General features: G+C 37.9%; 4 protein-coding genes across 6 annotated transcripts in view; 2 read left to right on the top strand and 2 right to left on the bottom strand.

Annotated features, from left to right (window-relative positions):
* LOC127449202 (vesicle-associated membrane protein-associated protein B-like) overlaps positions 1-18561 on the bottom strand; it is a 28977-nt gene extending 10416 nt beyond the window's left edge. For both annotated transcript variants that reach the window (XM_051712470.1, XM_051712471.1), the window contains exons 1-2: positions 18272-18561; positions 8778-8930 (exon numbers count right to left, since the gene is read on the bottom strand). In XM_051712470.1, coding sequence (XP_051568430.1) covers positions 8778-8930; positions 18272-18329 — 211 coding nt within the window. In that variant the 5' untranslated portion in view covers positions 18330-18561. The remainder of the gene's footprint in view (positions 1-8777; positions 8931-18271) is intronic.
* Positions 18562-26136: 7575 nt separating this feature from the next.
* Positions 26137-42526, bottom strand: LOC127449362 (ras-related protein Rab-22A). Its single transcript, XM_051712727.1, has 7 exons — positions 42213-42526; positions 40569-40648; positions 38830-38911; positions 31931-32002; positions 31173-31279; positions 28775-28884; positions 26137-27737 (listed from the first exon to the last, which is right to left on the bottom strand). The coding sequence occupies exons 1-7, from the start codon at positions 42246-42248 to the stop codon at positions 27634-27636; spliced, it is 591 nt and encodes a 196-aa protein (XP_051568687.1). The 5' UTR covers positions 42249-42526; the 3' UTR covers positions 26137-27633.
* A 74-nt stretch (positions 42527-42600) lies between these two features.
* On the top strand, positions 42601-62830 carry LOC127449340 (serine/threonine-protein phosphatase 4 regulatory subunit 1-like). 2 transcript variants are annotated; one of them, XM_051712700.1, is made up of 21 exons: positions 42601-42758; positions 43530-43574; positions 45445-45574; positions 46089-46195; positions 46288-46430; positions 47986-48132; positions 49279-49386; positions 50261-50326; positions 50504-50662; positions 51510-51634; positions 51769-52173; positions 52213-52247; positions 52584-52798; positions 58178-58261; positions 58755-58940; positions 59249-59410; positions 59949-60049; positions 60149-60269; positions 60729-60863; positions 61178-61319; positions 62086-62830. In XM_051712700.1, exons 1-21 carry the CDS (start codon positions 42752-42754, stop codon positions 62229-62231), a joined length of 2769 nt encoding a protein of 922 aa, XP_051568660.1. In that variant the 5' UTR covers positions 42601-42751; the 3' UTR covers positions 62232-62830. The 2 variants fall into 2 exon arrangements, with proteins under 2 accessions (XP_051568660.1, XP_051568659.1); XM_051712699.1 differs by having other exon boundaries at positions 51769-52247.
* A 4283-nt stretch (positions 62831-67113) lies between these two features.
* On the top strand, positions 67114-69441 carry LOC127449364 (40S ribosomal protein S26-like). Its single transcript, XM_051712730.1, has 4 exons — positions 67114-67245; positions 68226-68403; positions 68588-68718; positions 69347-69441. Exons 1-4 carry the CDS (start codon positions 67177-67179, stop codon positions 69380-69382), a joined length of 414 nt encoding a protein of 137 aa, XP_051568690.1. The 5' UTR covers positions 67114-67176; the 3' UTR covers positions 69383-69441.
* Positions 69442-72089: the final 2648 nt, after the last annotated feature.

The raw sequence follows: 72089 nt of genomic DNA, 5'->3' as shown, positions 1-72089 counted from the left end.
CATTACTCAGAAAGAGATTTGGCAAATTATTTCGTAATCCCACTACAAACATTGTTGCTTATAAAACTTCAAATGACCCCAAAAGGGCAATTTTTCATACAGCTCCTTTTCACGATAATAACACATTCAGCATTTAATTCAAACCAGGTGTGAAGTCTGAGGAAGTTCAAGTCTACAGCACCATCATCACTATCCAAAGACTGCCATGTTATTTGATGTCATTCAAATGAGTAAAACCTAATTTAGAGCTGTTACCATGATTTACAATGATCACTTTCTTATGCCTGACGTGTGAGGGCTCTGGCACCTTGCAAATCAGCATTGATGGACGATTTCACCCCCCATCGCCCTTTTTAAAGATGCAAAATACAGAATCAAAGGGTCTTTTTTACATTGGGGGCCAAACATGTGTGTGATTTCATTTTCAAGTTTCATTAAAAACAAATTATCTCTTAATTTCAAAGGCTCTCTCAGATGTGGCTTCTACAACAGAGCTTATAGAAGGTACACGCCAACTCCCCTGTGAGTTAAAACCTCACTCTGGTTTTGTGTGCCATTACGGCAATCAAGCGGCTTCAATATTGCAAACTAAAAACAGACGTTTGAAACAGACTGGGAATGTCCTATTTTACCAGTCCCAATTTTTCTTACTACATTTCACAAGGTGATGTCAAGGAATGGTATTTCGCAATCAGCACCAAGAGACATTTTTTGTGTATCTTCAGGGGAAGAGATTTAAACAGGTTTAGGCTATTTTCATTTGAACAGTTCATTTACATTGTGCAAATATTCTGATTTCTCACACATAACTGTTGTTATTTTTGACCTGAAACAGACAAAAACTCAATCTGTTCAAGTTGCCGCAAGGTTACTGTGATCAGTTATTGGGCTGGATATCAAAACAGATTTCCCAATTTAATTCGATTCTGATTCACAAGCTCTAAATTCAATTTCAAAACAATTTGATTCCATTCTGAATCAGTTGAGTATATCATAATAAATCAACACATCCAAAATGGAAACAAACTTTAAAAGTAAAAAGGTCGTTCATGGGCTTTTAAGAAACCAAACTGAGATTGTTGAAAATATTTTTACCCAGCCCTAATTAGTACTTTTTTTAACTGATGGTAATAAACACATTCTCAAAGTGTTTAGCTGTAAAACTAAAAGTTGAAATTACATTTACACCACGTCTACATACTGTGGCACGTTAAGTGGCACGATACAACAAAATAAGATTTATAATGGGAACAATACAGCGGTCTTTACCGCAACCGCTATAAAACCTGACCAACGGATATATTGCAGAGGCTGATTTATCAGCCAGGCTGTAAAAAAAAACAAAAAAAACAAAAAAAAACAAAAAAAAAAAACAAAAAAGAAATAAAATGACAAGAATTTTTGCCATTTTTAGATTTTCAGCATTGACCAATAATCAACACTGGACAATAAATAGAAGTAGTAGTTTGCCACTGTGTCAGTTACAACTGAACAAACCATTTGGCTAAAACAGAGACTATTTCAGAATCAGAATGAGCTTTAATGCCAAGTATGCTTACACATACAAGGAATTTGTCTTGGTGACAGAAGCTTCCAGAGCACAAACAATACAGCAACAAGACTGTAATAATAATAATAAAATAAAATGAGTGAATAGAAAATAAAGTATTTATAGAATACACAATCGGATATAGGATATAGGATGGATATATATATATATATATATATATATATATATATATAAAAATAATGGGGAGAGAAAGTGTGAGAAAATCCAGACACCACTAGTGGTTTAGAAGTTCCAAAGAAAATGTTCTGAGTCAGGGCTGGATATCAACATAATTGATATCATAACATAACATGATATTATCATGACAGGGGGGAACAGTGAAACAATAAACCATAACCGCATAACCATAATGAACCATATCTGGCTTGAAGTTCAGTGATGTCCATCCAAAGTTTGATGTGTTCAGCCGTTAAAGGAATATTCTGGGTTCAATACAAGTTAAGCTCAACCGACAGCATTTGTGGCAAAATGATGATTACCACAAAAATGAATTTTAACTCGTCCCTCCTTTTCTTAAAAAAAATAAATAAAATCAAGATTACAGTGAGGCATTTACAATGGAAGTGAATTGGGCCAATTTTTGTAGGGTTTAAAAGGCAGAAATGTGGAGCTTATCATTTTATAAAAGCACTTACAGTTACATACATTCTTCTATTAAAATATTATTTGAGCTGTAAAGTTGTTTACATTTTTACAGACATTTTAGGGTTTGATGATGTTACATTGTCATGGCAACAAAGTTTGAAAATTTTTAAATTTGCAATAACTTTACACCGCAAAGGTAAGTGATATTATCACACTTAAATTGTTTACATGCATATTGTTAATGTCTTGAGGCTATACCTTTGAAAAAGTGAGTATTTTAACATTCAAAAATTGGCCCCCATTCACTTCCAATGTAAGTGCCTCTCTTTAACCCAGATTTTTTCTTTTTTTTTTTTTTTTTTTAAAGGAGGTGCATGTCAAAATTCATTTTTGTGGTAAATCAATATTATGCCACAAATCCTGTTGATTGAGCTTAACTTGTATTGAACCCGGAATATTCTTTAAACCTCAAAACTTAAACCTCTCTTACTGCAGAAAATGATTTTGTATTGTATTGTTTACAGTGAAGTGTTTACAAGAGGGGAGGGGGGCAAGGGAATTGCTCACAGGGCAATTGCAGGGAAAACAAAAGTGAATGGTGCATATATCACAATCTTTTGAAAGTATTAAGAACTGCATAGAAACCTACTTGTGCAAACAATTTCCAATCTTTCAACTCAAGTCATGACCATGTAAACCCAGTAAACATGGTAATATTTGCATGATTTTACTTACCCTTTCTGCTTTTAAACCCTTCAGAACAATTGCCAGAAAGACTTGCGTTGTAGGTGCATTATGGTAAAAAGTACAAACTGTTGAATTTTAAAATGCTTTTCTGTGGTAATCAACATCATTCTTCAAATCCTGTACAGCTTAAGCTGCATTTTATATTCCTTTAGAAATATTGGCGGTATAATGCTAGTAATAGTAGAACTTATTTAAAACTGCAATATAATACACATGGTGAGCGAACAGTCCTCTAACACTGTGGACATACAACGCTGTACTCTGGGTCCAAAACTAACTTTTTGCCACACATGCCAATGGCAATTAAACTGCATTTGCATTATTTCATTAAAAAACAGGCAGTTACTATTACTACTACAACTATACATATTTACGATGTTTTAATCTTGTTCTGGCTTTACTTTCAAGAGAAAACAGGGGTTGACAGCACAGGTAAAGACATGGTCTGTGCAACGCAATTTATGTGGCACCAGGAGCCTCATTTTTAAAGACGTTCGTAAAAAGATCTTAAATGTGAATGTAAGACAATTAAATGTTCCTATGAACAATTTATAAAACATCCGTATGCACGAAGAAATGTTTCTAAATGCATCCCACTTTATAAATAGCAATTCAACTGAATGAGCACATGGACTCCACCTACAGAACGCCCACAAATATCCTACTATGGTGAAACAGAGTACAATAAAAGTGCATGCGTAAGTTAATTCATTCGTTCATATGGAATGTTCTTGTGGGGTTGACCAAGGTTTTGTTTTTTTTAAAGTGAGTGCAGTTACCTGTTTCTGCCCCTATAATGCAGCCTATTTAACAACTCATAAGTTATTCATGTTCATTAACAATAATAAATACCTTTATTGACTGCGTTTGCTGTAAATCCACATCATACTCCAACCAATGTCCATGTTCTTGCTAAACCTTTATTCCAAAATTGGTTTTCATGCTCGTTTACATATAATGAAATATGCATAGCCTAGCTACATTACAATTGTGTTCTGTATAAACTACATGCGCATTATTTTCCCACTGTTCTCTTCTGTACACTCTCGCCACTGATTATGCTGCATTTAAGTCAAATCATTTGTTTTTATTCAGGTCCTCAACAACAGCAGATGAGGCTGAAGGATTAACTAAAAAAAAAAAAAAAAAAAACATTCCCAAATTCTAAATATTGGAGAGTTGTCTGCCCCGCCCCAGACTCGAAGCTCATGCGGGTTGCCAGAATGTTGACACGCAAATTAGCCAACTCATCATCCGTTTTAAAGGATTTCTGGGCATTAAGCTATCTCCATCTTCCAAAGGCATCTCCAATATTTATCCTTGTTTTACTACGCCTCTGGTCATGGTGGTTTTTAGACGGATGGCAAGGCTTTTTAGTTCGGGTGGAATCTGTTATCTCTGATCCAGTTCGTTTGCTGGCTTCCATGGCTGCAGCACACAGTGTTGTTTGCCTGCAAACTTGTTCAAATCTGGCAACCTGGCGGTGTCGAAATACTACTGGCGGGATCACACAGGCCAAAACATAAACAGAAATTCCAGCCTGGAATGGAAATTTAGAAGTAGAATATACTGGCTGTAGCATTGTTATCGAAGAAGCCAGTATTTCAACTTAGCATGTTTCCTAATTCTCTAATGAAATATTATGGTCATTTTATGACTTAGTACAATAAAAATATTACATATAGCACCTTTAACTATCTCTCCTCCTCCTCACTCCAAATATGTGCTGAACATATTACATACCGTATATTACACCTGCCTGTTATCTCGTAGGTCTCAAAATTAATTTACTATGGAAACGTGCAGATAGGGCTAAATAAATAAATAGTCTGTTACAGCGGATTTCCAAAATAAAAAATTGATATTACGCATAATCTGTAACACCACATTCTGAGTCATTTCGGAATATTCTTGTACATGTAAATGTGCTCACTCACTTATGAATAAATTCAGTCAGTCACTGATTCAGATTTGCATCAGTAAAAATAAGAAAATCAAGTCAGCGCGCACTGTAACTATAAAAAAAAAAAAAGTTACCGGCCAACTGGCGGGTAACACTGTTTCATATACTCGCCAACGCAGATTTTTCCTCACATTTGGCGCTTGCCGAGTGTTAATTTTAGACCCTGGCTATACTGTATGAGTCATGTCCCGTTCACAAGTTGTGGCTTTTGGACTGTCAACCGACCTAACTTCACAAGCCAGATTCATAGTGATGTCAGAGAATGGGCGGAGACATTAAACTTTTCTCATAGATTTGGATAAATGTCAAAACACCATTAAGTAAAATCCATGACGTATTCACGGCGACAAACGCCAAAGGGACAGGGATCTTAATTACTAGCGTGCCTTTCATTTCAATTACTGATCAAAAAAGGAAAAGTGAGCAAGTGAGAACTATTGCACATACAAAGACCAGACTTTTCACCATGGAGAGAAATCCCAAAACATTGGAAACAACACTGAATAATTAGTGCAATTTAACGTTAGTGGGATTCCAAGAGGCTCAGAGATTTCAAAATAGCTGAGTTATTAGGACAACTCTCAGAGGTCCCAGAGACCAACAACTGTAGTTGCAAAAATATCTCTAGGTTATGTAAAGTGTTCCATCATACACAGAACACAGAGGTGTTGTGTGTGATTGACAATTTTAAAATAGTTCTCCTATCCCAGTTTCATGTACAGAAACAACTTTAAGTAAGCCATTTGTAGGTTGACTTCACAAAGAGAGTAAACACTGTGATTGTATGCTCTGAAGTGCTTTAACCAATGTTTGTTTGAGTGGTCCGACATGTCAGCAGTCCAAGGCTCAAGCAATGGTGTTAGTTTGGGGCGGGACGACCTGTTTGTTGACCAATGGTAGATGGGGATATTGCAAATTACTTTTGCAATTTGGTTCTACTAATGGTGCAGAAATTACACATTGCACATTTAACACTATATTCTGAAGACATATCTTCAATTGAGCCCAAATTTAGGATTTGGGGGCATCCTCCTATGAACGTTACACTTATATAGTGCTTTTCTGAGACTACACTTAAAACGCTTCACATAGTGAACAGGGGACTTTCCTCAACCAACACCAGTGTGCAGCATCCACCTGGATAATGCGACAGCAGCCATAGCACATCAGAATGCCCACCACATGCACTTTTTACAGTATAGTGTCGCCGTCACCTAAAGCATTAAAGCACCATTAAATTAGTCCATATGACTACTGCATCAGATTCAAAGACTCTTAAAGCCATACAATAGATTTGTAATTTGCAATGGATGCTTTTAATAAGTAAATATACAGTGTGCATGTGCAGCACGCTCCAGTGAACGAGCACTGCTCTGTTGTCGACACAAACACACACAGCACGCATGACTCGTGATACGCTCATGATGCGCTGCTTCCTGGAGTGTGCCACCAAAATAAAAGCCAGGGGGAAGTTAAGAAATTACAACTGAAATTGTATTATTGTATAATATAACTATATTATTATTACTTACAATAATAATACATTACAAATTACAATATTTAAATTGACCGAGTAATTTAGTGGAGAGATCCACTAAAAGTCCATTCCACATTCCAGGTCCACATACAATGTAAAAACAAAATAGAACTGGCTTCATGTTCACTGAACATTTTCACTGGAATTACTGTTAATTATGCTGCTTCATTATCCAGTAAAATAGTTAACAATAAAGGCTTTCTTAATAGTCTACACATTTTTCTTTACTGAAATGTGTAGTTAAAGAAAAAGTGGTTTTGGTGCATCCCTAATTATTTTATTTAGAATTTGTTCAATTATTCCAAACAAAGTCCAATTAAAAATGATAATTTTCTGTTTCCGCCCAGTGTGTACAGAATTTTTGGTTTTGGCCAAGAATTTTCATATTGCTGCATCACCAATTATAAGCCGCTTCCCTGCAGCCTCACACATGCAGAAACCAGGACATGCAAATAAATAAATAAGTGTGGTGTGGAGTAGCACTTATAGCAGGGATAGGAAATTGAGCCACACAGTCAGAACTGTCAATGGACAAATGTCAAGCTGTCAAGCACAACAAATGAACTTTCTGCAAAGACTAGCAAAGACTTGATTTGAACATTTGTTATTGGAGTTGAGACTGATGGATTTGAACACCAATACTGTGTGACACATTGTACAAACACTGACATCATCAACGTCAGAGCGGTTCCATCTCATTATATGGACTTGCAGCAGATGAGTCATATAATTAAAGGGAAAGTAGATCTGTTTCATCTGGCTGTGTATTCCTCTGTGGCATTGAAAATGAAAATAATATCATGAATTAAGGGAATTTGAAGGGAATTTCTAGGGATGAACCGAAACATTGGCCGACTGAGATCATTACTTTTAAGTTATGGTTAAAAGTAATCTGATTTTAGATATCACGGTTAATATTATAAACCCTGTATGCTCAGTATGCTTAATGTTTTCACATTAAAGCTTTGATCTAGAATGTAAAACTGAAAGTAGGGAGGCCTGGGTAGCTCAGCGAGTAAACATGCTGACTACCGCCCCTGGAGTTCACAAGTCTGAATCCCAGGGAGTGCTGAGTGACTCCAGCCAGGTCTCCTAAGCAACCAAATTGGCCCGGATGCTAGGGAGGGTAGAGTCACATGGGGTAACCTCCTCGTGGTCGCTATGTGGTTCGCTCTCGGTGGGGCGCATGGTGAGTTGTGCGAGGTTGCCGCGGAGAATAGCGAAGCCTCCACACGCGCTACATCTCCGCGGTAACACGCTCAACAAGCCACGTGATAAGATTGCGCAGATTGACGGTCTCAGACAAGGAGGAAACTGAGATTCATCCGCCGCAGCCACCCAGAATGAGGTGAGTCACTACGCCACCACGAGGACTTAGAGCGCACTGGGAATTGGGCATTCCACATTGGGGAGAAAAAAGGGAGAAAGAAAAAAAAACATCTGAAATTAGGCATCAAAACAAAGTAAAAAAAAAAAAACATTCATAACCGTTTACTAGTTTGTGTATTTCTAGAAATTTAATACTGTACTTAATGAGAGTAATCTAATTAATCCATGTACTAAACATCTTTAACCCACATTTTGGCAGGTTTGAAAACAGAACTTATAGAATCTGCAAAGCTTTCATTTGTAAGCCTTGACTGTTCTTCACAAATCAAGGGAAAACAAAGTGCTGATTTGGCATAAATTGTTAAAAGCTCATCAGTAGTTCTCTTTAACTATACGCTCACCAAGCGTTAGGAACACCTGTACACCTACTTATTCATGCGATTATCTAATCAGCCAATCATGTGGCAACAGTGCAATGAATACAATCATGCATATACAGGTCAGGAGCTTCAGTTAATATTCATATCAACCATCGGAATGGGGAAAAACTTTGATCTCAGATGGGCTGAATTGGGTATTTCTGTAACTGCTGATCTCCTGGGATTTTCACGCACAACAGTCTCTAGAGTTTACTCAGAATGGTGCCAAAAACAAAAAACATCCACTGAGTGGCAGTTCTGCGGACAGAAATGTCTTGTTGATGGGAGAGGTCAACGGAGAATGGCCAGACTGGTTCGAGCTGACAAAGGCTACGGTAACTCATAACTCCTCTAAAGAAGAATAGCATCTAAGAATGCACAACATGTCGAACCTTGAGGTGGATGGGCTAAAACAGCAGAAGACCACGTTGGGCACTTTATTAGGACCATAGTGTTCCTAAAAAAGTGCTCGGTGAGTGTATATGAACAATTGCAGTGAACCATTTGTTACATGGAGGTATTTTAGAATAAGTATTTGTATGTATAAAGCTTGAATCTATAAAACAGCTTTAAAAGCTTCTTTATTGTAAAGAACTTCAAGAGGACAGACAAATTAGGTGTGTTTACCCGAGACATTGATCGAGGTTCCAGCATCAATCACTCCGCTGTTTGGCCGCACACAGTATCGGCGCGGTGCAGTTGTCTTTACTTTGAAGCACACATTTCTGTCTGTGGGATTAGCAAGTTTTAGGGTGGTGGTCACCACATCTGTAAATGGACCTGAAACAGAGAGAGAGAGAGAGAGAGAAAGAGAGAGAAGAGAGAAAATGTTTGTGGTGATTTCCCAGGTTGAGCTCTGACGATGGAAAGTTTTCATTCCACAGGAGAACATAAAACTGAAGTTAAACATGTCCAGGATGTCGTACATGGATAAAATATGTTGTTCTGCCAAAAATTGTGTTTATATAGTTGATCAAACAGTACATTATAAAGGGACATATTTATCGGCACTCAAACATTTCCAATCAGAATGAACTGAAGATCATAACGCTTATGCTGATATGGACAAACTAAAACAAACAAACAAAAAAACTAAATGCAGAAAAATTTGTAATTCTACAAATATGTTTTTAGAAACACTATAAATCCTGTAGTCCAAGCATAACACCAGAGACAGCTGTAGGTAAACAGATTTTTATCAGAGAAATGGGTAACACATGGTGCCACAATATTGAAAGTTTTGAATAGTGAAATATTTGGACTCCCCTTCGTGGTGAAGCTGTCTTTGCTCAAACAGGAAGAACAGATATGTATCTAAAAGTCACGAGAAGGTCAAACAGTGAGTTTTATCTTATATGTGTATCAGTACGATTACATAATTTTCATGTCTTATACACAAAATTGTCTTTATTATAAATTTTTAGGCTTAAAGTCAACATGAAACTGCATTCGCAACCCCTTTTACATCCTAAAGAAGACATATTCATGAGTGAAACAGGATTTTCAAAATTGGGGCGGGACTTAATTTCATCCATCACAAATTAATTGGATTGTGAAAAGTGCGCGTTCCATACCAGCAAGGATGGAAACCTGAAAGTAAATTTGCAGTTTATTGTGGAGCTTATCAGCTGCAAAGGAATGTAATTTCAAAGGTGGAGCTAGTTATTACATTTTGATTAAAGACTTGCCATGATGACGTATGAGTTTTAACAGAAGATTTAATGTAAGTGCTTATATAAAATTATAAGCCTCACACTTCTGAGTTTAAACCCAGAAAGATTGGCCTTACTGGAACCTTGATTTTTGCTTTTTATTTTTTTATTTTTTTAAAAAAAGGAGAAACACATTTTTGTGGTAATCAACATTGTCACAAATGCTGTCGACTGACCTTAACTTGTATTGAACCCGGAATATTCCTTTAAGTCCAAGAACATTAAGAAAGTAAATAAGGTCAATTTTGATTTGATGTTGACTTTAAACGTCAAACATACATGCTTGTTCTTTGTCTACCAAATATCTCTCACCTTTTGTGATATAGCAGCTCCAAACATCAAGTATGCAACACCTCGTCTGGGTTAATTCTATTAAACCAGTTAAATTATTTAGAGACTGTGACACTTGAAACCCATAGTGAGCCTTATGTCATTTGAGCCTTTATGTTGTTTAAGTTGCAGAGGAAAAGACGCAGACAAACTAGTGACTTGCCACTTTAAAACCTTGAAAGCAAGAAAAAGATACCAGAAGACCCAACAATGAAAAATCCTGATCAAAAGCCTTACTTCGTTCTCCATTTATACAGGTCTATATGGAGCTATTGACACAATAAAGGCATAAGTAATTGCAAAGCATGTATCATGCAGAAGGGCATCATTGTTTTCTTAGTAGACTTTCATTAGGTAAACGATTACACCGTTGACCAATACAAAGTGCCTAACAACAAGATGAAGTCGGTCAATGAATAAAAGGCCTAAACGATCATGTAGTCTCTTATAAGGAAGTCCAATCAGAATGATCGCATTTATGAGAAGAACGTAGATGAACATCACTACAATGTCTTGAGGAGACTTGGAATAGAAGTCTCCCCCAAAAAGAATTGTCTGTGAGTTGGCGGCGTGAAAATAGAGCACAACAGTCTGGTTCCAGAAGTAAAAATCCCATTCATTTTTTCTAAAGGGTAGGCCAGGCCTAATTGATTTTTAACGATAATTATAAACCTTTAAAGACAGATCTTCCGTGAGCTCCAGGGTTGTTAATCAATGGTATATGCTTATGTTGAAGCCATCAGTCTGTGCTATTTCAACGTGTTTAATAGTGGAATTCCTGGTGAAGAACAACTCTGCCCAAGGAAGATACACCAATCAGAGAATCATGGCCAACAAAATGAGCCAAACGAGTCCAGCAGCAACCACCCACTCCCATGATGCACAGTATATGAAGCTGCCTATCATACACTCTCAAACTACTTTTATATTGCATATATCTAAATATTTTGCGATACAATTTTTATATATTGTACCTTTACTTATAAATCAACAAGTTTAAAATCAACAGTTTTATATTTTTTCATTGTTTATATTTATATATCGTTTTATTTCCATTATTTACGGCATTCGCAATGCTTCATGGGACTGTAGTTCATTCCCTCATGAAAAACGGTAATTACCCAGCCTTTGTCTTTTTGTCTGATTTTCAAATACTTTTTTACTTCAAATCAAAGTCTGTAATGTCCTTATTCACCTCAGAGCTGGTTGGTTTGTTTCATAGCTTAGGACTCTTCTATGAAGGATTTCATGAAATCCCTATGGAAAACAAATGAAGGGAAAAAATACTTACAGAACTAAGACGGCTGAAAAAGTGGGCGGGCACTCATGTTGTTCCAAACCAGTCTGACTTTCTTTTTTCCATGGAACACTAGCCTTAGTCCATATTAATTTTTAATGGATGAAAAAATATGCAATGAAAATGAATGGTGACTGAGCCCAACATACTTCTTAACATCTTTTGTGTTCCTCGGAAAATAGAAATTCACGAGTTGGAAACAACATAAGAGTGAGTAAATGATGATAGAATTGTTGATTCTATTTGATTCTATTCTATTAAAAGGCTGTTGATATTTGAACTCAACAGCCAAACAAACACACTCCTCCCTTCAGTGCTTCTTCAGAAATTCATGCATGCTGGAATAGTGTTGTGTGGATCGATCCGATCAACTTTGTTTATTTTCCCATTTACAGAGCCAGGGCTGTGTACAAACACCAGATTCAGCGCACACACAGAACGGACAGCTAGTGGACGTGAAGAGATATTCGCAGAATTTGACAAAAAGGTTATTGGATTAAAATGACTTCACCTTTAAGGAAAGTTCAAGAACATTTTGCAGACACAAAACATGTTTCCTCAATTACCTTAAAAAAAATAAAAAAAAATAAATATTGTACACACCATTTGGCATGAAACAGGTTTTCCTGCCAAACAAGGTACAAATGTGGAAGCGCGCCGAGTGATTCTGTGTGCCTTTAGTACAGCTCGGAAATACCCGACACATCTGTCTGCAGTGATGCAGCACTCATCTGTATGGAGAGATACTTGGCATTCGTATGTGTGCAGATGTGGCTTTTCTTTCCAACTAGGCATCTCAACATCTGTCTCTCATATACACCCTGCTTTATAGCCCCTCAACATATTTATTACAGGCCTGTTCAATGATCATTATAATAATTCAATGAGCACTTATGTAATTTTGCCACGTAGATCAAGGAAGCAGTGATTCTACACGGATGGAACGGGCAAGAAAAGTGCAGCCCAGAGACATCATCATATTTTAAGAGCTTTAACACATTACTACAACTGTTGGGATTGCCTTGGAATCACAGAGGGATCAAACCATCTTTTATACTTCCCAAAATCACACATAATTGTTGTAAAATATGTACCTATTATCGGCTGGGCCTATTTCCTGCACTCCACAGACTAGTCTCAGATTCAGACGCTTGAATTTTAAATTGGCATGTCTGGGCAGTTGGGTTATTGCTACTTGAGGTTCCCGTTAATTGAGAACATCACTGAGTTTAAATGAATTGTAATGTATAATTGTAATACATAAAAAATTGCATGATCTGTGCATTGCATATGTTAATATTATTAATATTAATATTTTTGTTAATATTATTAACTATATAGTAGCATTTGGTTACGTCATATTTTTTTGTGTTCTCTCTGACCTGATTTACCTAATATAACATCCATTTTTGGCTACTTGCTGGTGAGGAGGCTTTTCAGATAGACAGATGCATAAGTGAGATGAGCCGATGTGCAGGGAAGAAGGCTATAACAGGGAGCGACAGTGTTACTCGCTAGGATATTATATTTTGAATAACTGGTCCGAATGATCACGTAATTTAGTGCGTGAGCATGACACCAAACTGATACGTAGCGTAAGAAGCAGAGTGCCCATCTGTGTGTGTTTATGGCGCAAGCATCCGCCACCGACTCGGCAACATCTGCACAACGGACGGCATGAAACAAATAATGTTCAGTGAAAATTGTGTAGATTACAGGGGACTTTTTTTGCACAGAACTCCAGACAGAGAGATGGAGATGTAAAAGGTGTTTAAGTGTCTCTCTTCACCATGCAGCTGGTACACAAAGCATTTTTGCCCTTCTTGTCAAATGTGCTGCATTATGACTCATGATGGAGTGCCACGATATGAAAGGCGTCAAAACTATAACCTAGATCGCTCCAACATCACGCGTTTGCACTGTTAACAGCTTTGTTAATTATAAACAGGAGCGATAGTTTTATTGCATCACTCGCTTATGGAGACACAGTATAACACCATTTGGATGTTGAATTAACAGGTTTAGACAGGTTTAGACACTACTGGTCAAAAGTTTTGAAACACTTACTCATTCTTTATTATAATTTCTTTTACATTTTAGAATAATAGTAAAATCATTGTGTTAAATTTGCCGGGAGCCTGGGTAGCTCAGAGGTAAAAGACACTGGCTACCACCCCTGGAGTTCGCTAGTTCGCTAGTTCGAATCCCAGGGCGTGCTGAGTGACTCCAGCCAGGAAATGTTAAATATACAGGCACAATTAAATCCTGTAATGCTTGAAACAGTCCCTTTATTTTTACGGTAAATTTATGGCAACCACAGATGCTGGTATTTTAACGTTAATTTAACAGAATCGGTGGGCAATATGACTAAAATCTTATATCACAATATGAGCAATATCACGATAACAACATATATTACAATACAGTGACTGAATAGAAATGAATTCATGCGGTGCACATCTTTTGGCTTCCATAATATTCTTTAGTGTGCTTCGTGACATGGTAAAACAGATTTCTTGTATTACCACAAGTGATTATCGTCGTGCGACACAGTTTGTATTTTTCTGCTTCGTATCGGCTTTTGTCAACCAATGATTAATTGTCGCACATGTTCTAATAGCAAGCACCTTTTCATTTTCTTGCCAATTCTATCGATTATATCAGCAATTACTCATCAAATAATGATCAAATGATGGAAAACTACAGATGCGCTGTGTCGTCAAGAGAACTTTCGGGGGGGCCTGGGTAGCTCAGTGGTAAAAGACACTGGCTACCACCCCTGGAACTCGCTAGTTTGAATCCCAGGGCGTGCTGAGTGACTCCATCCAGGTCTCCTAAGCAACCAAATTGGCCCGGTTGCTAGGGAGGGTAGAGTCACATGGGGTAACCTCCTCATGGTCACTATAATGTGGTTCATTCTCAGTGGGGCGCGTGGTGAGTTGAGCGCGGATGCCGCGGTGGATGGTGTGAAGCCATTCATCCTCCGCCACCCGGATTGAGGCGAATCACTACGCGACCACGAGGACTTAAAAGCGCACTGGGAATTGGGCATTCCAAATTGGGTGAAAAAACAAAACAAAAAAAAACCGTGTTATATTTCGACACGTTAAAGTGATAATCTGGATCATAGTAACACTGCACAGCAGAGTGTGTCAAATCACGCTGGTCTGCTGAATCTTCTGCGTTCAGCAACGAGCTTGTATGTGCATTTACACCTAGCCTGATCTTCATAATTCCTTCAGTAAATTGGGCGCTAAATCAGCGCGTGCAAATAACTGCCATTTTTACTGGATGCGAATTATTGCAAATGGTTATGTACATCTCGCAACATGCACGATATAGCAAAATCTCTTTCGACTGACACTTTAAATCATCGCCACGATATATATCATCATATTGCCCAGCCCTATTTAACAGAATTTTAATCTATTTGCCTGTGGAGAAAATGAATGTAATTTGTACTTACTAAACCAGACTGTTGCACTCTATACAGGTCATCTGCTTGATATTACATGCTTTATGGTAATGATGTAACTAATAAGGACCAGAGATGAAGTAATTTTGGAAACTTATTCCGGTATACTCTTTCAAATGTTCTAGAAAAAAAAAGGTGAGTGTTGCTTACTCACTATTCACAGTCAGCTATTATTCATACAATCCATGAGTGAAAGTTTCCAAAACAGGGCGGTTACTGAGATTTAGCGAGTACTGTAGTATTCAGCTGGTCATGTGATCCTAACATGGCAGCCTCCATGAGGGGACCCTTTCCATATGGAATAAAACAGCTTTTAAAAGGTTATACATATATTTCAAAATTACAATGTATTTCTTTAGGAGTAAAACTTTTTAATGAGGAAAGAATTAAGGGGGCCTTGGTAGCTCAGCGAGTATTGATGCTGACTACCACCCCTGGAGTCGCGAGTTCAAATCCAGGGCGTGCCGAGTGACTCCAGCCAGGTCTCCTAAGCAACCAAATTGGCACGGTTGCAAGGGAGGGTACAGTCATATGGGGTAACCTCCTTGTGGTCACTATAATGTGTGGTTCTCGCTCTCGGTGGGCCACGTGGTGAGTTGTGAGTGGATGCCGCAGAGAATAGCGTGGGCCTCCACACGCTACGTCTCCGCGGTAACGTGCTCAACAAGCCACGTGATAAGATGCACGGATTGACGGTCTCAGATGTGGAGGCAACTGAGATTCGTCCTCCGTCACCCGGACTGAGGCGAGTCACTACGCCACCACGAGGACTTAGAGCGCATTGGGAATTGGGCATTCCAAATTGGGGAGAAAAAATAAATAAAAAATTTACTGAGTGCAACTTTAAGCGAGTTCTCTCTAACATAAAGCAGGTTTTAGACACCAACCACTTGTTCAAAGAGAGATAAGCTAAGTATTATGACCATGACATAAATACATTAGGGAGACCAAAAGACATGCAGTTTTAATTGGGAACACAATAGAAAGCCTAAAGCCAAGAGTCTAATGTTCCCTCACAGGCTTATGGTGTGAACAAGCCCCGAGTAGTAGAACCGCCCTCTATTTTTAAAACACCTACTGGACTGCTAAACAATGAGCCAGAGACTATGATGTCATGAACAACAATACAATAATAATAATAATAATAATAATGACAACAACAAATGAAAGCTCTATTTCCCACACTCTCAGAGGATGTGAAAATGGCCACATAACAATCTGTCATATACTTCCAAACATTACTTTGCTTCTCAAATTGCTAGAGGGTTCATTCAACAATAGAGCTCAACAGTCTGGTTCCGGAAGTTAAAATCCCATTCCTTTTTTCCATAGAGTAATTGATTTTTACCGATAACTTACAAACATTGTCTTTAAATATTTGTAAGTTACATTTAAGACCTCCTGAGGTTGTTCATCGATAGTAGTCTATATGCTTCTGTTGAAGCCATCTGTTCGTGTTATTTCAACTTCATTGTTTAAAAATCGTGTTTAATAGCAGATTTTCTGGTGAACAACTACACTACCCGTGGTCCAGTAGAGAAAGATCCACCAATCAGAGAACTGCGGCCAAGAAAGCTCTCCAAACAAGCCCGGAAGCTACCGTCCACTCGTCATTCCCAATGCTTCTTGGAATTTTAGTTTGTGCCCTCGTGAAAGACATTAAGTACACAGTCTTGTACCTTTGTCTTTTTGTCTGATTTTCAAATACTTTTTTGCTTCAAAACAAAGTTTGCAATGTTGTGATTCACCTTGGAGCTGGTTGGATTAGTTTATGGCTTAGAACACTTTTATGAAGAATATTATGAAGTCTATGGAAGAAATGAATGGAAAAAATACTTCCGGGAAACCCAGGCGGCTGAAAAAGTGGGCGGGGACTGTTTCGCTCTATATAGGTGCTGTTTGTGTTTCTCATTTACAGTGTACAGATAATGAAAAAAAATTTGAATAATTAATTGCTGATGCCAGCTTTTTGCTATGTTTACTATGCATTTTTCCCAAACAAACCAACAAAAACCAAGCAGTACTAACATTACTATTTATTTATTTCATCATGAGGATGCCTTTTTTTTTTTTTTTGCCTGTCCCCATCCCTGTGTTTCCAACTTCACCTTGCAAAGGGATAGATAGATGGATGGATCACTTTCATTTAAAATGTGATATAGTTATTTATTGATAAATAAATATAGTTAACCATATGTCCTATTATATTTATTTATTTATATGGAAATAAAAGCTACCATTTTGTCTATACAATTTTTAGTTTTTAATTGACAAATAAAAAAAAAAATTCCCCAGAAGTTGTGTCCCAAGGTTATGCAACAACCTTGTAAGATCATCATATTTTCCTCCTTTTAAAGTAATAACGACAGCGTCATCCTTTCAGGAAATACTGTAAATATTTGTTCACAGACAAGTTCAAGTCTTTTTTTTAACCCTTTAGCTTATGTTTTTTTTATATATATCTGTCAGTAGGAGACAATCTTAAAATGTACCCCCATTACCATGATTTAATATAGTAAACAAGTATATATTTGTGGAAATATCAACATCAAATTTTCTAATAGGCACCTTGTAATTTCATGACCGTGGGCACAAGTCCAGTAACGTCATATTAAACTGGATTACGGGCAACCCGGTTACCAGAGGAAGGGGTTAAAATGTATACATTTATCTTTATGGCACAATGCAATTTAGTTACTCTAAACACATGATTGGTCTGATAAAAAGTATTTTTAATTTACTTTTAAAATCAACAGCTATAGCACTAAAAGGCACCTGTTTCACTTAATGTCCCACTGAATTCTTATGAATAGCTGTCTATTTAAGTCGTCACTGCAGCCTTTAAAGTGTCAAGGTCCATGGTAATGAAGCAGTATTACAAGAGCTAAATAAACTTCTCATTAGTGTCCATGTCTCCCTGATCACTAGGTAGGCTGACATGCTTCATACTAACCGAATTAGCACAGTCAGCGATGACCAGCCCACCAATGCCGCCTGCCTGCATGTCAAGGCCTAAACCGGGTTAGTCCGAGCTGAAGTGCTAGTCAGTCTCGCTCTCTCTGGTAACCAGCAGCTATTTTACCCGCCGTTCTTTGACGTGAAGGGCATTTGATGTCAATCTAATTGGACTGCTAGGAGGCTAACGCGCCCTTCCTTTTCTACTATAATTATAAGGACTGAGGCCTTTCGTAAACGCCATCTCACCCCCTCATTTTCCTCATTGACCCCAAAAACACACCCCACGCCCGTCCTCCCTTCGCGTCAGTGTTGTAGTTGCACGTCTATGTTGGTGTCAGTCAGCACTCACCTCGAAATCTCAGTTCGTACTGAGGTTCTAGCAGCAGGACCTGCTCTGGCCTAGCCATCTCCCAACCGGTGTGCCGCTTCAAGCGCGAAATGCCGTTTGCGCTGACGTCCGCTGTGACTGACCGTGACGGAGTTGACGCTTGACGCTGTCAATGAGGAATTCTGTTACATTTATTTGCGGTAAAAACTCCACACAGCTGTGGAAATGGGTTACAGTGTTATACGATCCACTCGCGACTGTTGTTATGCAGCAGGAAGGGACTGAGAGGGTGTGAGAGAGAGGCTGCCGGTGACGTCACTGCCCCTGCAGTATGCACTCAGTGCTGGCAAACGGGGAGGGGGGTTATTAAAGCTTAAAAGACATATGATCTTTATGGGTCATTAGTCTTGTAGCATGTTATGAAACTGTTATGGTAACTTTGCAGGGCTGCGTGCCATATAAACCTTTAAAATGCTTTATGCTGCACATGATATTGATATTTTTTTTATAAGAAATAAACTCATGTAAGGTTTTTTTTATTTTTTTTATTATTATTATTTTATATATTTTATTAATGCTTTAATGCTTTTTTATGATGATGATGATGATACAATTTCTTCTTTCCTGAAGTAGTAACAATAAAATTATGCACTTCTTCTGGGGATTTCTTTTTTTTTTTTTTTTTTGCTATTTTGATCTTATTTATATGTAAGTTTCTCAATGTTATCATTCATTTGCATATGCAAATAAGCAACTTCAGTACAGTAAAAACATACACTTCAATAAGATGAAGCATGAAGACAGTATGAGAATGTAACATACACTATATTGCCAAAAGTATTCGCTCACCCATCCAAATAATTGAATTCAGGTGTTCCAATCACTTCCATGGCCACAGGTGTATAAAATGAAGCACCTCGGCATGCAGACTGCTTCTACAAACATTTGTGAAAGAATGGGCCGCTCTCAGGAGCTCAGTGAATTCCAGCGTGGTACTGTGATAGGATGCCACCTGTGCAACAAGTCCAGTCATGAAATTTCCTCGCTACTAAATATTCCACAGTCAACTGTCAGTGGTATTATAACAAAGTGGAAGCGATTGGGAATGACAGCAACTCAGCCACGAAGTGGTAGGCCACGTAAAATGACAGAGCGGGGTCAGCGGCTGCTGAGGTGCATAGTGCGCAGTGGTCGCCAACTTTCTGCAGAGTCAATCGCTACAGACCTCCAAAGTTCATGTGGCCTTCAGATTAGCTCAAGAACAGTGTGTAGAGAGCTTCATGGAATGGGTTTCCATGGCCAAGCAGCTGCATTCAAGCCATACATCACCAAGTGCAATGCAAAGCGTCGGATGCAGTGGTGTAAAGCACGCCACCACTGGACTCTAGAGCAGTGGAGACGTGTTCTCTGGAGTGACGAATCACGCTTCTCCATCTGGCAATCTGATGGACGAGTCTGGGTTTGGCGGTTGCCAGGAGAACGGTACTTGTCTGACTGCATTGTGCCAACTGTGAAGTTTGGTGGAGGGGGGATTATGGTGTGGGGTTGTTTTTCAGGAGCTGGGCTTGGCCCCTTAGTTCCAGTGAAAGGAACTCTGAATGCTTCAGCATACCAAGTGATTTTGGACAATTCCATGCCACCAACTTTGTGGGAACAGTTTGGGGATGGCCCCTTCCTGTTCCAACATGACTGCGCACCAGTGCACAAAGCAAGGTCCATAAAGACATTTGGTGTGGAAGAACTTGACTGGCCTGCACAGAGTCCTGACCTCAACCCGATAGAGCACCTTTGGGATGAATTAGAGCGAAGACTGTGAGCCAGGCCTTCTCGTCCAACATCAGTGTCTGACCTCACAAATACGCTTCTGGAAGAATGGTCAAAAATTCCCATAAACACACTCCTAAACCTTGTGGAAAGCCTTCCCAGAAGAGTTGAAGCTGTTATAGCTGCAAAGGGTGGGCCGACGTCATATTAAACCCTATGGATTAAGAATGGGATGTCACTTAAGTTCATATGCATCTAAAGGCAGATGAGCGAATACTTTTGGTAATATAGTGTATATTGGAGGCAGATTTCTGCCCTCTGGTGAACAAAATATAAATAACATGACTGAAAATAATGTCGTGACAATAATAGCCAGTAGATGGCTGCAGTGTTCTATGCAGCCACCGACTGCATTGTCTGATTGCTTGTTGTAACCTAATTATATATTTTATCACAAGTTATGCATTTGGATATGTATTTAGACATTATCAAACTATTATTTGTCAAAGTTTAGCATTTTAAAACTGATTAGAAGAGTCAGTTTTTGCAGTTAACAGAAATTACCTTCAAAATTTTGAATATTCAATTACGGTATAAAACAGAAGAATCAGAGCAAGCATTTTGCAATTTCAAACTTTCTATAGTAAAAATTTCTTTTGCAAACATTTTCAAGCCAGTGAGGTAAAGAGCAAAAATGAACAACAACAAATGCATAAAGTAAACAATAAAAAAGTAGGAACAATAAAGAATGATGCAGTGTTTTTATGCATCCGTGGCAGTATGTAGTTATGATGGCATGCATCTTGCAGATGGATTTTTGTAATTTTTTGCACACTATACTGGTTTTAATGTCGCTTTGGAGACACCTTTATTTCTCTCTCTCTCTCTGTGTGTGTGTGTGTGTTTATGTTGTGTGTTCTGCTTCCTGGCTGTTTTAGTATCACTCATTTATTTCTGTATGTGTGTGTGTTCTGCATTGTGGGTGTGTTATTGTCTCACCCCCTCATTTCTGAGTGTGTGTGTTTAGCATTGTGGCTTAATTAATGGTTTTATTTGACAAATAAAAAAATGCTGTGTTATAGTCTCAGCAGCTCATTTGTGTGTAAGTGGGTGTGTGTTAGTGGGTGTGTATGTTTTGCCCTCTGGATGTTTTATAGTCTCACTCTTTAATTTCTGTGTGTGTTTTTTCTGCATTGTGGCTGATTTATTGATTGTATTTGACAAATAAAAAAAAAATTGGTCTGTGTTATGGTCTTTCCCATTCATTTTCAATGGTCGGTCTTTTCTGACCACAACAACCAAAGGTGTTGCTTTTTTTATGACCACTTAGACTAATCAAATCAAGCCCAAATTTTTGGCATGTTCAGATGGCAAGTGGAGGAAAAGTCACCAAATCTTGTACAGCTCAGAAAAAGGAAACCATTTTTTATGGGGGCAATTATATATTAAAATCAGTGTATTAAAGTATTTTTACTGTAATACAGTATAAATTACTGTATTACAGTAAATGTTATGTAAATTGCTGAAAGTAATCCACTACAAATTACTAAGTACTTCTCAAAAATAGCAATTAGAATACTGATCACTTCATTGAAAAAAATAATCAAATTAATTACTTTACTTGTAAATTGCTTTATAAAACATTTCAGAGAAAAGTTTTTGTTTTTCTGCTCAACAAATTTCAAAATAATGTCCATATTTCCTCCTTGTCCATTGTCACAAGTTATACACTCTTTTCTCCCTTACAATGACTTGGTAGGGGGAGCATTAAACATCTCATTATTTTTCTATTAATTTAGAGATAAATGTAATCCAAGCAATGTAAAATTATAATTAATCTGTATGAATTAAAATGTAATCTTAAAGTTAATTAATTTAACTGAAAGTCAGTAACTGTAATCTGATTACAAGAATGTGAAACGTAATGCATTACACTACTTTTTTTTTACTTTGAAAGCAATTAGACAACTGCAACTAATTACTTTGTAATCCGATTACACATGGATTACTGTAATAAGAATCACTACAGAGAATTATGTGGAGGAAAAAGTAAAACATTCGGATGCATTGTGGTAATGATAATTTCTGGGGAAATGTGCTTAATTATCATGACATAATGTAACAACACAAAAATGAATAATGGTCCTAAAAACAGGCTTCCCATTTTCTTTATGCATTTTATTTTTCTTTTCTTTTAATTTTGCAGTGAAATGTGGCTTGGACATGTTTTCATGAGATTCACCATTTAAAAAACGGTCTTGCACTCTGTAATCCGGCTTATAAGAGACATTTTTAAAGGTGTGGAAATGAAACTACATCAAATGTGCAGTACTCTGCTGAGCTAATAATTAGAAATGGGCCCTCTACATTCAAATGTGCAAAGATGGCCTTGGGTGCCAATGCTTTGACACATAAGACCTGGGTCAGGGCTTACATGCATGCAAATTTGAGACAGCATTTTTAGATTTAGCTGAATCAGGACATTCAGTACTTGTTCATGGCATTTCCCCCATACCCAGATTATGAATTGTTAATCATCATGTAAAGCCCCTCGAATGTCCTGCAAGAGAAATAAAACAAATAATCATGTAACAGAAGAAAATGTATGTCTGTGCCTCAAAAGCAGTCAGGAAATTATTAAATATCTACAATTCCAAGAATTGACATTAATTACTTTATCTTCCTCCAAGCTTCTAGATCACACTGTACTAACATTTAATGCTAGAGTTAATTTATGATCAGTTTGGCAGTTCTTGGGTGACAGATTTACTTTCCTCAGCACAATTAAAAGAGCAGCAGGGACGCCCAGCCTAAGAGACACACATACCACAAGTGTCATAATTATATATTTAGCCCATTGGCCACTGCAGAAGAAATGATCGCTGCAGCTAACATATTCTCAGTCGGTCTGAACTCTATAGGCAGAAGATACTGACACATTTTAAGCCTTTTCCCATCATTATGCAATTTAATGTAATGTGCAATATGTAAACATTATTTCTATTACATAATCAGAACATTCTTATACATTCTAGCACATGCCTGTATATAGTGAATTACTATATATTACGTGCATGATTATGTGACTGTGTCTGCACTTTTCTGTATTTGTGATATTCTGTTATAATGTGTAGCTTCTTGAAACAGGGACAAATTTCTTGGCCAATAAAGTCATTCTGATTCTTTTTATATTTATAGTAATATTTACTAAAACTAGAATAATTTGCAGTAGCTTCTCACAGATCATTGACCATAAACATAAATCAATAAAAAATAATAAATTGGATTTTGTATCATTTTATTTCTAATAAAGAGCTCAACATTTCCTTTTTGCACATTCACAAATGAACAAATAAAAGGATATTTTCAAAGCCTTTTTGCATGACAAAAAATACAGAGATAAGCTAAAAAAAACACACAAAAAAAAACACATTTGATTAGGTTTAATTACTGTATTTTGTATATACTGAAACACAGTGGCAAGTAGCGGTAAAATATAATAATGCCTAAAAGACTACATATCAATTAACTTACACATTCTAATATGTGGTATCTACAAGGAAAAGTACATGAGAATTTCACAACTTTCTTAGGGCCAGCCCAAGACTGTTGACATTGTTCTCTGACCTAATCACCACTCCAAACCACAATACTAATGACCAGACAGCATATTAAGCTGTCTTACTCAAGTGTAGCCTGTAATTACATTTAAAGGTATTAAAGCAAAGCCTGTGCTCCGAAACACAAATGAGACACATTAGACTTGTTGTGAATCACAGACTTCGTGCAAGGCAAAAACTCTACATTTACGGCTTGTCTAATGCATTTTCATACATTGTAAAGGCCCTTTAATAAGCGTAATAAAAAAAAAAATAAATGACATTAGTTGACCTTAGTTTCATTTTCAAAAGATTTTTACATAACACAGAAAATAAAAAGAAGTTTAAGATTCTTCTTTGAGTGAGAGGTACATTTACTTTTTACATTTACTAAACATTTGGTATAATACAGTCAGTGGAAAAAATCATTTTTTCTATATAAACATCAATAGAGACTGTTTAAGACCACAATTTTGTCAGACATTTCTAGTGATTTCGCAAATTGACACAACAATTTCCGAAAGTGCAATTTTTTCCAAGTACCACCAGTTCCCTTCTTTTATTCAACAAGTAAAGCATTGTCTTCTAAAGGAAAATCTAAAAATCATCAAATAACTACTGTAATAAGCTTTTATATATTTATTGAGCAAGTAAACTCATGCTATAACTACTGATGGCACACATTTTTTGGGAAAAACTATAATTATTGCACTTCTGAGTTCCTGAACAACATCATGGCGCATTGGCAGAACTGCATATAGTGTCGTAGCATAAAGCACAGAAAGCAAAAACCAAGGTGATGCGTGTAATTTCTACACATCGACAGGTCATCTATATGACAAATTGTAACAATTATTCATTTTGGCTAAACAAACCTTCAGTAAATGTTTTCTGGTACATAGAAAAAGTTCTATTCTCCCAACATTATTAGTGCTCTGTAGACTCCATAATAATGTTTGAGATGATCAATAAGTAAATGTTTGACATTGCATGGGCGAATCTATTATAAGTTCTGCCTTTTATGACCTATTTCCACCTAAAATTTCCTGGTTCTTAAATTCAACCAAAATGGAAATTCTGTCATCATTTATTCACCCTCATGTTGTTGCAAACCCATCTGACTTCTGAGCAAATGAAGACAGAATTTTCATTTTTGGGTGAATCCCTTTAAGGATTCTGTTTTTTAGTTTCCAGATACACTCCTGTTTTATCCCTGTCTAGATAGTAAAAGCATGTAGTACGTGTAGGCCATAATGTATTCTGCAAAAGAATGAGAAAGATGAAAGATGAGACAATTCCAGCATTTGACAAGTCTTCACAAAGTCAGTTGAACCAGTAACAAAAGAAATAAACAAACAGCAAGGGATCTGAAGAGTCCTACTGCCAACTAACACAAACGGCTAAAATGCAATCTCACGTCCTGGACAAACGCTCAAAACACGCCAGCCTGGCAGAATTGGTTTACAGAAGTTTGACATTTGGCTCCTTCCCACTACCATTAAAGTTCTGATATGGAAAACATGTGAACGGTTGGAAAATGTTTCCTATCTAACACTTTAAAACTGCTATTCTTGTCAGGATTCTTGAAGGTTGGCCAACTTTATCTCAAAGTGCGAGGGTGCCCGATTATGCACGGCAAACATTAACAATGGTCAAGTGTCGTACAACATTTAATTGTAAACATAAAAGTTTATTCTAACCATTTATTTGTCCAATATCGAGCTGAATAGAATATGGCCCTAGCTGACAGCAGCACATGGCTAAATGGAGGAAAGAATGTGTTACTAATGTTATCTTTACTTGTGAACTGACTAAATATGCAAATTGTTTTGGTGATGTCACTCAAACCTGCCATCAACATTACTGACCCATGCATCTGCTACAAGATAGGGGTCGGGATTAAACTCCTAAAATGTTACAGTTTTAGTCATACAAAGCTCAGACGAACAGGAAAAAACAGACCTTGAAGGATCCTTTCAAAATGTTTTGGCACACATTCTTAATATATAAAACTTCAAATACAACTATACATAATCTCGTTTCATTACGGGACTGCTGGATAAGGCTCAGACTTCTCGTGCTATTTAGTATTTGCCAAAAAAAAAAATTACTTATCTCCTTACTCTGAGATATATTTTAAGTGCAGCCACTGATTTTCGGCCACAGTTTTATTTTTTCCACTTGTGAAGATACAGGTAAAATACTGGTATATAATTGTCCTCATGAAGCACACACAGCCTTACTTCACCTCATACACTACAGAAATAAAGACGTCTCTTGAGATTTCTGTTGTGGTGCATTAGTGTTTGAGTATGACTCACAAAAACACACACAGACATGTACACATTTCACAAAAAAAAAAATGAAGAAATCGGATTTCGCATGAATACGAAACCTATTTTTGTACCATTAACTTTTTTTTAAATTGTGATATTATTAAATCTTAATGGTACTAATTTCTCATTACAGTACTGCATCCGGATGTTGTACTTTTGAGTTTGATTAAAATCCCATTATTCTCAATGGTGATTCTTATTAAATTAGGTTTTTATTTTACAAATCTGTATTACAGTAAAAATACTACCATGATGTATAAATACTTTATGATTTTTGCATTACAGCAATAAGAAGTAGAACAAGAGGATTAAAATAAATAGAATTTTTGCATTGTGGTAAAAAGAACGCTTAAAAGGAATATTCCGGGTTCAATACAAGTTAAGCTCAGTTGACAGCATTTGTGGCATAATATTGATTACCACAAAAATGTACTTTGACTCGTCCCTCATTTTCTTTAAAAAAACAAAAAAAAAAGCAAAAATCAAGAGTACAGTGAGGCACTTGCAATGGAAGTGAATGGGGGCCAATTTTTGAATGTTAAAATACTCACTGTTTCAAAAGTATAACCACAAGACATAAAGGATATTTGTGTAAACATGATTTTAGTGTGTTAATATTGCCTACTTACCTTTTCTGTGTAAAGTTAAAGCCAATTTTACAATTTCATTACCATGACGATGAAATGTCAACAAACCCTAAACCCTTAAATGACTAAAATGACGATTTAAACAACTTTACAGCTCAAATAATACATGAGTTTTAACAGAAGAATTAATGCAAGTGCTTTTATAAAATTCTAAGCTTCACATTTCTGTGTTTAAACCCTCCAAAAATTGGCCATATTCACTTTCATTGTCCCCATTCACTTCCATTGTAATAACCTCACTGTAACATCAAAATATTGCATTTTTTATAGAAAAGAAAAAAATAATTTTTGTGGTAATCAACATTATGCCACAAATGCTGTCGATTGAGCGTATTGAAACAGGAACATTCCTTTAATGCAAAAACTCTTCATGATCCTAAAAATAGGTTTAATTTTCTTTAAGCAAAATATTATGTTATATATATATATATATATATATATATATATATATATATATATATATATATATATATATATATATATCATCTTACATTTGATTTTGGGGTGAATTACGACTCCAAAATTTTCTAAAAAAATTGTATACTATATATACCAAAGATCTGCAAAAACAGAGAGACAAGAAAGCTATGTTGCTTGCATTTGGACAGACTGCTGGAACTGTAAATATGTTCTAGCTGACAATCAGTGGCTTTAAAGGAAAAATAAAGTTTTGCAAGCTTTTGCAGATGAACAAGAGAGAGAGAGCAAGACAGCACAGTATCTGATCAATTCAGCAGGTGGTTGCTGTCTGATTCTGGGCAGTGATCTAGAGCCTAGGAATAGATCTCTAAGGATGCCCGTATGGGGCCAAAAAGCAGGCAAGATGAGTATACAACAACATTAGGTGGGCATTTGTTCTGCTCTGCATCAGGAGTATAAATCTCATTCCATTCTTAACTGAACTTTATTTTGGCTCCACAGGGAAGTTCAGTAACATCCTCTATGACATCACATTCTTCATTTGCTATTCTCCTTGGTTACTAATGGATAGAATGTGAGAGGTCGACAAGGGTTTGGCTGGATTGTTTACAACTGCATCAGCAGCAAGTGCGTTCTCGGGTCGACTCAGATGGTTGCCGACGTAGTTTGAAGCCTTTGACCGCAGACCCTCCATCTGTGTCTAAAACGGGGATCTTTTGACCTGAAAAAAAGAAAAAAAAGTACATAAAATGAGATTAGAACATTACAGTATTTATATGGCAGTTAAAAGATACTGTAATGTACAGAGAGGTAAAAGTAAAAAATTCTCAGTTAAAGATGAAATGTGTCTTTTTTGTTTCAAATCCTTGGTAACACTTTACAATAAGGTTCCATTTGTTAACATTAGTTAATGCATTAGGTATCATGAACTAACAATGAACTATATATTTTTTACAGCATTTATTCATCTTTGTCAGTGTTAGTTAATAAAAATAAAATAGTTCATGGTCACATACAATAGTCAATATAGTGTTAGTTCATTGTAAATTAACTAATGTTAACTAATACAACTTTTGATAAAAAAATGTGTTATTACTATATGTTGACAATAACATTAACCAAGATTAATAAATGCTGTAAAAGTATTGTTCATTGTTAGTTCATGATACCTAATGCATTAACTAATGTTAACAAATGGAACCTTATTTTAAAAAGTTACCAAATACTTTTTCCATCCCTGGTGCATAATAATTAAAGTTTATAACTACAAGTAAAGCCGGCACCACACAATCAGACTCCAAACAACTCGATTTTGGCAGAGGGTGTCACACATGCAGCCTGTTTTGCTGAGATCTCACTCTCTTCATTCGGAGGTACAAAATGACAAAAGTGGCTTCATGCACCCACAGGAATGCCTGTTCCACAACGGGGCAACTGCCAAACTCTGTGGTAAAAGATCCACATTCTGTAACTCATCCACTGCCCTGGGTCCAAGTGCTGAGAAAAAGTATCCACCTAAAGACTATTCTCACCACCATCAAAATCAATTATACATCATGCATTCCATTATCAAGAAATAATAGAAAGCATTTATTAAAACGTGATTCGAGTTGATTCAAAAGCTCAATCGAGGCATGTTAAATCACATGAACTTTCAAACCTACAACTCTGAATGAGTGACAATAGATTTCTATAGTCTTCCTATGGATACATATGGATATTAAAGCACTGATGATGACTAGTTAGGGATTGACTCACTGATCTGAATGAAGACCTCATTGACGTTAATGGCATTTTTGGCACTGGTTTCAACAAATATGGCGTGAATGGAGTCAGCATAGTCCTTAGCGTCCTTCTCTGACACCTCCCTGGAAAACAAAAGGACACAAACAATGCAGCAGAAAAGGAAAGATGTTAAAAAAGAATGAGTAATACAGTAATTATAGTAGCCTACAATTCAGCAGAAACCACACCAATCTTGAAACAATAAAAGAAAACTGCGGCATGTTTGCTTTATTCTGGGTCTTTTATCATTAGAATAATTTTTATTGATACCATGGGAGTGTGGGAGAATATTTGAGTGGGCGGAAAACATATTTAAACATGCATTTTATGTGATGGTGGTGAATAACGAGCACACGGCAGGATGTTTGAGTGCAACTATTGTGCGCAGGCTGTTCTCTGTGCACCTGTCACCTGATCACAGGTGCTGATCAGATTGCACCTGTGCTACACGTATCAGGTCAGTCACACAGACAACAGATCCATTTTCTATTGATGCGTTGCTCTCTTAGATTATCCATCCAGGCATTAAAACTAGATCTTTTGAGGAAAATGTCACTGGTGCTTTCCTGTTCAAAAATTGCCGCCACAACGCTAGGGTGGTTGCTAGGCCGTTGCTGGCTTGTTTAAAGCAAAGTCAAAAGAGCCCACACTTAATGTCTCAATGATATTCTCAGTCTGATCTCATGAAAATTATGTAACTGTGGCGACATTTTTACAAAATGATATTAGATGGTTTATTATACATATTGCTGCAGTTATGAGATAAAATGTCCACTAAGTGGCGCTAAAAGCGAGTTAAATTTCTCCCAAACAGATGAGGTTCATAATGTTAATACTCTATAGAGGTTTAAATCAACAAAACTGACCTCCCTACCCTAAAACTTACTAATAGTGTCATAAACGCAAATACGAGAAGTAAAACGGAATTGCTAAAGCAACCACGTAATTTTGTGCTGCTTCTATGACACTTTCGTCTCACACGTCGACTCGTGTTCTTCAGGACTCGTCCAGCGCATTTTCAACGCAAATGCTACACTTTATCAGTTGAGCTGCCACGCAATTTGATCACATTCGAACAAGCTTGTAAATGTAGTTGGTTATGTAACTCAAATGTTAAAATGCTGTGCACTTAATTGTGTGTTTTATGTCACAAGATAGCACTGTGTGAGGAACAGGGCAAAAAATAAGTGTTTATGAATTAATCTGCTGTTTCACGGGTGATTTTTGTGAAAGTCAATAGTCGTTGTTGTAACGCCACTAGTGTTTATTTCCCCAGGAAACATCCATGATGCATAAATCAAGCCACTTAAAAGAAATTTAGCAAAAATGTAGGCATAGAAATGTGATTCTATGAGACCAGGTTGGTCTCACACCCCTCATTCAATGCAAGTTAATGGCATTTTTCCCGTTTTATTGTCCACTAAGCATATATTTTAAGTAATATGTACTGGTAATATCATTTTAAACAGGATTTCGATTATTTTTTGACACGCTGTTTACACCTGACACAAGCATTACATCAAATGCATATCATTCCCATTATCATCAGATATGATGATGATGTCTACACTGGAAGTGTCCATTGTGTTGCATTGTGTCACTCTGACAGTAAACGTATGTCCCGTTCCATTTTGAGCTTCACACGCTGATGCTACTCCAGCCAACAAGACAAATAAACGGTTTATAATGTTCGCTTCAATGCGTCCAGTGTAGACAGCTTCAAGCTGTCAAGTCAATGGAAGCCCCCGTTGTAGACAGGGTATTAGGGTAATGACATCAGTTATCTGCATTTATTTTAGAGCTTGAAAGCAGTAGATATTTTACATTTGGAAAAGAACTCTTATGCTTTGGGGGAAAAAACAATAAAATCAACTTTCAAAAGTGTAATAAACAATGGCTGTGGATCACTGAGAACAGCACTGGATATGCCATAAAATGCAGCAACTACGTTTTATGTGCCAGACTGAACAATCGCAAGAATTTTCCCCGATATTTAGTGTCTAAACGCTTGCGGTGCAATTGCTACTCCTCAGATTCGACGTCTTGGTCTTTATGGTTTTAAGAAGTAAAATACAACCACACTGACAGCTGACTCGCACTGCCAAAGAAAGCAATGGTGAACCAAGATATATCATTGGACCTGTGGGAAGAGTGAAGCAATTTAAACTGGAAAGATAAATTACAGAGTGTTGCGCGTATAGTAACGGACGTGTGCGAGCTTGTTTTCAATGAGTCAAGACAAGCTGACAGCAAATATGCGGGTCTTTTCCCAACATCAAACTGAGTTGACAGCCACTGTGCGTGCATCACTTCAAGTTGAATAGAGATGACAGGATGTGGAGTCTTTTGTGGCAAGGACGGTGGAATTCACCTGGCATCCGTGAGATCGCATTTGTTGCCAGCGATAGCCACCACTATGTTGGGTGGTCCGTGCTGGCGAAGTTCCTTCACCCAGTTCTTCAAAGTCTGGAATGATTCCTGAGTGAGAGAGTAGAGGAGATTTTCAAGACCACATCCTGCTGCTGAAAGGTCAAAGATTTTAAACTTTAACATCCACTGCAATGCTCATATATCAACTATTCTAAAATGTGATGGACTTTATAAGGCCTAAAAAACAATTATTTTTTTTGTTTTTGTTTCATACAACAAAAAGTGACTGCCATGTTACAAAAAGGATCAAAAAAGCCATGGCCAAGTCAAAGGGGGGTGGGCAGCCCCCCTAGGTTTTTTTTTGTGCTCTGAAACTTCAGATGACCCCCACCCTGGTTGGATGTTGGAAGACCAAGGTCCCCAACCCCACCTTTGCTGGTCTGACCGCAAAACGAGAGAATCTACTGCCCAACCTAAAATTTTAAATGAAATAAAAAAAAAAAAAAAAAAAGTTGTCTATATGACTCGAGGGCTATATTCCAAGTCTTCCGAAACCACACAATAGCCATTATTCACTAAATATCTTGCATTCAGCCCATAACTTTTGAGTTTCACGGAAAAAAGAGAGATACGTGTTTTAAATGACATGAGGGTGAGTAGATGATGACAGATTTTTTTTTATTTTGGGGTCAACTATCCCTTTAATAGCTTTCCCAGCAGCAAGATTTATGAGGCAATATTGAAGAAATGTTTCAGTACCTCTTTAGTGATGTCATACACAATGATGGCTGCAGCGGAGCCCCTGTAGTACATGGGAGCCAAGGCACGAAACTAAGGGCAAAACACAGTGTGAGAGAAGGGAAAGAGAGAAAAGAAATATTCCGGCCAAGAAAAACAAAACTCTTTTATGGAGTGTGTTTATATATACAATTTGTTGATAACTATAAAAACCAGTTCATTATGAAAACCTGACAACGATAGCTCAGTGGTAAAAACACTGGCTACCACCCCTGGAGTTCGCTAGTTCGCTAATTCGAATCCCAGGGCGTGCTGAATGACTCTAGCCAGGTCTCCTAAGCGACCAAATTGGCCCGGTTGCTAGGGAGGGTACAGTCACATGGGGTAACCTCCTCGTGGTCGCTATAACGTGGTTCGTTCTCGGTGGGGTGTGTGGCGAGTTGAGCGTGGTTGCCGCGGTGGATGGCGTGAAGCCTCCACATGCGCTATGTCTCCGTGGCAATGCGCTCAACAAGCCACGTGATAAGATGTGTGAGTTGACGGTCTCAGACGCGGAGGCAACTGGGATTCGTCCTCCGCCACCCAGACTGAGGCGAATCACTACGTGACCACAAGGACTTAAAAAGCACATTGGGAATTGGGAGAATTCCAATTTGGGAGAAAAAGGAGAAAAAGAAAAAGAAAAAAGAAAAAACCTGACAACGAAAAAAAAAGTTAACGTGACTTTAAATTATCTGTTTTTTCTCTGTTTTTTTTTTTTTTGTGTCAAATTGTACACAAACATATACACGTTGGATAAGCTGCCAGAACACTGGAAGCGGTGTGTACACGCAGAGCGAAAACTGTGTGTCCCAATTGGTTTTTCCTTTAACAGTTTCTGACCTTTCCAAAACACAGTTTACACTTACATTATCAGAATATCACCAAATTCTGATTAATATTTGAATATTCTTGTGCATGCAAACACAAGCCACATGCACTTTAATTTTGTTTGAAAACTCAGTTTTCAGTTTCCTAACGGCATCATTTAAGTAAAAGGTAACGGAGAGCATTTTAGAAACATTCCATATTCTGTGAATGAAAATGACTTTCTACTGTAATAATCACAGCAAAATCAATGTGTTTTCAAATTAAAACATATATTTTTAATTGCACAAGAATATTCTGATATTAATGTGCATGCAATTTTTTTTTTTTTTCATGTAAACATCTTTTTCAGAATATCCACCATAGCTAAAAGTTCACCTGTGCATGTCCAAACAAAGGCAATTCTGGATAGTTTTAGATACAGATAGTTGTAAAAAGTCAAGATATTTGAAGAAACACCTTTTTGTAACAAGAAAGATCATTTTAAGTAGCATCTAACAAACATTAAAAGAAAACATCATGGCCTACATGAGCCTCATGTATGTTTACAATTCATCATACACTTGTGTTATTGTTAAGAACAAGGATTAGTATTAATGATCTGATTATATAACTGTTCAAAATTACTAAAACACAGCACAATAAATCACAACAATAAGCATCTCCAGAATTTTCAGAAGTGTATAGCAGGAAAATAATGTACACAATACGCATGTCTTAGTTTATTCTCAATATGCTGATAATCATATATAGATGAATATTCCAATAGTTTTGGAGCATGTTAACATAACCTGGCTTAACCAGAGTATGAACCTATTGGAAACAGAGTCTTTAATGCACACCAGTATGCTGATTAACTACCAAAAACCAGCTTATTCAAATATTCGACAAAGCAAGAAAACCGCATTTACATGAGATCATCAGGTTATTCCCTGATTTTTATGTCAAAACTTAACCAGGCATGCACACAACACTTGCACACATTTAATAAGAACGTCTGTAAAGGTCTTTACATGCAATGCAAAATCAGGATAATGGGCGAAAATCTAGGTGTGCCGATAGGTTTATGCTTAAACCGTTTATGACTTTGCCTCCATAAAGGAAAACTGTTTAAGGCGTTTGTATGACCACACATGTCGTCGGTTAAATATAGCATAATCTATATAATTTAGCATAATCGTGTAAGAATGTGCATGTAAACGCAATCACCGATAACATCCCAACTACATTCCTTCTTGGAGCAGGGCGGCTGATCCCAACCTGCATGTGATTATTATCAGAACTTTGAGAGAATTTGTACATTTTGGGTGAGATCTCCTTAGAGTTTCACACCAAATTACACAGACAACTCAAACACAAATAAACAAATGTTATTCCAACATGTTCCTTTTCAGATTTCAAACATAGCTCCAGGCAGCCGATTAGGAAAACCATGCAGAAAACCCCTAGACATGAGCCACTGTTAAACCCTGAAGGAGACTTGAATTTCAAGCGGTAATGCCAAGGGGGCTTGAGTCAGGAACTGCGGGGAAATGCATATCAACACATGTGGGAGCCATCCAGGGAAAGATGAGCGCGATGTCAGAAGCAGTTAGTGTTTTAATCATTATAGAACAGCATATTTGGGTTTTACGAGTCCGACCCCGGTCATCAAAAATATTTAAAAAAAAAGACACAGATTAATAAAAACAAGCTGGATCCAGTGTGCCATTCCACAGAAGAAGAAAAAAAAAAAAGACCAAAAAGAGGGGAAAAGTGCAGTAAAGATTGAATGGGATAGAGAGAGAGAGAGAGAGAGAGCGAAAAAGAGAACAAAAGAGCAGTACTAGATAACAGGTTTGGGTTTTTTCATTCTCTGATAACAACAGGCATGTGCTGTCCTGAGAAATAATGTAATAATAAGAAATAATAAGTGCAATTAGCTAGTGTGTTATTCTGAATCTTAAAATAAAATCAAATGCAATGTTTTGGCAAATTAAGTGGCCTTAAAGGGGTCATAACATGCCTTTTTTATTATTTTAATTTGTTTCTTGAGGTTCACTTATGATATTAGTAAGTTTTTTTTTGCACAAATATATTGTCATATATTTGTGAAACATGATCATTTTCCACCCCCATTCTGACCCTCTGTCACAAACACTCAGTTTTAGTGCTGCTTCTCCATTAAGACTTGACAGTAAACGCCCACTGATTTGATTGGCTCTCTGCTCTTGACTGATCTGCCATCTCACTGCTGCTCAACACTACTGGACGGGACTATGGAAGTGATAAAGTTAAAGGTTTTTCAAAAATGGCTCAGAATAGTGAGGTTAGTTTTGAGAAAAGGTCTGGCATCATTTGTTTTCAACTAATGCAAAAAAAAAAAAAAAAATTTAAAAATAAAATCCATACATTTTTTACTTTCACTCTTAAAGTGTCCAGTTATTTTTATAGGCCACTTTTATACAATTAATAATGTGGATTTTGTGACAATGATGTAAACTCACATTAAATGGTGTAAGTAAAGAAGAAACCATGCAATCAATGCACCAGTAATAAGTGCTTGGAATGCTTAGTACAGCATCTAGGAATAACAATTCATCTCTACCAGTTCATTCGGCAACCATACTAGTGTATTACTTTATTCATAAAAAATAATTTAATTGAAATAGTCAGTGCCAGAAAAAACACAGCCCTTCCCATTTCGTTTTCTCTTATAAAACAAATAAATCAAGTTTGACGGACAAAGTCTCTCACATTTATAGCTATTTTTGGCCCTACAACTTCCTGCACAAGCAAGAGGAAACGTGTCAGTTTAGCTGTTTTCTGATTCAAGGTGCAGGATGTCTTCACACAGACGTCCCAGCATTCCAGACTGTGTGGTCTCACTTTCTCCCTCTCCAAATCTCATTTGTATTTTATCATCCACTTCTGTCAGTCATTCACTACCTCTTCAAATTTATTTTGCTGTCTCCAGAGCTCTCTCTTCCACCTTTTTCTCTCTAATTCTTATAGTGGGATCCAAAGTCTGAGAGTACTAGTGAAAATGCTTCAATTTTGGATTTTTCTGATTTAATGCATCTTTTTTTCCCCTTTACAAATAGTTTTATCAACATAATTTGTGCAAAGGAGTAAACATGGTAAATTTCACAAATTTGCTTACATATAATCAATGAGCTAGAAATAGTACAGAATCTGAATATAATCAAAATATTTATTTTACGCCATTAAATCATATCTCAAGCTTTTGGACCCCACTGTAAATATTTGCTATTTCTATAGCAAGAAAACCATAAGTTAGAGAGACAGGTAGACAGAACGACAGACAGACAGACTAGATAGAACGACAGACAGACAGACAGGTGGACAGACTGACAGGTAGATAGAATGACAGACAGACAGAATGACAGGTTGATAGAACGACAGACAGACAGGAAGACAGAACGGCAGACATACAGACAGATAAATAGATAGACAGACAGACAGACAGAACGACAGACAAACAGGTATATAGAACGACAGACTAGATAAAACAACAGACAGATGAACAGATAGATTGGACTGATTAGAACGACAGACAGGTGGACAGACAGACAGGTAGATAGACTGACAGACAGACAGGTAGACAGAATGACAGAGAGACAGAATAGACAGACAAGTAAATAGAACAATAGACAGAAGAACAGATAGAATGGACAGACAGACAGGTAGATAGAATGACAGACAGACAGGTAGACAGAACGACAGACAGACAGGTAGACAGAATGACAGAGAGACAGGTTGATAGAATGACAGACAGACAGGAAGACAGAATGGCAGACATACAGACAGACAGATAAATAGATAGACAGACAGACAGATAGAACGACAGACAGACGGGTATATAGAACGACAGACAGACAGGTAGATAAAACAACAGACAGATGAACAGATAGATTGGACTGATTGGATAGAACGACAGACAGGTGGACAGACAGACAGGTAGACAGAATGACAGACAGACAGGTAGACAGAATGACAGAGAGAGACAGAATAGACAGACAGACAGACAGATAAGTAGATAGAACAATAGACAGAAGAACAGATAGAATGACAGACAAACAGGTAGATAGAACGAAAGACAGACAGACAGACTAGACAGAATGACAGACAGACAGGTAGATAGAATGACAGACAGACAGACTAGATAGAATGACATACAGACAGGTAGATAGAACGACAGACAGACAGACTAGGCAGAATGACAGACAGACAGGTGGACAGACAGACAGGTATATAGAACGACAGACAGACAGGTAGATAAAACAACAGACAGACGAACAAATAGATTGGACTGATTGGATAGAACGACAGACAGGTGGACAGACAGACAGGTAGACAGAATGACAGAGAGACAGAATAGACAGACAGACAGGTATACAGACAAGTAAATAGAACAATAGACAGATGAACAGATAGATTGGACTGATTGGATAGAACGACAGACAGGTGGACAGACAGACAGGTAGATAGAATGACAGACAGACAGGTAGACAGACAGACATACAGACAACTAAATAGAACAATAGACAGACGAACAGATAGATTGGACTGATTGGATAGAATGACAGACAGGTGGACGGACAGACAGACAGGTAGATAGAATGACAGACAGACAGGTAGACAGAATGACAGAGAGACAGAATAGACAGACAGACAGGTATACAGACAATTAGATAGAACAATAGACAGACGAACAGATAGATTGGACTGATTGGATAGAACGACAGACAGGTGGACAGACAGAACGGCAGACAGACAGACAGGCATATAGAACGGCAGACAGACAGGCATATAGAACGGCAGACAGACAGACCGGCAGACACGGGTAGACAGAACGACAGACAGACAGGCAGATAGAACGACACACAGACAAACAGACAGATTAGATAGACCGACAGACAGATAGATTAGACAGACGGACAGACAGGTAGATAGAACGACAGAAAGACATATAGACTAGACAGACAGGTAGATAGAATGTCACACAGACCGACAGACAGACAGACAGATAGATAGACAGATAGACAGACAGATGGACATGGCTTTTCTATAGTTGCTACAGTGCTGTTATAAAAAGCTGTTTTGGATAATTATTCAATCAGGAGCCTGAAAGACACTGAAAAGCCAGCTCACAGCTCCTGGCAGAGTATGGGAATCTGTGGACAGAACTGTCTTGTCTTAACAATACAACATTGAGTTGGAGTGAAAGACACTAAAAGAGAGGGAGAGAGACAGACATTCTGGCTTCAACTGCTCTTTCTCAAATCTTATCTCTGACAAAGCCTAACTTCTCATCCCAACGAACTCTGGGGCATCTTGAACAAAGCAAAGCAAAGAAGGCGTGACCTCTTTTAAAACTCAAAGGCCACGATGATGAGCTTGCGCCATCCGTACCACTGGAAATACATCAAAGCAATAAACGGGACCAGATGAGGAAAGACGAGCGAGATAAGGCCAAGACTTTGCCATTTTTCAGTCTCCATATGCTCAACTTTAGTCATTATATACTGTACACGCTACCAGTCAAAAGTTTGGACACACCTACTTTGTATGATACAATTTTTTAGTGGCCTGTGTGGGCAGCTTGGCATTCTACATATAGCAGCATCACATAACATCACAGACAAACATAAGCGCAGATCATATTCCAAACAGCCCCAAGACTGTTGTCATATCCTAACTGGTCTGGCAATAAACATCTCACACTGACATACCTCAGACACGCCAGCCACCTCTCCTACATACAAGCATTTGATGGAAAAAGAGTGACAACAAGTCAAAAATGAGTCAGTGTGTTCAAACTTCTGAGCTGTACAAAGAGTGAGAAAAATAATTATAGTTCATCTAAACACACACATACTGCACATACGTATGCTCAAAAGTGATAAGTGCAAGCAATATTGCCCCCTGTCGGATTATAAAGGCATTGCAATCATACACAGTGAAACGGAGTGAACATTGTATTATTTAATAGCTGTCAGTTTTTGCATGTGTCACCCGACTGTTTGTGCAGTGATTGTTAAGGTGTTTACCCTTTCTTGTCCAGCTGTGTCCCAGATGAGGAATTTGTGAAGCTCATTTTGGTACTGCACTGTCTTTGTCATAAATGACGCTCTGAAAATAAGATCAACATGACAGATCAATATAATTTTAAGCACACACAATACTAATAAGTAGACATGAATGGAATATGCACACTCAGAATGCTCTGCAAGTTTCTGCAGAATTTTTCAATAAAAATTATTTGGCCAATTTTAGAATTCTCAGCTCCATTTAAAACATTTTACAACATGTAAATCCATTCCACAGATTTCCCCCCACATTTCGTTCAACAGAACAAAGGTGCAAATTCCATGCAGGCGTACTCATAGACCTCTGTACAAAGTTTAAAAGTGTCTTTCCAGGGTAACTCAATTAAAGGGGGTTACACTTAAAATCTGTGACACAGTGATGTGAGTTTAAAGTGGAACACATATTATACAACATACATTGTGTATTAAATGGCTTAAATGTCGGTTGTCGAGAGCTGGAGGAACCACGACCGTCTGCCAAGAAGGGGAGGAGCGGTTCCGTCCACCAGGGGCCGGAGGACTCGCTGCCGTCCGCCAGAGGGCGGAGGAGCGGTTGAGGACCGTGCGACAGTGCGTCTGGGAGCTGCCGAGCAAGTTCTTCTCTCTCTCCACTCTCTGTGTCTCCGCTCACCTTCTCCCTCTCCCCACACCTCCCCTCGTCTCAGCCCCAGGTTCACAGGAGGCGGGGTGAACCACTGGCTGACAGAACGGCCGGAAGGGCAGCGTCTCCCCCCCAGAGATGGGGGGAGGGTTAGTCAGACCGGTGGCACCCTGGCCTGAATCAGGTGGGGGAGGAGTGTGACGAGGAGGAGGGCGTGGCAGGGCCCTGTTGGAGCACGGCTGGCTCTGAATCAGCTGATCAGCGGGAGAGCGAGATAAAGGGCAGCCGGAGACACCGGTTCAAGAGAGAGAGAGACGCACGCGGCCACGCTGCATGTTTGTTTGTCTTATGTTTTATGTTGTTTTAAGTTTATATTTGACATTAAAAGTTACGTTGACCGTTCTGCCGGTTCCCACCTCCTCCTTGCCCGTCCTTTTTCTGTTACAATATGACACCAGTCATTTTGTAAATATACATAATTACATTTTATTACATTATAAAAACAAATAATCCATCAGGTTGTTATTTTAAACCATATCTTCTGATACAAACTCCCTCTTTTACACACAGGGGAAATTTCAACTGCCAGAGTATCACATTATTTACTTGAAACAGCTTTCATTTCAGCACATGCCACGGCTTGCTGTGTTTGCTTTTGAAAATATGAAAGGGTGAATCTCATGAAAACATGCCTGGGTCACCACAAAATCAAAAGAAAATAAAAAGGCTGTAAGAATACGTGAAGAAAATTAAGCCTATTTTTGTACCATTCCGATTGTTGGCATATAGACATCATTTTCAAAACACTTAAGAAATCTTTTTTTTTTTTTTTTTAAATCAGCATTAAATAGAGAGAACAACACACAAAACATGATGTTTAAATACATTATCATTTAATGTCACAATGCAAAAAAGTTATAAAATGGAATAAAAAAATTAGAAATTTCTTAATGGTATGAAAATAGCCTTTGTTTTCTTTATGCCAAATATATGAAGTATACATGACGCAGACATGTTCTTGGCTTTACCCCAAAACCTGCTTGTAACTGTATCACAGTCAGTCTGACCTCATTGTGAGCGGGTTGTGCAATAGACTTACCCAATTGTGGGATTAATGTTGGGATCAAAACTATTCTCCACAAACCTCCACACGATACTTGACTTTCCAACCCCTGTATCCTAGGAGAAAACATGAAAATCAATACACAAAACACACAGACATCTTAAATCAAATCAATGAATACTGACAGATCAAATAGCCAAAACTACATAGGCTATTAGTACATTAGTATATTTGTAAACAGTAAATACAGGCAATATAAGAAAATTGTGCCAACCTTTATGCAAGGTGATTAAATTTGACACCACTAAAAATGGTGACTACAGTAAATCAATAGGCAGTTTTCTGTATATGGGTAGTTGACAACATGAACATAAAATGTTAACTGTTTAAGGTCAAACTTGAAATCTATACAATAATTATTTGTATAATGGTAAATCTTTCACGATAAAAAAAAATGCAGTTCATTTAAACGGATAGTTCACCCAAAAATGAAAATACTCTCATCATTTACTCACCCTCATGACTTTCTCTCTTCTGCTGAACACAAAAGAAGATTTTTAGAAGAATATCTCAGCTCTGTAGGTCCATACAATGCACATCAACAGGGTCCAAAACTTTGAAGCTCAAAAAGCATATAAAGTAATCCATATGACAACAGTGGTTAAATCGAGGTATTCAGGAGCGATATGATAAGTGTGGGTGAGAAATAGATCAATATTTAAGTCCTTTTTTTTACTATAAATCTTCAGTCTCAAATTTTTCTTCTTTTGCTTTTGGCGATTCACATTCTTTGTGCATGCCGCCACCTACTGGGCAGGGAGGAGAACTTATAGTAAAAAAGGACATAAATATTGATCTGTTTCTCACCCACACCAATCATATCACTTCTGAAGACATGAATTTAACCACTGGAGTTGTATGGATTACTTTTATGCTGTCTTTACATGGTTTTTTTAGTTTCAAAGTTTTGGACCCTGTTGACTTGCATTGTATGGACCTGCAGTGCTGAGATATTATCCAAAAAATCTTCGTTTGTGTTCTGCAGAAGAAAGAAAGTCATACACATCTTGGGTTGCATGAGAGTGAGTAAATGATGAGAAAATTTTCATTTTTGGTGAACTATCCCTTTAAATGGCCCTGCGATGTGATGAATGAATCTTTAAAAGCATTGCAGGATCCGGCTGTTGCTGTTTGAAATGTCATGTCAACTAACCATTACAGATTGCAAAGGCAAAACCACACATTGGTCACCCATTTCGGGTAAACATAGGTATTAGTAAAAAAAAAAAATAAATAAATAAATAATAATAAAAAAAATCGCGTCATGAAATCCTTATGCTAGATTTTTGATTTGTCCTATACAGTCAATGGAAACCACATGCATTCCAGAAATCTCTTGATAAAGTTTCTTTACTGGCAACTTCTCTAGTCTAGATACTATTTAACATCCATTTCTGAATGGGGCTTAAATGCGTCATCAAATGTCACTGTCATGATTCAGAGATCAACAAAGCTTACACAACAGGTACAGTAAAACCGCTGACACTTTCTATACAAGTCAAAACTGACATCAACACCGATAATCGTGGAACAACAGAGCGATCAAAACATAAAATATGCAGCAAACAATGCAAGCCACCATGGCAACGTCAAGTCATAAAAAGTGAATAGCAATCTTACCCCAAGAAGGCATACTTTCAGCTCTCTTAGAGACATATTGACCTCCAAACTATTAAAAACTCCCCAAACATTCCAGACGGTTTCATAAAGCTGATCAGCAACTATTTCTATTTGACGTAAGCTACAAAACAACACAAAATAGTTCTATATATCCACAAACCACCGTCTTAACGTGGAACACGGAATCAGATGCTGGCATTAAATGACGACATAACGTACAGAGCGTTATTTATTATTATAACAGGATTTCGTTAAATTAGCAATCGATTAGTTGCGTTATGAGCTGTTCGCCGATCGCCATCTTGAACTCCGGCTGACGCGTCACGTGATCGACATTGACTTATTTTTTTTATTTTTTTCTTCTCGCCGATCGTCCGATCCAGCTATTCGATTTTCGCGATTGTTTGAAGCAATCAGGTGCTTCGTTTTGACGAGTTTATCCGTTTTTTAAGTATTTAATCGTTATGTAAATGCAGGGATTTAAATAAGAGCAGGAAATCTTTTGAGGAAGTGGAGTGACAGCCCCGCTGTAAATCAAGATGGCAGGTAACGTGCGTTAAGTACATTTATTTAAAGCTTTACGGTGCGGTTTTAAGAGAATCGATTACGTTGTCGCTGTAGACTTTAATGACGAGTGATTCTCTTTCAACATGTCTGCTGTATTTTTGAACAAAGTTCACGAGTCTAGGGGTATATTATGGGGATTAACACAAGTTGCGAGTTGTTGAGCTAGCAGGATAGAGTGGAATAGGTGATAAAAGTGTTTAAATAGACAGCTAGTGTCTATATGTTGGAATAAATGCTCTAAAAATCGAATTTATTTTCTCTATCCAACCATATCTGTGAAAATAGCGTGGTTGAGTTGACAGTAGCTTGACTGTCAGTTTGTTAGCCAGCCTGACTGGAGTCGACCGGATAACACGTTTAGTTGACTACCTGACCATTTTAAATACTATATAACGTGCCAAAACATGGCAATTGTTTGTATCTTGTTTAACACTACAAGGTTTTACTATATAAAGCATGTTTCATGGGTATGTATTTGCCTAGTAAGCGGGTTATTTGATGTAGTCACCTGAGTTGACAACGTTTTAATGATGGACATTTGCTAATACTACAATACATACAGTGGCTGTGTCAAAACCTAGTTAGTTACCTACTTAGACAGCATTTTGGGGCATTATTAATGTTTCAAACGATGCCCAAAAACGCTGTCTAGGTTGGCAGCTTGGCAGGTTTCAGAGACAGACCAACCGGGTGGCAGCAGCATGGCGTACTATCACCCATTCTATTAACTTTTGTTTATGTTTTTCCCAGGTCTGTCTTTATATTTTGAAGATGGCCACGATGATTTGGATGACTGTGAGTATGCTGAACAGAACACATCAGAAACTTTAGATAACTTCAAGTAAACATATTATGTGTCTGCTCTGTCAGGCTGTCTACTGTACACAATATAGATGAAAAGTATAATCAGTGTAGACTTTGCTGCCAGAAGCAGAACACATGAAGTGGAAACCCTTCAACGGATCTTGCTTTATTGTAGAGCCAATGCCAGAACATTTCACCTGGATCTGTACTCTGTTAGTAGGATGCATCTCATGAAAACTTGTCCAGGTCACCTTTCAACCCAAACTCAAAAGAGAGAGAGAAAAAAAAAAAATGGCATTATTGTCATGAAAATTAAGTACATACTTCCAGTAAAAAATCACAGTAAAAGCAGTACAACAAATATTACAATGCATTTCTAATACTACCATAATTTACCATTTAAATCATTTATTTATTTTATTTTTATCCCCTTTTTTTCCCAATTTGGAATGCCCAATTCCCACTACTTGGTAGGTCCTCGTGGTGGCTCGGTTACTCACCTCAATCCGGGTGGCGGAGGACAAGTCTCAGTTGCCTTCGCTTCTGAGACCTTCAATCCGCACATCTTATCACGTGGCTCGTTGTGCATGACACCGCGGAGACTCGCAGCATGTGGAGGCTCATGCTATTCTCCGAGATCCACGCACAACTTACCACGCGCCCCATTGAGAGCAAGAACCACTAACCGTGACCACAAGGAGGTTACCCCATGTGACTCTACCCTCCCTAGCACCCGGGCCAATTTGGTTGCTTAGGAGACCTGGCTGGAGTCACTCAGCACACCCTGGATTCGAACTAGTGACTCCAGGGCTGGTAGTCAGCGTCAATACTCGCTGAGCTACCAAGGCCCCCAACAATGTAAATCATTTCTAATTACATTTTCCCATTGCAGTATTGAAAAGGTCAATTTTTTGAGGGGGAAATGTGCTTAATTGTCATGAAAAGAATGTCGCAATGCAAAAAATCTTAAAGGAATAGTTTACCCAAAAATGGAAATTTCCCCCTCATGCCATCCCAGATGGGTATGACTGACTTTCTTCTGCAGAACACAAACAAACAATTTTAGAAAAATATTTCAGCTCTGTATGTACATACAATGCAAGTGAATGGTGACTAAAATTTTGAAGCTCTAAGAAGCATGTAAAGGCAGCATAAAATTGATCCATACAACTCCAGTGGTTTAATCCATGGCTTCTGAAGCTATCTAATTGGTTTTGGGTGAGAACAAACCGAACAAAATATAACTCCTTCACTGTACATCTTGCATTGCAGTCTTTAGGCGTGATCATGATTTCAAGCTCAAATACTCTTCCTAGTACTTGATGCTTGCGCAGAGTGCTAGATGATGGCCAAGGAAACTGCTGGTCTCAAGATTTATAGTGAAAAAGAAGTAACATTTTAGTCTGTTCTCACCCAAAACCGATTGGATCGCTTCAGAAGACATTGATTAAACCACTGGAGTCAGATGGATTATTTTTATGCTGCCTTTTATGTGCTTTTTGGAGCTTAAAAGATTTGATCACCATTTACTTGCATTACATGGACCTACAGAGCTGAAATATTCTTCTAAAATTCTGTTTGTGTTCTGCAGAAGAAAGTAAGTCATACGATTGGGTGAGTTAATGATGAAAGAATTTTAATTTTTGGGTGAACTATTCCTTTAATAGTCCTAAGAATAGGCTTCATTTTCTTTAAGCAAAATATAGTTTCTAATTTCTCTAGCTGTATTGCTCTGAATTTCTCTCCATCTTTAAAGGGAATACTGGTTTGAATTTGAAAGCACTCACTTTTGATACCTTTACTCATACTGGACATTAAATCGTACATTGTCATTTACTCTCTGTATGAATTGTTTTTGCAGTTGGATTCGATGACTATGGCTCAGAGTGTGATGGGATTCGGATAACAGCATTCCTGGATGCAGGCCAGGATAACCTCACCCCTCTGGGCCGGCTGGAGAAATATGCTTTCAGTGAAAACGTCTTCAACAGGTGAGATATGAAGCGTGTGGTCTTCAGCCTAAATCGTGCACAAGTAACTGATATGTGAGACCATTCTTAAGCTGTTTTTTCCACTCTGTCATGCAATACACAATGTTTTTTTAGGAGTAGTATAAGATTTTATATGTCCATCTTGCACATGGAATATACTCAAATATACAGTGATATTTCAAATAGAATGTATGAGGATACCTTTTTATGGCACAGTCTTGGAACATAATTTAGAAATTTAAGGGCTTAAAGTGAATTTGATATGACTTGGTTTCTTACTTTTGGACCAGGGAGACTTCTAAGGAGCCAAACTTGTCACTGTAGAAGAACACTTGGTTTTGGGTGGTTTCTCGTCTGCGTATTTTAAAATATTACAGTTTTTTTTTTTTCTGGGAAAACTGCAGTTGAGCAATATTTTTTTTAAACAGTTTTGTGCTTATAAATTTTGAGGATGGAGTAATTCATGTGATCTAATATGGTGTGCTTGATATTTTTGTAAATAACAATTTTCCAGGCAAATTGTGGCACGTGGATTACTAGATGTGCTCCGGGAATTTTGTGATAATGAAAATGACTTCATCAGTGTCATGGAAACAGTTGCCAGGATGTCTGAGGATGGAGGTGTGTATGACTTTTACATGTACTGTATGTATTTGATGTGTCTGGCATGCTGGTGCTGTGTGTAAGAACATTTGTGTGTGGTGATGTTACAGAACCAACAGTGCGAGCAGAGCTGATGGAACAGGTACCAAACATTGCCATGTTCCTCCATGAAAATCGACCCAATTTCCCAGAAGCGTTCTCGAGGTACTTGGTACCCATTGTGGTCCGGTATCTCACAGATCCTAATAACCAGGTAAATTTCACTTTAAACGGATAGTTCACCAAAAAATGTCATTATATCATCATCATCATCATGTACTCACAATTATGCTATATTTTTATTTTTCCGTGGAACATGAAAGAATAGTCCAGAATAGACATTCCGGCTGCTCTTTAGCCATACATCAAAACTTAATGTTAACTGAGGCTGTCAAGTTTCTAAAATGACAAAAAGTAGTACCTTGAAAGTAAAAAGGATTGTAATAAAAGTAGTCCATATGACTTGTGCACTATATTCAAAGTCTTCTAAAGCCATACTATTGCTTTGTGTGAGAAACAGACCTAAATTTAAGTTTACATTTTTAAGAAAACTTTCCTCGAAAGTGCCAGGTTTGAGTATGCATGAGTATGAATGAGATTTGAGGTAGGCAAGCTTTTTGGTGACTTGAAATTTGAAGCAACGAACTCCTTTTAAGTAGAGGTCGATTGATATATCGGTTTTACCAATATTTAATCTGTGCCGACAGTTACTTTTTGAACTATCGGTTATCGAAAACGTGTATGCTGATAGTTTAATTTTTTTATTATTATTATTCCTCCGTGTTCCTCTGTGGCCAGCGCTGGAGGATTCTTCAGTTTGAAAATCTTGGTTCTACAGAATAAAAGCGGCCTCTAGAGGTGAAATAAAAACAAAAACTGACACCTTGTGGGGATTTGCTGAATCTAAATCTTCAATCATTAACAATATTTACTATTTTTATTCTTATCTCATGCATATATTGTCATTTTGATTAGATGAACAAGTGTTTTAAATTGAAGCGAGGGCATGCAAAACGGAAAGAGCCCCTTCAACACACATCAAGTCTCCAACTTCATATTTTGTGAATAATAATTAATCTTATTCCTCGTTAAACCTCATCTGATGAAATGTATATATTTTACAAAACCCTTCATCTTGTGAATATATAGGCTATAAAAAGCTTAATTTGATATATACTTGAATAAAGAGCATTGAAACAGAGCCAAGTCTACATAATTTCAAAATAAGAGTCCAGTCCATGATGTATTTTTTTTTTTTTATATATAATATATATATGTTTAAAGTCCTGCGTTATGCAACATTTTTTGAAAGAAAATGTTTTTGATTATTATTGGAATTTTGGTTGCACTGTAAACTGCGTCTGGGGTTTTATTCATTTTGGACTATTGTAGCCTTTGTCTGTGCCTGTCATTGGAAAAGAGAAGGAAAGACTTTATAAACTATCGGCCGATTAATCGGTTATCTGCCTGTGATGAGGAGGAGGGCGGGGCCGTGCCATGAGGACACACGCCCGGCCTCGCCCTCCTCCTCGGCACACTGCCTTTTCCACCACCTTACTTATCGGTATTGGCAAAATCCACTATCGGCTGAACTCTACTTTTGAGTTCCATGGGAAGAATAAATCTTGTCTTCCAAGCAACATGGAGTAGGTGAAAGAATTTTTATGTTTTGAAATATTTTTTTCCTGTGCAACCATATCAGTAGATGTGAACATGAAAAGTATTGTCTCTTGACATGGTGAACCACCAATCAATGTTTTTCCCTTTAGGTGCGAAAGACGAGCCAGGCTGCTCTGCTGGTGCTGCTTGAACAGGGTCTGATGAGTAAGGCAGATATGGAAGGAAAGGTCTGCCCTGTGCTCCTGCAGCTCACAGAACCCAGCAGTGATGATGACTACAAGATCGAAGCTGTAGCGGTGAGATGAAGAATTGTCTTTGTGTGACAGAGAATGTACTTTTGATCAAGGTTCTGAAAGTTTTATTTAGCTTTAATTTCCATTTAATTTTTAATTTGCCGTCCTAATTTTGTTTAGTGTTATTTAGTTTTCACTCTATGACTGATAAGTTTTAGTTTTTTCTTAGTGTTTTCTAGATTCTATATTTAGTTTTTATTTTAGTTTTAGTATTTAAGTGCGGCCAAACTAAATTAATTTAAAGTTGCACATAGTAAGTTTTTGTTCATGTTATCTAGGACACCTAGGGGCGTGGATGCAGCATCATTCTAATGCAATAGTTTTCAGTTGAAAATGGCCATTGTTGAAAATCCCTTTGTACAGTCAGGCATGATTAATTTAATCCATGAGTAAATGTGTCCAATAACAGGGAGGGTTCTGAGATTGAGTAGGATTCAGCTGGTCATGTGATGATAATATGGCAGCCCCCATGAGGGGACCCTCTCCATGTAGAATAAACCAGCTTTTATAGGTTTACTGAAATGACTGGAGTCTTCATCTCATGTGATTCATCATAATTATATACATACACTTCAAAATTGTAGTTGATTTCTTTAGAAGTAAGACTTCTTTTAATGAGGACAAAATTACTTGTGCACCTTTAAATATGTTAAATGCTATTACATTTCTCAGGGCAGTATTGTGTTGTCACTATCTAGTGGTATTTTTATGCAAACGAAGGCGGGTTGTAAAGGTTTCACATTTTATAATATACAGCTTATCTAAAACTAAAATTAATTTGAGGTCATCTTTATTTTATTTTAGTTAGCTTTTGAATTATGAAAATCTTTTTGTACTTTTTCTTCAATTGTTAATTTTCTTTTATTTCAGACTTAACTTTTTAGTTTTATTTATTACATGAAAAATGTTTCATTTAGTTTTGGTTTTTGTGAACCTCTTTTGACATCTGAAAAAAACCTTACTCATCATGAAAATATGAAGGTACTTTCTTCAAAGGCCTTGGCTTAAAATAGGTTTCATTTCCTGTTGCAACTTCATTCTATCTGTGCTTGACTGTACTGCTAGTATGATTGTGCTCATTATTTTGCAGGGTGGGGTGGAACTCTCATGCTTTGGTCTGTATGTTGATAGTTGAATATTTTGTTGCAGATCATGTGCAAGTTAGTGACCATGTTGAGTAAAGACACAGTGGAGCACCTTCTATTGTTGCGATTCTGTGAACTCTGCAGTGACGCCAGATTATTCCAAGTCCGCAAGGTAATGATTTGCTCAAAATCTTCAACGATGCCTGTATCCTGTACATAGTGTATGAATGTCATTGCATTAGATAACGAAATATCAAACCAAGTAGCGTTAGATAGCACAAGCATACGTTTCGAGCAAAACATTTCACTAAACTCTAAAATTTATTAGGTTTTAGATGATAAAACGAGAGATACAGGTCTGAATGAAGACGAAAAATATTTGGACACTTTCTGGTTGTCATACGTTAGTGGAACATGTCCATAATTCATGTGATGAACTACACCTGTGGTTACTCTTCTTGGACACTTGTGTGAACTTGAGGGAAGCTGACGTCATACATCCACTAATAATCACTTTCGGTGCAGTTATTTAAAAGTAATTGCAAAAATGTCTAGAAAAGTGAATTTGGTGTTGAGAAAAGGTCTGGTAGCATTTATTTGCAAATGCCACTTGGTTTGTTTTGTTTTCTAGTGTTCCCAAGTGCCACTGAAAATATGGTACTTTCACAAATAAATATGGAAGCCCTCTGAGACCATTCATTATTAAGGTGTCAAGATCATGAGAAAAATAACCATTTTCAAAAATAATCTCAAATGACAAAAAATACATGGCTTTCATAAACAAGTAGCCTTGACATGGTGAAAACAAGTATGCTGCTCACTGTGGTATGTATGTCACTGTTTTGTCATTAACATAACTGCAGATTGAAGGGCTTAGGTCTACACTTATAAAAAAATGTGTTAAGAATGTTAATCTACTTTCGCAACTGGTGCAGGGTTGGCATGAAACAGTCCTGCACTCGCTGCAACAAGCTTGTTTACAACATGTAAACAGGAGACTTTGTGAATGTCCAAACCCTCTATTACACTTTCTTTTTCTCCACCAGGTCTGTGCAGCAAACTTTGGCGAGTTCAGTTCTATTGTTGGCCAGGAAGCCACAGAGAAACTACTGGTGAGGACCAAGAGTTTCACAGTCACATGAATTATTTGAATGAAAATATTAACACGTATAAACTCGTACACGTACAAAGCTTAAAATTCAATTCCAATACCAAGGCTGTTTGGTGTACCCTTTTTTTTTATTTTATTTTTTTCTTGTTGTGAACCACTTCTCTTTCTTTCAATTCAGATGCCTAAGTTTTTCGACCTGTGCTCGGACAATCTGTGGGGTATTCGGAAAGCCTGTGCCGAGTGTTTCATGGTTGTTTCAAATTGCACTTCTGCAGAGGTGCGACGCACTAAGCTGTCCCCCTTGTTCATCATTCTCATTAGTGATCAGTCACGCTGGGTAAGAGCTAAGCAATAACACACGAAAGGCCGAAACATACTCTACTCAAGTACGTGAATGCAGATGCAACCTGCAACGCAAGCTCGATTTCATGGGTCGTAGCGTTCTGAAATGTGTCAGACCACAATTCATAACTCAACTCAACAACGCATAGCATTCTCAATGTTGCCGCAAGGGGCACTATAGCGAGATTACTGTGAACTGTCAGTTTCTAGGATGTTTTCTCTTTCAAATCAATTTAAAAAGAAAACCAGTTTACACTCAGTTTAAAAAGAATATTGCTGGGCAAGTAAGTTAAAGTTGATATGTTTATAGCAACTTACCTGAATAATAACATCCAGTTTATTGGCACAGATGTTTGAAGGTAACTCTATCACCCCCTTGAGTACTGAGGTTTATCCCCACTACATCAATCCAAGAACGGACGTTAAGCGTGTTTAACCAGACCGCACATTGGCAATGCAGTGGCCAAGCACTCGATTCTGTGTTCACGTACTTGCGTAGAGTATGTTTGGGCCTTAACACAGTATTTTTACAAGGCTTTTTTGTTCTCACTAAGCGCAAAAATGTGTAAAACAACATATAGCCAATCAGACCATATTAGATGTTTAATACACAGCTATGTGGAGTGGGATGTTTGGACCAATTTGGCAAAATGTGACAGAAATAGAAACCAAGCAGCTGACAATTTATTGTTAGGACAAAGACTCATAAATATGGAAGGGATTTATCACTTATGGAATTAAACTGATTGTGCCTACTTTTACATTCCCATCTTGGAAATTGAAATCATTTTCAAAAGGAGAGGGTACATCTGCTTATATTCGTCTGTGTTTTTCCTGTTCAGGTACGGCAGGCTGCGTTCCAATCTCTAGGTCGTTTCATCTCTACATTCGCCAACCCTTCTCTCACAGGACTGCACTTCTGTGAGGACGGAACCCTCCGTGAGATATCCAAGATCTCCTCTGGGAGGTAAAAGCACAAGGATACTCTCTGTACCATAACTGAACTATACCCAACCCATTTCATTTCATTGGAGATGTTTTGGAACTCCCCTTTATTACAAAGGAAAATAAACTAGGCCTTTCTTATATGCTTGTATTTAGCCATGGGCAGGTGACCATCAGCAGCTCAAGTAACTCCTGCAATGCCTCAAGGGAAGGTTCCTCAAACAGTCGCACTCAGCCGTCCTTAAAACAGCTACAAACCACCTCAGCCACAACAGCTCCACCATCACAACCTCATGAGGGCTACCAGCATCCCACACAACCCCAGGAAGAGAGGACCACCCAGGGCCAATCTGAACACTCCGCTTTTGCCTCCATCCAGCAGACGGATGACTGCACAATGTACAACACCTTCAACTTCTGGAGATCCCCATTGCCTGATATCACCCAGGACCTCCAACTACTGCATGTAGAGGAAAGCAACGAGGAGGAAAGAGAGAAAGAAGAGACCACGAGGGAGGGAGAAGATGAAGAAGAACAAGCGCCATGTTTAGATTCTCAAGGCCCAGCCACCAGCTCCCAGATTCAGAAGGTTTTGGACTGTCTTCAGCCCCACCTAAATGATCCTGATGTACAAGGTGACCGATTATACGTATATGTACTGTTTATAACATACGTTTGCTAAACAGGTTTTATTACTCTTGCTTGCTTTTTATTTGCTTAAAAGTGAGTGTTTACTATTAACTGATTGTTTGCCTCTTTCCTTAAATGGTGCCAAATTTGTGTAATGCCATTCATACACTTGAATTGCTTCAGTGCAGTCGGGTTGTAGATTCCAGCTTAAGTTTCTAAGTTTGGAAATTTTGCAGACTGGAAATTCTGCTTTTCTGATTTGAATGGAAGTTAGACCAGTGTTCTGTACGCTTGATTAGTAGTTCTCAAATTATTTGTGTCCGTGTGTTTTCCACTTGCAGCTCAAGTTCAGGTGTTGTCTGCTGCACTGATAGCTGCCCAGTTAGAGAGTCAGACAGATGATGCAGATGACTCTGTGTTGGAGAGCAATGGTTCTGCAGGCTCCCCGACCTCTGATCTCAGCACCATGAGTGAACTCTCGCTGACCGATGCACAGATCTCAGACTCACCCTCTACATCACCTGTACTGGTGGATGACTCTGAACCCAGCAGTGAGGTAAGATGAATTCTAAAGGCACGGTCACATTTACCTTCGCGCTGCGAAATTCTGTGAGTGTAAAACAGGCATCTAAATGAGAATCCACGCAATTGTGAATTTCGCACAATGGACTACCGGTGGCAAAGAATTTGCCCTCTCGAATTTAGCGTGAAGTTCAATTTTGGTGAACTTTGACAGATAAATTTGCCATGTTAAACTAGAGGAAGTTGCTTGGTTTGGCAGTGACCTGTGTGGGCAGTGCTTTGTACACAGCTTTCTGGGTATGTTAATTATCAAAAATCAATTAATCGTCAAATAATTTGATAGATTAAGCTTATCAATCGTTGGTTAATTAATTTCAAGACAAATGTGTGCGGTAATCAAGCCAGCAGACATTAAGGCTGTCTTTATAGTCATGCTCCACTAGAGGGTGCTTGAACGCTCCAAGTCAAGTCTTTTCCGAATTGATGCATCTGGAATAACCGCACAAATCAGAGATGAAGCAGGCTCAATGTAAACAGTGTTGGAGCGTTTCTCTATGAAATAACATAATGATTACTGCATACACTGTGATAGTGTGTTAAAGTACAACATGACAAGCACTGTTGATCTGCTGGTCTCCTTGTTTCATCCCAACCTAAAATTACATCTGCGATCGCCGGGAAAGCACATTCAGCTGACATCTTGTTATGCTACTGTGTTTACGCAGCGTGATTTGACTTACTTTTAAATAAAAAAATAAGTCCAAAGATCCAGAATATCCCACGATCCACAACGTGAAGTTTTAATGAACTCTAATAAGTATACAAGTTATATATCTTGTGTACAAGTTATTATTAACAGTACTTCATTAACAGTAATTAAACAGTTCACACATTTTTACTAAACATAGCCTAAATGTATTAAAATACATTGAACTATGAATATTTTTAGAGGAAAATGCCAATACTTGCATTTCTTAAGTATATTAATTATACATGCACATATTTTTGGAGCCCTCCACGTGTGTGTTGTAATGGATAATGTACAGTCAGCCAGTTCTTATCGCACAATAAACCCCAACAGGGGTGAGCAGAGTCTTGTATCACCCTGAAGGGTTTTATTTTGTGATGATAACCTGCTGAATATACATTATCCTGCTTATTACATGACTGCTAACCAAATAAATACATGGACATATAAAATTGATTTCTGTTGAAGTTACGTAATTTGAGAAGAAATTGCTGAAAAGCTGAACAAACAAGTTCTGTTGGTATCTGTTTTGTGAAAATTACCATCTGACTCATTATACAGCCTATTGCAAGACTACTTGCCAAATAAACATATAGATGGGCATGAAACATTTGATTTGAGTTTAATTTATTTTATTAGCTTACTTGTAGAGATCACACAGTGAGCGAGAAGCAGGAGAGACAGCTCGCAGAACCTGGATGAGCAGTCTGATTTGTGGTTTGTAACAAAGTTCAATGGAGAGGAGGAGGCGAGAACTGACTTGGCAATATAAATAATAGTTTAATAATAAACTTAAACAAAAAGACAAACATATACACGGCAGCTGCCCGTAACACACTCTCGAACTGCCGCCTCTGGTCACCTTTATCCCTCTCGAGGGCTTGATTAGCCTGATTAGAGGCCAGGTGTGCAGCATCACGATCCAGCCCCGCCCTCCTCCCTGCCACACTCCTCCCTCCTTTCCTTCTGGCCCCGCCTGCCGGCAGGTCATCCCCACCTCTTCGGACCTGGGAGGGTGACAAGGGGAGGGAAAAAAACAACAACAAAAACGAGAGGGAAAGGCCAACACAGCAGAGAGAGAGAGAGAGAGAGAGAGAGGAAAAAAAAACGTACTCGCCGGTTCTCCGATACACCGTAGCCTGGTCCTCGGCCACTCCTCCACTCTCTAGTGGACAACAGCCGTGCCTCCCTGGGCGGATTGGAGGCAGTCCTCCAGCCCCTGGCGGACAGAACGCCCCGCCGTGTTTTCGGTGGATGGTAGGGGTCTCCCCCGCCCCTGGCAGCGGTTCTCCCGCTCCAGGCGGTCGGCCAGGAGCCCCTCCCCGCTCACGGTCGGCGGTCCTCTCTTGACCTCGCTGCGTTTTAGCAGCCGTTGGTGTCTCCTCCACCCCTGGCAGCGGCCCTGACCGCTCCAGGCGATCGGCTAGGAGCTCCTCCTCCCCTCGCGGTTGGTGGCCGCTCCGTTGGGGTGGATGGTAGTGGTGAGGACTCTACTATGGCGCATCCCTCCTCCTTCCCTGGTTTTGGCACCAGTGTAACAAAGTTCAATGGAAAGGAGGAGGCAAGAACTGGCTTGACAATTTAAATAATAGTTCAATAATAAACTTAAACAAAAAGACAAACCCAAACACATACAGGGCAGCTGCCTGTAACACTCTCTCTCTCTCTCTCTCGAACTGCCACCTCCGGTCGGCTTTATCCCTCTCCAGGGCTTGATTAGCCTGATTAGGGGCTGGGTGTGCAGCATCACGACCCAGCCCCATCCTCCTCCCTGCCAAACAGTTGTTACAGAGTAATATCAGACCGCTAGAGAGCACCATTGACCAATCAGAATCAAGTATTCCAGAGAGCCATGTAATAAGCGGTGTTAACGATTAATTGATCGTTAATTATCACAAAGATCGATTATTAATGTCTGAAAATGTACATCCCTATTCACAATGGACAAGGATATTTTATTAGCGGCTTCTCTCTTTTAGAGTATAAAGTGCAGCTATAAAAAGAGGCTTCTGAACAATCTTTTTTGCTGGTTTGACACGCGCTCAACGTCCGCCACGGCTTCTTCGCTCGCTGAATTTCGCCATGCAAAGGCAAATGTGACCACCCCTTAAGTTTAATTAAAAGATAAATGTCGGGGGCCTGGGTAGCTCAGTGGTAAAAGATGCTGGCTACCACCCCTGGAGTTCGCTAGTTTGAATCCCAGGGCATGCTGAGTGACTCCAGCCAGGTCTCCTAAGCTACCAAATTGGTCCGGTTGCTAGGGAGGGTAGAGTCACATGGGGTAACCTCCTCGTGGTCGCTATAATGTGGTTCGTTCTCAGTGGGGTGCGTGGTGAGTTGAGCGCAGATGCCGCGGTAGATGGCGTGAAGCCTCCACACGCGCTATGTCTCCGTGGCAACACGCTCAACAAGCTGCGTGATAAGATGCGCGGGATGATGGTCTCAGACACAGAGGCAACTGGGATTCGTCCTCCGCCACCCGGATTGAGGCGAATCACTACGCGACCATGAGGACTTAAAAAGCGCACTGGGAATTGGGCATTCCAAATTGGGTGAAAAAGGGGAAAAATCCAACAAACCAAAAAATAAATAAATATATATGTGTCAAAGAGGTTTATTTGTGGAATGTTTTAGGCATTTGTGAAAAACTTTGTATAGTGAGTATGTTTTCAAAAAAATGTCATGCATTTTTATTTATCAACTAACTTCATACTAAGTGCAGTAAACAAAAAAAACAAAACAAAAAAATATATATATATATATATATATATATATATATATATATATACATACAGGTGCATCTCAATAAATTAGAATGTCGTGGAAACGTTCATTTATTTCAGTAATTCAACTCAAATTGTGAAACTCGTGTATTAAATAAATTCAATGCACACAGACTGAAGTAGTTTAAGTCTTTGGTTCTTTTAATTATGATGATTTTGGCTCACATTTAACAAAAACCCACCAATTCACTATCTCAAAAAATTAGAATACATCATAAGACCAATAAAAAAACATTTTTAGTGAATTGTTGGCCTTCTGGAAAGTATGTTCATTTACTGTATATGTACTCAATACTTGGTAGGGGCTCCTTTTGCTTTAATTACTGCCTCAGTTTGGCGTGGCATGGAGGTGATCAGTTTGTGGCACTGCTGAGGTGGTATGGAAGCCCAGGTTTCTTTGACAGTGGCCTTCAGCTCATCTGCATTTTTTTGGTCTCTTGTTTCTCATTTTCCTCTTGACAATACCCCATAGATTCTCTATGGGGTTCAGGTCTGGTGAGTTTGCTGGCCAGTCAAGCACACCAACACCATGGTCATTTAACCAACTTTTGGTGCTTTTGGCAGTGTGGGCAGGTGCCAAATCCTGCTGGAAAATGAAATCAGCATCTTTAAAAAGCTGGTCAGCAGAAGGAAGCATGAAGTGCTCCAAAATTTCTTGGTAAATGGGTGCAGTGACTTTGGTTTTCAAAAAACACAATGGACCAACACCAGCAGATGACATTGCACCCCAAATCATCACAGACTGTGGAAACTTAACACTGGACTTCAAGCAACTTGGGCTATGAGCTTCTCCACCCTTCCTCCAGACTCTAGGACCTTGGTTTCCAAATGAAATACAAAACTTGCTCTCATCTGAAAAGAGGACTTTGGACCACTGGGCAACAGTCCAGTTCTTCTTCTCCTTAGCCCAGGTAAGACGCCTCTGACGTTGTCTGTGGTTCAGGAGTGGCTTAACAAGAGGAATACGACAACTGTAGCCAAATTCCTTGACACGTCTGTGTGTGGTGGCTCTTGATGCCTTGACCCCAGCCTCAGTCCATTCCTTGTGAAGTTCACCCAAATTCTTGAATCGATTTTGCTTGACAATCCTCATAAGGCTGTGGTTCTCTCGGTTGTGCATCTTTTTCTTCCACACTTTTTCCTTCCACTCAACTTTCTGTTAACATGCTTGGATACAGCACTCTGTGAACAGCCAGCTTGAATGTTTGTGGCTTACCCTCCTTGTGAAGGGTGTCAGTGATTGTCTTCTGGACAACTGTCAGATCAGCAGTCTTCCCCATGATTGTGTAGCCTAGTGAACCAAACTGAGAGACCATTTTGAAGGCTCAGGAAACCTTTGCAGGTGTTTTGAGTTGATTATCTGATTGGCATGTCACCATATTCTAATTTTTTGAGATAGTGAATTGGTGGGTTTTTGTTAAATGTGAGCCAAAATCATCATAATTAAAAGAACCAAAGACTTAAACTACTTCAGTCTGTGTGCATTGAATTTATTTAATACACGAGTTTCACAATTTGAGTTGAATTACTGAAATAAATGAACTTTTCCACGACATTCTAATTTATTGAGATGCACCTGTATGTATATATAATATATATATATATATATATATATATATATTTGGTGTGAACATCCATTGCCTTTAAAACAGCACCAATAGCTAATTCTATTACATTTTTGTTTTTTCTGTTAATGCCTGCTGTTTCACTTTTAGTGTTAAGCACTGATAGTTGGTTATTAGTACTGAATTGTACAGAATATGCGTTTTATGTAAGCCAGTTGCAGTGTTATTTTTAGCCAGATGTAATTTGAAGAAAGTGCTTGTGCTGTAACTATGCAGTACAGTTCATTATTCATGCATTTCTGTGTGTTTCCATATAGGAGTCAGACCTCATAGAAAATGTGGAGGAAGACAAAGACTCGGACACCACCAGAACTTCTGAAGAGGAAAAGTATAAAGTTCAGGTAATGCACTGCTCTGAATATATATAGTACTAGGAACTCATTAAACTGGTACTGTAATAGACAAAAATAATGAGCACAAATAGATTTAATTTACAAAGCAGATATTGGACAACAGTGTATTTTTGTATGCATGTTCATATAATAAATCTTTTTTCTAGCCTTGATTTTCAGGCAGTTGTACAAACCGTAAACTGTTGATGTTGATTTACCAAGTTTTAAAATCATTAATGAAATATGAATGGCAAAAAAGCGCACAAACATTTTAAAATGCAAAAAGTCCATTATAAATGGGTTGAAGTAAACTGTAGTTTCGAAGTAGCCTCACATCCGTAGTTCGTTTATAGATTGTGCTTATAGATTTATAGTGTTTGTAGAGGTAGTGCTGTTCTGCAGAAAGAGCTCTAGTTAAGCAGCAGCCAGTTTGATACGACTATAAAAACATTACACCATGATGTCTTCTAACATTCTTTCATTCTCACTCTTTCCATCTCAGAATGTAATTCCCCAGCAGTTGTTGGATCAATATCTGTCTATGACAGACCCCGCTCGAGCTCAGACTGTAGACACTGAGATCGCCAAACACTGTGCTTTTAGTTTACCGGGAGTTGCCCTAACGCTGGGCAGACAGAACTGGCACTGCCTCAAAGACACGTACGAGACCCTCGCTACAGACGTACAGGTAAAGCTTCCTTTAGATGGCAGTATCAGAGCAGTTTAGACTGACCTGAATTTGGTTTATACTTGGGGGGTCTGCCAATATGTTTTCAATGGCAGACGCAATACAGTGTGATTCCATATCTAGAGTCCAGGGTAGCATATCCCAAAAGCTTTGCAAGCACAAGTTGATCATAAAGACCATCGATGCCAGTGGTTTCTACGATCTACTTAGGTTTACGATGCTTTTGGGAAATGCAGCCCTGGCTGATATAGTCATCAATTTTCATTTGTTGCATTTGTCAAATGGAGTAACACTGAATGTATTGACAGTGGAAGGTGCGTCGGACGCTGGCGTTTTCTATCCATGAGTTGGCAGTGATTCTGGGGGATCAGCTAACAGCAGCTGATCTGGTGCCCATATTTAATGGCTTCCTCAAAGATCTAGATGAGGTGCGGATAGGAGTCCTCAAACACCTGTATGATTTCTTAAAGGTGAGAATGATGTGGAATTTCCTCCCAGAAATCTGAGTTTTTGTGGGTCTTGCATTTTGTGCAAATAACTTTTTCTTCCAATTTCTCCATCCAAGAAAATCCTTTTTAAGGGACCTGTCTACAGCAAAATTGAGATTCATATTTTGCCTGAAAAGCAAAAGAAAAAAAATAAGAAAATTAAATTTTATATATATTTTTAATTTTTTTTGCAAAATGTAATTTCACATTTATTTATTTATTTTGGGGGGTGAAATATGACCCGGACATTTTTCATGAGATACAACTAATGGCCATGGTAGTTTCGATTTATAAGTTTCAAACAAAAGATGTATTTATGAGCTTTTACCTTATGAAATGTGTTTGCATATTTTTCCAAGTAGATAAACCTCTTCTTTATGTTTTGGTTTGAACCATAACTCTTATGCCTCTACGCTATCCATCTATGCCCATATAGGATATTAAATGGTCTGAGATTAGTACCTTTAGTATCTTTGTGTCTTTTATCTTAATTACTATATTTCTGTGTCCTCTTTCATAGCTTCTTCATGCTGAGAAGCGCCGGGAGTATCTGTACCAGCTACAGGAGTTCATGGTGACTGACAATAGCCGAAACTGGAGATTCCGATATGAGCTCGCTGAGTATGTACTAAACATTCCACATGTTTAATTCACAAAGTGGCTTTTGAAGCGCTCATGCGTGATCTCACTCTTATGGTATGTATGTGTCTGTACATCTAGACAGCTCATCCTGATCATCGAGTTGTACAGCCACAACGATGTCTATGACTACCTCAGACAGATAGCACTTAACCTCTGCTCTGACAAAGTGTCTGAAGTCCGATGGATTTCATACAAACTGGTGAGTCTTTTCCCCACAGACTATTTTCAAAGTAGCAACAACAATACTGTGCCTTTCACTGGCTGTATTGTTTTAGCACATCTTCTGTTTTTACCAACTCCATTAAGGCTGTTTACACCTGGTGTTAACACACGACTCGGTTGATTCAATCACAAGTGGTCAGCTGAGACCCATTTGTCTGGTTCCGATGACGAAGATTCCAGTGAGATTTTCTAGAGTAAGGTGTCTGATTGGTCGCTGATGGTCGAGCCATATGCATCCCTGCGCACTTCTGAAAGTAGTTTGAGCGATTGTATCACAATGCATGTGTGAGATGCATCAAACCCCTTTTACACCAATATTTAGCTTGTTCACTTGTGATTGTATCACCTAGGATGGATGTTAATGCCACGTATACACAACATAATGTTTCAGAATCAGCATGACTGTCAGCATGTTGTCTTTTGCGTTTGTGTGTAGGTGGTGGAGATCCTGCAGAAGCTGTATTCCTGTGAAGCTCATGACCTGGGACTCAATTTCATTAATGAGCTCATTATGAGATTTTGCCACTGTTCCAAATGGGTTGGACGCCAGGCATTTGCCTTCATTTGTCAGGTAAAAGTACACTGAACTAAGTCATTGTCTTGCAGGGTTTTTTTATGTCACAACCATCTGTAAATGATTTAATGAAAATAGTTCTAGCATTGTTTCATTATTTAATTCCCTCTGTAATTTTTATTTCTGTAAATCAAGGTTATACTTGGCAAAGTATGTTGACATCAAATGTATACATATAGCAAGTGCAGTTTGCTGTGTGGGACATTTGTGAGAGCCTACTGGCTGAACAGAAGAACTTTCTGAAGAAGTCTTTAAAATAGTTGTTAAATCAACAGTATGTGATTTAAGACATTTTCTGTTTTTGTGTGCAGGCTGTAGTGGAGGAGGACTGTATGCCCATGGAACAGTTTGCACAGCATCTTCTGCCCAGTCTGCTCAGCCTCTCATCCGACCCTGTGCCCAACGTTCGTGTACTGGTGGCCAAGGCATTACGGCAGAGCGTGTTGGAAAAACGTAAAAGACGCATACAATTTAACGAAAATTTAAAGGAATAGTTCACCCAAAAAATTTTCATTCTCTTATCATTTACTCACTCGTATGACTTTCTTTCTTTTGCGGAACACAAACGAAGATATGTTAATAGAGATATGTCTGTTTTTCCATAGTGTGAGTGAATGGTGACCAAATTTTTAAGCTCCAAAAAGAAAGGCAGCAATAAAGGTAATCCTTATGACTCCAGTGGTCTAATCCAAAAAAAGGAGTTGCATTGTGGGCTGTTCTCACCCAAAACTATTTAGATCACTTCAGAAGACTAGGATTAAATCACTGGAGTTGTATGGATTACTTTTATGCTGCTTTTATGTGCTTTCTGGAGCTTCAGATTTTTGCTCGCCATTCAATTGCATTGAATGAACAAACACATATCTACATTAAAATATCTTTGTTTGTGTGAAAGTCGTACGAATTTGAGATGACATAAGGCTGATATATCGTCTCAAAAGTAAGAGAATTATAATTTTTAGGTGAACTATTCCTTTAAATGGAGAGTTCACATAAAAAAGAAATTTATGCCATTTACTCACCCTCATGTTGTTCCAAACCCATATGAATTTCCTCCGTGGAACACAAAGAAAGATGTTATTGAATACTAGCCTCAGTCACCGTTCACTTTCATTGCATCTTTTTCTCTACAATGAAAGAGAATGGTGACTGAGGAGCAGTGTCACTGTGATTTGGCATCAGTTCTGATTACAGTCTATGTTGTATGCTCTGATCTCAGCGTACTTTAAGGACCCTGGCAGTGCATACTCGGATGAAATCATGGAGGCTCTGTCTAGACTGAGGATGGACAAAGACAGGGATGTGCGGTTCTTCGCCACGCTAGATCCCAACAGGGGCGTCATGGACACGACAGCGCTCATTTAGCACCTTGTACTGTCTGCACACAAGAACAAGCACCAGCAGGGACAACACTACACCACTTTACACAGACACACACGTTTACACATAGAAACAACTTACCTACACACACTCACAAATTTATCCTCAATACTCTCCTCATACTTTAGTATATGCATATATTATGCATTTTCTCAATTATACACATGATGGGCTTCATTTAGGAAACTTTGCACAGATATGTGGCTAAATCAAACAAACTAGGGCCCTTAAAACTTTACAGTGAATATGCAAATACAATGTATCCTAATCTCTGTGTTTAGTAAGATTGGCTGTTTTATGTTTGTCTTCATTTTTACGTAATGCAGTGCAAAATTATTTTCCATCTGAAAAATGAATCTGCGAAATGCATTGTGAACTATACTTGGTTTTCTCTGCCCTAGATTGTTAGATTGACATGTCAACAATACTGCCAATCAGATAAATATTTATGCACAAGTTCAAGTGAAAGTATTTAAAGGGATAGTTCACACAAAAATGAAAATTCTCTTATTTACTCACCATAATGCCATCCTAGATGTGTGACTTTCGTCTGCTGAACACAAAGATTTTTAGAAAAATATTTAAACTCTGTAGGTCCATTCAATGCAAGTGAATGGTGACCAAAATTTTGAAGATCTAAAAAATCACAAAGGCAGCATGTAAGTAATCCATACAACTCCAGTTGTTAATGCCATGTCTCCAGAAGCGTTATAATAGGTGTGGTGAGAAACAGATCAATATTTAAGTCATTTTTACTATAAATGTCCACTTTCATCAGCCCGCCTAAGCACTTCTGTCCTAAGAGGAGTTCTTTTGTTTTTGGTTATTTGCATTCTTTGTACATATCGGCAGGAGAATATATAGTAAAAAAGGACTTAAATATTGATCTGTTTCTCACCCACCCCTATCATATATCACTTCAGAAGACATGGATTTAACCACTGGAGTTGTATGGATTACTTTTATGCTACCTTTATGTGCTTTTTGGAGCTTCAAATTTCTGGTCACCATTCACTTGCATTGAATGGACCTACAGAGTTTAAATATTCTTCTAAAAATCTTAATTTGTGTTCTGCAGAAGAATGTCAGTCATACACATCTGGGATGGCATGAGAGTGAGTAAATGATGAGAGAATTTTCATTTTTGTTTGAATTATCCCTTTAAACAATTTTTGTTTCATAAATGAGGCCCATGCAATCTCTACTTTTAGATGCACATTTAGCCCCTTTTTCCACCACCCAAACACACACAAGCCTGCAAACCCATAACGACCATCTCACCTCTCTGTGCAAGATTTAATTTGCACCTTTGAGGCAGCAAAAAATATTTGGAGATGCCAGACAAACACCAAGAATCATCTTAACAGTGGATCATGTCATTTCTCCTTATCAAATATTTTGGATGCTACAAGCTGCCTCTCCAAAGCTAACTATATTTGTGAGACTTCTTTTTCCGCTTTCCTTGTGGATTTCTTACAACAAAAAAAAAGACAAAGAAGACATAAGCGGACTTACAGTGAAGTGCTATGAACTCAGGGAGACCTGATATTCTGACTTTTTTAAGCTGCGAATGCCACAAAATGGTATCTGAGCCCAAGTGATGCTGCAGAAACATTCACTGCATTTACCAACTGTCTCTCAGGATTCACGCAAACCGCTGCAGGAAACATAGTTTTTAACAGTAAACAAATGTCTTCTCAAATTACTGCAGCTCAATAGCTGAAAACCTCCCTCTGTTTTTGCTCAATCCTTTTGTAGCTCTCATGTTGGATGGCAGAAGAATTTGCCATCATCTTTCAGGACTGACATTTTAACATGCGTTTTGTGTGTCTTGATTGGTGGAGAGTGGTTTTATACCTTGCCGTTATTTATATATATATATATATATATATATATATAAATAAATAAAAGGGGCCAGTATTTTAGAGGTGAATTGAGGGTAAGCTGATGCTTTCCAAGCAACCGTTACCGTCAATAGACAAAATTTAGACACTGGACAAGCAAAATTGTCAAACTCATCCAGTTCCAGGTTAGAAACCATAGGTAAGGCATTAATGGTGGTTATAAATATTTTGGGAGGGATGCATTAGAGGGTTATTTCCCCCCACAATTATGTGAATTTTAATTTTTGGGTGAACTATACCTGTAATTGTGAGTCAAGGGGGCCTGACCTGTGGACAACACTGAAGCAAGCACACTGTTTAGTCGGATTTGCACTAGTTTATCAAAGTGCACCATGAATCCTCTCAATCTGAAAATTCCTTTAGATTTTTGCTTAATATCAAATTTGTTAACTAAATAAGCTATTTCACACACCTGAAGTTGATATGATGGACCATCCATCTTTTTTTATAAAGCATGGTTGTGCTGCTCTTGGCATTGGTAAACTTGCCTTTAGCTGCCGGTCGGTAATCAGTATGCCTGTTATGAATTAGATGTGAGCGGTGGGGACTGGTCCCACATCAGCACATAAGGGCAAACTTTATGCCAAGAGCACTTTACTATTCAATGGAGAGAATATTGCAAATGCTTATGATTTTTTTATATATATATATATAAATCGTTTGGACTGAATGAATTATGACATCTGTGGTTGAGATTCGATAAGGCTTGACCAAACTCGAGTGGTGCTCTGATCCGGTGCATTTTATTCGCTCAGATATGTTTATGGATTATGTATATGGAACTGTTTAAAAAAAATAGTTTTAGTCTGGTTCTGGATAACAGCCTGTGATTAAAGCTTGTTGGTGCTGGCGCTAAATTGATGTTGATTTTAACTACAGGATTCAAGGCCAGTCTTTTTCTTTCCTGTGGAGGTATTTAATTTGGAAATGTATCATGGGGGAAGTCTCTTTCCTATTGTTTTCTTGTGTTCCCATGTTTGTGTTTGTCTGCATGCATATGTGTGTGCTTGTCTTTTTTGTTTGTTTGTTTGTTTGTTTATTTTCTTTCTTATGGACCGTGTTGATAGTAGGTTATAGATGTAAGCCAATGTATTTTCTCCAATGAATTGTCCTGTGTGATTTGACTGAGGCACTGACATCATGGATACGTCAACAAAACCACTTCATCTGTCTGCATCTTTACTGTATTGATCCACTAGTTTTCTTGTAATGTTACAATATTAAGATTCATTTGTTTTTTTTTGTTTGTTTTTTTCTTAATGTAAAATGTTCAAAGATTTTATATCCTAACCTTCCAGGTTACAACCTTTGTAATTTTCTGTGTCTCTTTTAAATAAATGTAATGTATTATTTTTAGTATTTGTTAATTAAAATAATATATATTGGAGATTGTTTGTCAGTTGTGGCTTATTTTGAAGACATTTCAGTTGGCATTACTAAAACTAAGTGAGAACTGGAAGCACATTAAATATTAGTAGGTAGAAAATTGGTAAGGGCCATTTCATAGCAGCAATGGCTAATTTGTATGGAAGTACAGTACTGTGCAAAAGTCTTAGGCACATATCATGTTTCACAAAAACATTTGTCTTAAGATGGTTATTTATATCTGCTACTTTAGTGTGTCAATAGGAAGTTTTCATTTTATACTCCCAGACATTCCTTTTGCAAATAGAAAAGATTGAATAGAAGAACAGGGAGCCCTGCAACAGATGGCATGGCCCCTACTGAACATCAGGTCTGTCTGGGATTACACAGAGACAGAAGTTATTGAGACAGCCGAAATAAAAGAAATGTGGCAAATTCTCCAAGAAGCTTGGAACATCCTATCTGCCAACAACCAAGAAAAACTGTGTCCAGGTGTAAGTAGGAGAATTGGTGATGTTTTGAAGGCAAACGTGTTCACACCAAATATTGATTCAGCTCTTTTTCTGTTTACTGGACATTGTATGACGTTAATTGATTAATGAAAACTATGTCATTAGTATTTTAAGAAATCCTCACAAGGGCCTAAAACTTTTGCACAGTACTGTATGTTTTCAGCATATACAATAACTATGAAAAAAAAGTCAAACTCAGCGTACTGAAAGACAAGATATTGTAAGCAGAAAAAACTTAATTATTTTTGGTTTTTAATTTTTACTTATGTAAGAGATTATAAGAGACTATAAAATAGAATTGATTTAAATACACTACTTCCATAGGATTCTGAGTGTCTAATTGTGAATTATTTAAAATAGAACTATTATAAAAAACAGATTTTAATTCCATTATGTACTAATTCTGTAAGTTTGGTTAAATATGGAAAAGCGGCATAAACAATCTAAAACTTTATTTTTTTATTTTTTTTTAGTTACGAATTTATTATTATTAATACCAAGTAAAGACTGTATCAATTGAAAACATTAATAGCCATCACAGCTCATCTGTCTCGTTCATGATCATTATTACAATACTTTTACGCTCTCTTGGGTATTTAGACACCGTAGAGCTACGTTTACTACCAAAGTGCTTTTCAAGGCAAGTGAGTCCACTCGGCGGCCATCTAGGTAACGCACCCAGGCAGCTATTTTCTCCGAAATTCAAGTCCGAAATTTCCAGAACTGTTTGTCAATATTACGATAAAATAACATATTTAATGGTAACATAATTTGCGCTTCTGTAGCTTGCTTAAAATGCTATTTTTCAGACTGCTCCAGCTATGCGCATGCGCGTTTTCGAGTTGACTAACAGACGACGTTTGTATATGAAGGGTGATTGGCTCTTTGACCTGTAAGGTGGAACTCCTTTTTTTTACCTTCGCCATATTTGGCGTTCCAATTTCTCCCATTCATTTTTCATACCAGTGCTCTGTCTCTGGCTAAATAGTCTCTGTTTGCTTCCGCGATAAACTCAATCATTATTATGGATTTATTGCACGCTGCACAATATAGTTATGTGTATTTACACAAAATAACGCCAATAAACATGTATGTACATGTGCAACACATAAAACCAACAATATTTTACCATTCAAAAAATAGGCAAGTATGTCGAAGGAAGGGTTTTACTTCCGGTTCTCCATTTCCGGTCCTCTTTCCTGCCTCCTATTCAAGATGGTGAGTTTCGAGCCGTTGCGATTGAGCTCCTAACTGCGTTTAAAAACATGGAATTACCTTTATATTGTCAAGTAAAATGCGTGACGAGTAAGTATAGTTAGTAAAGTATCTGAGTTCGTTAAATATGAGCCACCATCTCGAGGATTTCACACTTTTGAATGAGAAGTTTGTGCACGCGGCTAACAAGCGAAGCATGTGGCTGAGACTTTAGTAGCATGCGGCATGTACAGGCCAAGCTTTGTGAAGCAACATTGTGGCGTTTAATGTTGACTTTTGTCTGACATTACCATTTAGTTTTTGCACCGATGTTGGTTATGTTATAGCCATTGCGTTCAAATAGAACAAGACGGCACCTTGTCATCGAGCTTGAGTAAAAGCTGAGATGACATGCCTATGGCTACTGCGTTTAACAACTGACGCATATAGCACATGAATGCTGCAGATTCCGTAAATTTTTTATTTATTTTTTATTTTCTTATGTGTATTGCTCCAAGCAGGCTTCCATAGTACTTTAGTGTTCCAGTTGAAAGCGTACATTTACTACTGTTAATATATTAAATGTAATCCAGTCACGTAGTATTTATACTAATATTGACTAATAAGTTTGTTATATTAAATATAAAAGTGTTATTGTTAGAACTCATGCAATTTGACCTATGGAGGATGTGTGAGAAACATTGGTTATAGCTGACAATTTGATGCGTTTCCGTAATGTGGCAAACGGGTGGCTTGCTAATCAGTTTATTTCATTAGAATTTTATTTAATTAAATTGACTCATTAAAAGTTACTTGACATTTTGGTCATTTTAGTACATTTATTACCTTTAAGCGGGCGCTGAAGCTTCGTGCTTAAAGAATCGCCACCTTTTATGTTTCAGTTCTTCATACATAATGTAATAAAGACCTGAGAGAAAACATTCTTTCAGATTTCTTATGTCCCCTTTCATCTTTTTTTTTTTTTTTTTTTCCCCCAATATCAGACTAAGAAGAGAAGGAACAACGGACGTGCTAAGAAGGGCCGTGGGCATGTCCAGCCCATCCGCTGCACCAACTGTGCCCGCTGTGTTCCCAAGGACAAGGCCATCAAGAAGTTTGTCATCAGGAACATTGTGGAGGCTGCTGCTGTGAGGGACATCTCAGAAGCGAGTGTGTTTGACTGTAAGTGACTGCTTTGACAAACAACCCATTGTTTTGAAATGGTACATCAATGCTGCTATAATGAAAATGGTTGTTGCTTGGAAATATTTTGATAGTGTATTCAGAAATCTGAATTTTGAAATAATTCTGCCTATTTTATGGTTCCTTGATGCTAAAACGGTTATTTACTCCTTTCCACGTGTAGCATACGTATTGCCCAAGCTCTACGTTAAGCTGCATTACTGTGTCAGCTGCGCCATCCACAGTAAGGTGGTGAGAAACAGATCCCGGGAGGCCCGCAAGGACCGCACACCACCTCCACGCTTCAGGCCCAGTGTAAGTAGACATAATTGCTTGGTTCTAATTGATTTGTGTACCTTCAGACTCCGGTAGTCTCCAGCTATTGCAAAACAAATGTAACATTTAGAAACAGCTGTAGTATTCTTAGTTGGGCTATTATATGTTTCTTGTATTTAATTATTTTAAAAGATTTTTCATGTGGGGGCCTGGGCAGCTCAGCGAATATTGACGCTGACTACCACCCCTGGAGTTGCGAGTTCGAATCCAGGGCGTGCTGAGTGACTCCAGCCAGGTCTCCTAAGCAACCAAATTGGCCCGGTTGATAGGGAGGGTAGAGTCACATGGGGTAACCTCCTTTTGGTCGCTATAATGTTGTTCTCGCTCTTAGCGGGGCGCATGGTGTTGTGCGTGGATGCCGCGGAGAATAGCGTGAAGCCTCCACATGCGCTACGTCTCCGCGGTAACACGCTCAAGCCACGTGATAAGATGGTCGGATTGATGGTCTCAGACGCGTAGGCACCCGGATTGAGGCGAGTCACTACGCCACCACGAGGATTTTGCTCATTGGGAATTGGGCATTCCAAATTGGGGAGAAAAGGGGAGAGCATAAAGACAGATTTTTCATGTGGATCTGAGCATATTTCTGTTACCTTTTTTCCTGCAGGGTGCTCCCCCCAGAGCTCCTCCAAAGCCAATGTGAAGCAGTTTGCCACATCCTGTGCATTTTTATGCAGAAAAATAAATGTCTGAAACGGATAACTGTTGTTTGTTTTTATTGATTGTATTTTTGATGCATTTGGGTAAAAAATTGAATTATGGTATGTTTTATATTAAGACTGTATAGACTAGTCCATTAATAAGACTGAAATATTTTAAGTCATTGATTCTTGGAAATGGTATGCAACTTAACAATGGGACCCAATATCGTAACCTGTCATCTATGAAGTGTTTGCCAAAACAGGATTGGGCAGAAGCAGCTTACATTAGAAAAGAAGGTGCTACTAAATGTTCAAAAAGTTTATAAAGGTCTGTACTGGTACTGTGAAGTTGCTCAAGTGACACATTATGCATGAGTAGGGAAGCCAGGATCAATTTGACATTTTGGTCATTTTAGTACATTTATTACCTTTAAGCGGGCGCTGAAGCTGCGTGCTTAAAGAATCAGCACCTTTTATCTTTCCGTTCTTCATAATGTAATAAACGTATGAATGAAAAAAAAAATCAAAGACTACTATAAATCTACCTGCCATCATTTGCATGTGTTAAAAGCAATAGTTCTATTAATAGACATGTTGCAAAGATGTAATGCATAATAGGGTTATTATGCATTAATGGGTTAATAGTAATACTAAATAAATAATTCATGGTTTCTTAAATAAGAGTGCAATGCAAAGGAATAACATTACTCTTTTAATACTTATATTACTGAATAGTTTCATCCTTCACAAAAAACTAATTCTTTTACCTGGTATGGATATGTTTAAAGCAAAACTAGCTATAATTACTGTATTTGAAATTAGCAAGATTCTTTCAGCTGAAATATATTGGTCAGCTGATGGTTCAGCAAAAGTCTTCAACCTTATACTTTAATGAAATAATATTCATTACACATTAACATTTTTAAAAACTAGTGTTACGATTAAGGTTGCAAACTTTCTGCATGAGCATTTTGAGCACTTCAGTATGGGACATTTTGGACAGCTGGTAACCCTAATTACAATTGCCCCAACTTCACATATGAGATATTCCAGTAACACTTTAAAATAAGGTTCCATTTCTTAACTTTAGTTTCCATGAACTTACAATAAACAATTTTACAGCATTTGTTAATCTTAGTTTGTTAATTTCAACATTTACTAATACATTTTTTAAATCAAAGTTGTATTTGTTGTATTAACTAACATTAACAAAGAATAATAAATACCTTAAAATATTTATTGATAATTGTTTGTTCATGACAACTAATGCATTAACTAATATTAACAAATGGAACCTTATTGTAAAGTGTTACTGATATTCCTCTATGGTTGTTACTAGCTACAGTGTTAGTGTATGTCATTAACTTGGATCAACAACCTAGAGATCAACTAGATACAGTATTTTAAAATGCAAAGGCATCAAAACGTAGGCTACCACCAAAGGGAAAATATTAGATGTCCAAAAATCACTTTCATGCCTCAAATCAAAACAATTTCCAGTGAAACAGATTTGACTGGCTTATAGTCGGGTTAAGACTGACACCAATTTTTTTCCACAGAAATTTTCTTAGGATTTTAAAGAAAACTAAAGCACTATTCAATGTCTGATAACCTTTTGGCTTCTCCCATCTTGTACCACTATTCCATGTACTTGCCATCTGTTACTGTAGGATTTTGAAAATTGCTGAGTGTCTCTTAAGTCGCAGTGATCTACTTAGCGAGGTGTGAGTTCCTAATAAGCCTGGTATAATCTCTTCTCTTCAGTCAGACATCAGCCTTGGAAAACTATCGACTGATTGCAGTGGCAACAGTTGCTTTATTTTATTCCATTTATACAAATGAGGTATGCTTTGTATTTTTTCATACTTCAGTTATCAAGAGAGCATGCACAATAAAAAGACTGAAACCTAATTAAGCTGCTGCCAATTCAAAAACTTCAGGATTTATTTTTGGGACATGCCCTGGGAAAACCAACAACAGAGCACATATTGAGAAGAGGCTCCACAAGTGGATATTTTCTATTTCAACAGCCATTTTCAAGGAAGAACACCAGCTTTTGAGGAACATTAACCACAATGGCAGAAGACGACAGACCTGTGGACAAGAGGGAGATAGAGGCACTGGAAATAAACAGTGAAGAGGAAGCCCTCCTTCATTTTGGTCGTTACAGCGAGACTCGGGCTGCAGTTCCATGGGAACAGCGCACATTTAAAGAGAGGATGCTTTACCACATTGATCGGATCTTCCTGAGTTTGCTTGCACTCTTCCTACTGGTGGTATTTGGAGAATTCATGTATAAGATTTGGTATGTGACCAACTGTAGGAAAATCTTGGAGTTCATTCTGGAATCTGTGTCATTCCTCTTTACACAAGAGAAGGATGAAGAGCTTATTGAACTGTGAGATGTTTCTGAAAGCCACATTACACTTTGTTGCATATGTGTTCCCTTATCAGAATTCCACTGCTTTCAACATGAGGATTACTGGGACTAAATCCAATTCCACGGCATCCAAGCTGAAATTCAAAACTATAAATAATTGTTTTATGTTTACAATTGTGAAACTGTTTAATTTTGTCATTGTGTTTGTGTGTGATTGATATTCCACTGTGAGCTTTTGTTCCAATCAATAAAAATATTCAATGGTCATTCATTTGTGTTCACTTTTTAATGTCTAAGTCTGTTTTTGATACTTTCCAATGGATGTTCCT

The sequence above is a fragment of the Myxocyprinus asiaticus genome, chromosome 12 (genome assembly GCF_019703515.2).
Source record: "Myxocyprinus asiaticus isolate MX2 ecotype Aquarium Trade chromosome 12, UBuf_Myxa_2, whole genome shotgun sequence".
Taxonomy (NCBI): domain Eukaryota; kingdom Metazoa; phylum Chordata; class Actinopteri; order Cypriniformes; family Catostomidae; genus Myxocyprinus; species Myxocyprinus asiaticus.
Note: the sequence above shows the minus strand (reverse complement) of the source record. Positions and strands in the feature narration are given on the sequence as shown.

Coding starts and splice junctions, on each gene's coding strand:
- LOC127449362 (XM_051712727.1), bottom strand. CDS start 42,248: ATGTCTCTAAGAGAGCTGAAAGTATGCCTTCTTGGG. Junction 31,280..31,930: donor TGTATGACATCACTAAAGAG/GTACTGAAACAT, acceptor TCTCTCACTCAG/GAATCATTCCAGACTTTGAA. Junction 27,738..28,774: donor TGAGGTCTTCATTCAGATCA/GTGAGTCAATCC, acceptor TCTTTTTTTCAG/GTCAAAAGATCCCCGTTTTA.
- LOC127449340 (XM_051712699.1), top strand. Junction 43,575..45,444: donor CCACGATGATTTGGATGACT/GTGAGTATGCTG, acceptor TTGTTTTTGCAG/TTGGATTCGATGACTATGGC. Junction 45,575..46,088: donor AGTGAAAACGTCTTCAACAG/GTGAGATATGAA, acceptor ACAATTTTCCAG/GCAAATTGTGGCACGTGGAT.
- LOC127449364 (XM_051712730.1), top strand. CDS start 67,177: ATGTCGAAGGAAGGGTTTTACTTCCGGTTCTCCATTTCCGGTCCTCTT. Junction 67,246..68,225: donor CCTGCCTCCTATTCAAGATG/GTGAGTTTCGAG, acceptor CCCCAATATCAG/ACTAAGAAGAGAAGGAACAA. Junction 68,719..69,346: donor CTCCACGCTTCAGGCCCAGT/GTAAGTAGACAT, acceptor TTTTTCCTGCAG/GGTGCTCCCCCCAGAGCTCC.